The 72,089-nt window shown below is 34.6% G+C and overlaps 5 protein-coding genes across 6 annotated transcripts; 2 read left to right on the forward strand and 3 right to left on the reverse strand.

Annotated features, from left to right (window-relative positions):
• Positions 1-949: 949 nt before the first annotated feature.
• On the reverse strand, positions 950-11,535 carry LOC110708052 (protein S-acyltransferase 24-like). The gene is made up of 13 exons (XM_021886151.1): positions 10,843-11,535; positions 7,774-7,914; positions 6,231-6,343; positions 5,442-5,521; positions 5,159-5,322; positions 4,129-4,267; positions 3,938-4,037; positions 3,711-3,768; positions 3,519-3,596; positions 3,329-3,427; positions 2,891-2,969; positions 2,642-2,790; positions 950-1,495 (listed from the first exon to the last, which is right to left on the reverse strand). Exons 1-13 carry the CDS (start codon positions 11,125-11,127, stop codon positions 1,073-1,075), a joined length of 1,908 nt encoding a protein of 635 aa, XP_021741843.1. The 5' UTR covers positions 11,128-11,535; the 3' UTR covers positions 950-1,072.
• A 1,395-nt stretch (positions 11,536-12,930) lies between these two features.
• Positions 12,931-18,305, reverse strand: LOC110708053 (NEDD8 ultimate buster 1-like). Its single transcript, XM_021886153.1, has 11 exons — positions 17,983-18,305; positions 17,057-17,179; positions 16,834-16,930; positions 16,669-16,704; positions 16,320-16,507; positions 16,131-16,233; positions 15,295-15,476; positions 15,146-15,223; positions 14,545-14,647; positions 14,343-14,436; positions 12,931-13,739 (listed from the first exon to the last, which is right to left on the reverse strand). Exons 1-11 carry the CDS (start codon positions 18,303-18,305, stop codon positions 13,387-13,389), a joined length of 1,680 nt encoding a protein of 559 aa, XP_021741845.1. The 3' UTR covers positions 12,931-13,386.
• Positions 18,306-29,199: 10,894 nt separating this feature from the next.
• LOC110708054 (protein ALP1-like) lies at positions 29,200-33,226 on the forward strand. Of its 2 annotated transcripts, none has more exons than XM_021886154.1 (2): positions 29,200-30,643; positions 32,680-33,226. In XM_021886154.1, the coding sequence occupies exons 1-2, from the start codon at positions 29,381-29,383 to the stop codon at positions 32,797-32,799; spliced, it is 1,383 nt and encodes a 460-aa protein (XP_021741846.1). In that variant the 5' UTR covers positions 29,200-29,380; the 3' UTR covers positions 32,800-33,226. The 2 variants fall into 2 exon arrangements, with proteins under 2 accessions (XP_021741846.1, XP_021741847.1); XM_021886155.1 differs by lacking the exon at positions 32,680-33,226 and adding an exon at positions 31,621-32,314.
• Positions 33,227-34,768: 1,542 nt separating this feature from the next.
• LOC110708055 (receptor-like protein 2) lies at positions 34,769-35,700 on the reverse strand. The gene has a single exon (XM_021886156.1). The coding sequence runs from the start codon at positions 35,683-35,685 to the stop codon at positions 34,777-34,779; it is 909 nt and encodes a 302-aa protein (XP_021741848.1). The 5' UTR covers positions 35,686-35,700; the 3' UTR covers positions 34,769-34,776.
• A 10,140-nt stretch (positions 35,701-45,840) lies between these two features.
• On the forward strand, positions 45,841-54,423 carry LOC110708056. The gene is made up of 9 exons (XM_021886157.1): positions 45,841-49,178; positions 49,333-49,487; positions 50,267-50,448; positions 51,142-51,426; positions 51,512-51,570; positions 51,662-51,698; positions 51,816-51,887; positions 52,952-53,279; positions 53,675-54,423. Exons 1-9 carry the CDS (start codon positions 49,070-49,072, stop codon positions 54,029-54,031), a joined length of 1,584 nt encoding a protein of 527 aa, XP_021741849.1. The 5' UTR covers positions 45,841-49,069; the 3' UTR covers positions 54,032-54,423.
• The last annotated feature ends 17,666 nt before the right edge of the window (positions 54,424-72,089 follow it).

A 72,089-nucleotide genomic window follows, 5' to 3' on the forward strand; every position in this document is an offset into this window, starting at 1 on the left:
ACGAGACCATGTTTGATTACACGATTTATCAGTTAAGTTAGTTGACATTCACGACATACGGAATATTAAACAACTTGAATGTGACAAGTGCACAAGCAGTCTCTTTCTGTGGGTTGAGGAGGACAACGACTACAACCAGAGTTTACAACTTACAAGACACACCAATGACTTTCATGTCAGTTATTCACTATACGAAAGCACTAACATTAGAAAAAGTAATAACCACCAAACCAACTAACGCAATTGCACTTGAATGCAAAATTGTTACTGGTGTGAAATGTGTGAAAATTTCATTATTATGTCAAGATCTACCAATTAAAGCACGTATTTTGAAAACAACTACCTATTAAAATTTTTTTAAAAAAAAACTACCACAAAGTTGTAAAAAGTTTAATTAGCACTACCACTCTAACAATTCCGGTTAGAATATTCGGCATGTAGGTTCCACTTTATACCTTTACCTCATAAAATCACCATTTAAATTGATTAAATTACCCTTCATAAAGGTAAAAAGTGGTAAAATGTGAGACTCAAATGCCAGAGATTCTAGACGAAATTGTTAGAGTGGTAGTGCTTGTTAAAGTTTTTACAACTTTGTGGTAGTTCTTTTAAAAAAAAAAATAATAGGTAGTTGTTAATTGGTAGTTGTTGACAAAATTTTCTTTATCCCGGAAATAAAATTGATCCTTGGAGGATTTTACAAGCCAAAAAAAGTCTCATTTTTCTTCAACAACCTCTCTTTTCCATGTCCACTAAGTTCACACCGAAAAAACATGATGCTTTCCCTGATTGTTCTTTCAATGACGAAGCAATAGTCTCTATACAAAATAATGTCCTGGTCTGTGAAAACCCCCTCAGCAACAACACGACGTTAAATGGCTGCAACAATTTTACATATTCTTAGAGGGTGAAATATGGAAAATAGAAACGAATGAGAACTACCAGCGCCTGAATCAAAAGGATAAATAAGGATGTGATAATACTCAATAGTGAATAATAAATCTCGCTGTAATGTTTACAGACATATACACAGTACACACAACTAAACAATAGGCTATGAACTAGCCAAGTGTTACAATGCAGTTACGGATTGAGAACTACTTTTACCGAGACCCAAACCCAAGCCTAGGGGAGCACCATTTGTTCTTCCATGACTATGATGATGATTACATTGAGAATGAGAATGACCATGCCCAGTATCTGAATTCTTTGGATCGACATTAATAGCAATATGGCCATTGCCATTGGTTTGGTGAGGATGCACTACCCCATTTGGCATGTTTGGGTTGCATCCCATTTGCACCATCCCGATTTCTTCTTCATGACCTGATTCTTCAATACGCTCCACATCTTCATTGTAACCATTAATCAAAAAATCTGAACAATTTTTCCTAGCCCCGTGATCAAAGGGATTTCTAAATCGACCACCTGGACCTTTCAGATAGCTGTAACGCATTACATTAGCCATTTCATTTGTTGTTATATTACGAGATATCTGCAGGAGAAAAGAAGAGGTATTCATACATAGATAGGAGGATAATACCATCTTGAGGCCAACTAAATGTAGGCTTGTGGATATTGTTAGTATTCTAGAAAATCAACGAAGCGAAGGTGTGGAGTAGCACAATTACGAAAGAAGCCATATGAGATGGAATGAATTTAGCTACAGATGCTGAAGAGATGCAACAATCAAACTATGGCAAGGATGGATTAAATTAAGACTGAAAGGAGAACCAAGAAACAACAGAAAACAGCCACATATAATGGCTTTTTATAGTCATTCGAAATAAAACATTCGATAATCTGATAAATCTCATGTAAGAACTAAGAAACACGAAAAGTGAAAATCACGCAGGCAAGTACCATATTCTAAGAACTGAGAAACAAGCTATGTGACGCCCGAATTGTTGTCTGATATTCACTAGTGTGATTGTTTAGTGCTCAATATCTAGTACTAGTTTGATTGAGAATGTGGTGAACACAGCCTATAAAAGATTCCACCTTGTTTGAGCCTTTTAGGGATGTCATGCAACAATCCTGGAGAAAATTTCCACTACAAGATCCTTAAAATTTTCAATATATCTTTCTATGCATGAAGAATTCTCAACCAATGATTTTGCTGACCTCAAAATGAAATGCCTCTCCACAAGCTGAATTCTATCCAATATGATAGATAGTAAAATTTATAGTATGTTATGAATATGAATCTCTCAACCACTCAAAGAATTAATGTGCCTCACCAGATAACTATGCTGGAATCAAATGTGGTGAAGCAAAATCAAACTTACAATATGCATTCAAAGGTCACCATATAAAAATGAGTAATGAACCTCACAGCCAGCAGCAATTTTGTCAAATAATACTACTAATATTTAGGCAGAAAGCATAAATCCAGAAACAGTTAATTATTTATTATACACCCCCCCCCCCCCCCCCCCAAAAAAAAAAAAAAAAAAAAAAAAAAAAAAAAAAAAAAAACTGTCTTTTTGATCAAACACCCCAACACAAGGTATAAATAACTTTCACTTAGACATGTACTTGCAGAGCACAAGCAGCAAAAATTAAAATTAAAAGAACATTTGGCAAAATCAATAAAGACAGACCAACAGAAATTCATTATGAACAAAATTTGAAAACACACCTGAGAAGCTTGGACAACAGTTAAGACAGCCACCCCAAAAAAGAGGAAAAAATCAGCAAGTAGAAATGATATGGCACCAATATGATGAGTACCAGCATGATTTAGCCATGCTCCAAAAGAAGACGGAGCCAATGGGTCGCTGACAACCCCTGTATTTGAATTATCAAATAAGATTATAAGCCAACAAAGAGAAATTTTCAAGTGTCAATACAACTCCGTAAAAGTAACAGAACAAAGCAAGTCACATACTTATAAGAGTGACTAGGCCAGTAACTATCATAGCAGAAACTTCCAGTGCAAGAAACATGAAGAACTCCCATTTGTTTTTCTGCATCAACAAAACAGAGACTGAGTTCTCACATATATCAGCTGATTCAAGCCATGCAGCACCAGATCAATGCATAAAACAAAGCAGATTTATATAAACACAAGTAAACCCAATATCCATGTTAGTAAGCCAACTAGACAGAGCAAATGAACCACAACCATCTAAATCAATAGTCCATCCTAAATGGTCAGCATTAACATAATAGCATGTGATACTAGTAACTTCCTCGGACAGCTATCATTTTTACACAGTTTTACACATTAAAGTTAAACAAAGATTCATAATTAGCTTCACAAAAATCCTCAACAGAACACAAGACTTATATAATGATAGAAGAAACAGATACAGAGCTCGTGTACCTTGCCAATACAATTTGACACCCAAGGGCAGTGGTGATCAAATTGTTCAACACAACGATCACATGTTGAACAGTGTTTTGCACGAAGAGGTCTGACTATCTATCAACACAACAAATAGAAAATATTAGAAATTACTACACACAGTAATTACATGGACCAGAAGCAACCAAAATACAAAAATTCACTATACCTTGCATGTTGTGCACAGTTGGGACCAGTTTCCAGCGACCAGGGCAGGATTGTCTATCTCAATTTTCAACAAGGGTTCCTGCAGAGGTGAGAAGGAAAGCACTATCAAGTTACAACACAAAGTAACACATAAAACAAAAACAATTTTTTAATATAACATCAGCAGAAACTCCAGTACGACATTTCAACTTACATCATCCTTCATATTTTGAGCATCATGCACATTCATTCTGATATAACCTGGATCCTTTCTGAAACAAGCACAAGATGAGCTAAGTGAGAAAGTGATTTCATTGATAATAGAAACCTCAGGGGAAAAAAAAACCTCAATCATAAATTGTAAACCTTGGTATACAAGTGACGGGATCAACTTCATGAAGCACTCAAGTAATAGGAAGCCATGGAGATAACTAAGCTTACCTGCTACATCTATAGAACATGACTAATCCAGCGGTAGCTAGGAAAAAACCTAGCCATGCAAGAAGGCCAAAGCCCATTGTTAACCTTGGAAGCTTCGCATCTATAGGTTTCATAAAATTTGTCAAATTCATATAATCAAACACAAAGTTACATTTTAGTTGAATTTTAGTTGAATGATCAAAGGTAGTTACCCAAGATCACTGAATGTGCATACAATACAAGTAGCAACAAAATAATAAACCACAACAAAGGAGCAAGTCCTAATTTTGAGAGTTTCCCAAGCCAGCTGTTTGGATCCCAACGTCTGTCGAGTAACCTTCGAGCATTTCCCTGCAGGAGCAAATGTATCAGGGAACATGAAATCAATGATCAGCATACAGCAATAAGTACAGCAATGAATCCGGGGCAAAATTATTGCACATAGTAAGAGAGGCAATAAAAGGATCTTAAGTACAAGCATTGCCCTTTTTGATCCTATATATACTTCAGTGCACATGAATTGAGGGTAAGTAAACCATGGAGAGATATGAAAGTAGCAGGACCTTAAGATTTAAATGACCTCTCCTAGAGCAATTTCTCCCATTTGTCAAATACTTCTTAACAACTATATCATTTTATACCTAGATTGCCAGCCACTTCTAACAAAAAACAGGAAGTGGATGATGTCAAAAATATTATCTAAGAAATCACATTCTAACATTACATTCCTGCACAAAATTTATATATTCAGAAGCAAAACATGCCAGATAAAATTCTTTTGAAAGAGATACAGTACAAAAGGTGACACAAACAGATTGCAAAAGTTACAATATCTTATTGGAAGTGTTTCGAGTGAGTTAAAAGATATCATAAACACCTTAACTATGTTCAAGCTTTGATAGCCAAGGTTGCAATATCTAAGAGCTACACAAACTTAATTTAAGCAGATTCAGGATTCTTTAATAGTGCAAGAAACAAACAGAGAACTGAGTTGAGTTCACCAAATACAACACATCATTGAGTAGCCTGCGCTAAAGATGATATACAGAAGATAATATGATCATTAAAAAAGTGTCAATGATCTATAGGTACTTAATAAGACAAGAAAGGTTAAAGAAGGCTCATCTGCAATCAATAGCTACTGTAAGTCTATAAACATAATATCAAATGTACAAAGAAGATCCGCACCCATACAAAACACACATTATAAATAAGCAAACCAGTTTAGAATGCAAGACCTACAAGGAAAAAGGCAACTTGTCTGTGATTCTTTTCAGCAGCCAATTGTGCTGGAGTGAGTCCAGTGTTATCAGCCACAATCAGGTCTTCTTTCTTTCCAGCTTGTACCAAAACCGTGCAGGCCTCCAAGTTCCCTCGAATGGCAGCCCAATGGAGAGGGGTACAACCTAAATGCAAGAAAGAGAGAACACAAATAACACATAAACTAAAATTTTAAACATAGATTCAGCTTCAATAATGGACTCATATCAGACTGCACAGAAATAATCAGAAATTAGCATTATACCTTCCTTATCTTGCCGTCCTCGATAAGCATCTAAAAAGAGAAGAAGACGTATAGAATCAGCAAATCCTTTGTATGCTGCCCTATGGTTGTCAGATTTCAAGTGAACAAACACCAAAAATATTATTGTACATTTCTAGAAGAGAAAAGAACAACTACATTGCCAACATACCAAGTCAACCACATGAACAACGCACATCTACATTCAAAATTTTACACCGCAGAATCTCTTTTTATTCAATACAAGTATACAAAATGTTACTTGTTTCACTCATTTATTGTTAATGAAAATACAGCAACATTCACAAAATTCAAATGTAGACATCATGAATTGTGAGCTATCATGTGAGTAATTTTTTCCCCCTTACAATGAATACATTATCATTTTTTATAGCTTAGCCTCTTCTAGCAAGATTTAACAAATGTTTAATCAGGGATGAATGGGTACCAGAGCCATACATGAAATATTAAGAGTAATAACTTGAATTTATCCACTATGTTAAATGGGAAAAGGAAATCAGAAACAGAAAATGTGGAAATGCAATAACTAGAGTAAAATTCAAAAAAGTTAATTAGAGAGAGCGCCAATGAATTTATTTACTTTATTCTCAATGATTTCAAAAAGAAAAGGTCAATTTGTGACTCTAAACTCTAAAGGTCCTTGAGGAAATGAAGTTTGCTGGCCTTTCGAATAGACGTAATAAGCAATGAAAAATTGACAACAAAAGAATTAATGCAACCAAGCCTTGGACAAGTAGCAGTTCTAATTCAAGCACGAGGTTCTGTTCATACCAGTGCAAAGGACTTCTTCCATCATTATCTGGAACATCTGGATCAGCATTCCATTTCATAACAATATGATAAAGGAAAGCTGTCTGGCCATACTGGGCTGCAACATGAGTTGTCTGCAAATAGCTCACCAGTCATTACTATTGCAACATTGAAGCATGAAGCAGAAAAACTGTCCATTTACTAATTGTGAAACACATATACTTGTATAAATTTAATTAAAAATAAAAATCATAATACAATATTATAACCAGCTAGAACAAAAATACAAACTTGTAATACCACCAGCTTTCCATAGCTAATCACCGGAGAACTGAGTTATCAGTTATCTAGCCAAAACCATAAAATTATCACTACAAAATTAAAGAAAACAGCAAGAGAACGAACATGCCCCTGTAGCTACACAATAACCTACATGGTGCAGTCAGACTCATAGTAGTACAATCAAGTAAAAACTACTTATGTGAAACAGATCTGGTTTACTAGGGGGTTAATGACATCACAGGGTGAATCACCACTGAATTTGAATAAAAGAATTTGAACACCAAAGTACACAAAGGATTCCAATTTAATCTCCAGTCCACAAACTTAAGTTTCAAGTCTCCAACCTAATTACAGACCAGTGAACATCCTAGCTATACTATGGTCAATGTATTCAGCTTAGTCCTTCAATGTACATGAAATAAACATCATGCACTAAGTTAAAATAACCTTTGCACTAAACATATCATATGTCAGAAACCCACAAAAGTTTTGTGCAAAAATCATTCAAAAAATTCGCAAACAAATAACCTTTGCACTAAACAGAACATCTCAGCCTCTTCACACGTATAAGTTTTGTGCAAAAATCATTCAAAAATTCCCAGCATGTACCTTGTGCTTCATTGCTTCAACAAAAATGCTACAAAAGCTTTCTATCAATAAATCAGATAAACTAGAATGGTTATCAATGTAATGCTACTCAACCTGAACATGAGAAATACTACTTGTTTGGTATACTTACAGATCTATTTCCTGGGAAGTAGAAATATATCCATGTGTTTGGTCGATAATTACACGGCTTTTTCCTAGAAAATTCATGGAGGAAGTTACTTGCCAAATCCCCAAAGAAAGCAGAACTTCTCATGGGCAAAAGAATTTCTTGTATTCAACCAAACATATTTTGGCACTCCCAACATCTAATCAAACAGTAACTATCCACTTATCCAGTACACGTGTTTATTTAACATATCCTTCAAGCCTAAAAAAATCATGGTACAATGATGATAATGCTTAGATACTAATTTGCCTGTCTTCCAGAAACAATAACTACAAAAGTAAATTTTCAGGTCAAAGTAATCTCACTTAGCATAAGGTAAAGAATGTGAGTCTTACTTGAAAGGAAATTAAAGAAAACTAAACTTTAAGAACATGGAACAAATGAAGAAGACCCCTCCATAAAAAAGGAATAAGATTTGGATAACTACACCAATTGCTCGACAGCTTCACTAGCAAATTAATAAATGACCTCCCATAATTCTATAAAAATACAGATAAAGGGGGCAACCTGATAACCGTACATATCAGCAGCATTAACTCGAGCACCCTCTTGCAAGAGAAGCTCAGCAACCTGGACTGCTCCCCGTACAGCACTCCAATGCAATGCTGTCTGCCCAGTGTGATCAGCTGCATTTACATCTCCACCATGCTATAGATAAAGAATGAAACAACAAAAACCATGCAATTAGTTAAAAGTTTAATACTGACCAAAGTTTAAAGAGAAAACTACTTATGCACATATACCAACAGCTATAAAACTCAACTCAGCAAACAAACAAATGTTTACACCATGCCTAAAAAGCAGATTAACAGAGTCTCCAATGGCCCTATCTTATAAGTAATATATCACAATTTCACCAACACAAACCTACGAGTGCTGGGATAAATTGTGAAAAACAACATTAAGCCCTGTGACAAATAACACTGAAGGAGCAGAATTAGCCAAAACAACCTGTAAATGTTCCAATACAGGAAAATAATAAAACCCACACTTTCAAGCATTTAATCTAATTTATCTGCAAATGCTAGTCGACACAGCTCCACAAAGGCTCTCACAAATGAGAAGAACACAATAAAATCACAAATACTCATCTCACCAAACAGAAACAACTCCCTGATGTTTCACATAGGATACCCAACCGCTCACCAGCATGAACAATTGAGCGTATAAATTAAATCCAGGAAACGAAATGCAATAGAGCCTCCTAAGCTACATATGCTGATAGTATCTAAAACAAGCCCAAATTTCTAAATGAACACCAATTCACCAAATAAAAAATCATAAAGAATAAGGATGTTCACTGAGATATCATGACTTTTGGAGTATTTTAATACATTGCCTTATGTATACTATAATAGGTGTTGTGGTTTATAGTTCCATACAATTTATCAATAGCCATTTACCTATAATATGATACAATACTAACCTCTTTTACTTGATTACCCATTATGGCCCATGATGAATATATCTCCTACTCTCCTAGTGTTAATGACAATTGACAATTATATCCTAAAAGGAATTTGTATGTTATCTTCCAACAACTGAGAACAATCCCTTTTCTCAAGAAGAGCCAAATTTCAAGATACCACCAAATACCACCCAACCCTGAAGCACCTTAGTTATGATATGAGAAGGGGAAAAAAAACAAGAACAAAAAAAGGGAAAGAGTATTGGGAAAACCCACTTCCCAAAACCCGACCGAAAACCCCAAGCCCAAACCCCAGCCACCACCCCCTCCCTTTCCCCTCCTCTTCCCCCGTCGCGCCACCCACCCTAGCCCAAACCCTTGCAATTCCCACCATCACTACCGCAACAGCTGCTCCGATCCATAGCCACCACATCCAGTCCCCTCGTCAATCCCACCCACCACCGATTGAACCAGCCACCCTCTCACTGCCACCCACATCAGCAGCACCACCCTGATACCACTGCACCAATCCGACCACAAACCACCTTCTCACCTCTAACCCACAGCAGCGCACCCTGAACCCACCACCATAGCAAAGCCCTAAACCTTTGAAAAAAATCCGGCAGCCTCCTTCCACTCCCTTTCCTCGCACCCCCTTCGACCACCAATTGGTCGGGTTTGGGGTTTTCGGTCGGGTTTGGGGTTTTCGGTCGGGTTTTGGGAAGTGGGTGAATCTTTAATGGAGTTTCGTTTTTTGGGGTTTAAGGGTGGGTGTGTCGCGTCGGGAAAGAGTAGGAGAAGGGGAGGACTTGCTTCGGCGGTCGTCGGCGCACCTGCCGGTAAGGGTGCAGGTCGCCGGCGGCAGGGTTTCGGGATTCGGCGGCAGGGAGGGGGTGGTGGCTGGGGTTTGGGCTTTTTTTTATTATTATTATATTTTTTAAAAAATATTTTTGGTTTTTTTTTAATTATTTTTTTTAAAAAAAGGACCAATCAGAAGTTGACACGTGGCAAGTGGTGGGATCAACTAACGGTCATCGGTCATTAATGGCACTTGGTGAATTTTTGGTGGCATTTGGTGAATTTGGAAAAGGCTCATGACGTTTGGTGAATTTCGCAATTGCTCAGTGGCATTTGGTGAAATAGCCGTTAAATATATATAAGTAAACATTATAAAAAGTTGAGAATTTGAAAGTAAATTTATAGACGAATTTGACAAGTCAAATGAAGTGTGTGAATAGGAACAAAATGAAACACGAGCAAACCAGAAGAAATGGAAGGAGTAGTTTGTTAGCTAAATTCCAAATAGAGTAATATAATAGTTTCAGCAGTAGCCTTAATGATAGTCTTATAAGGATCTAGAAAAGAGGCAACATTGTAAGATAGAGATTTACAAAAATGATAAAAGTAAAGGATAGTTGTAATATTTCAGGCTTTCAGCTAAATCCCTTGAATTTGACCCCAATATCAAATGTTCCTAGGACTACCTATTATTTCGGGACAGACAGAGGGTGTCTTTATCCAACAGGTGCAATCAGCCAATCGCTTAAACTAGCTCATTTCATAGCCCTCCAAAATGTGCAATGGCAAAAACAATCAAAGTTCAATCGCATTGACCACTAGACTCTTCCAGGAAATTGAGTAATCAAAGCATTATCCTGCACTCTTCTCCCAAAGATGAACCCCTAGTTGGTAAGCAAGCCCCTAAAATGCCCCTAAATACACCACAAATGGTAGATATAGCACCCGAAATTGGACCTAATCTCAGAGGTGAATTCAACATGCCTAGCATCATACGGAGTATGTTATTCAATGCAAAAACATACTATAAAAGCTTCACCATAATACCACATACATGTGGAAATAAACGAATAAAGGACAAGTTCAAATTTCCTCAATATCTTCCCATTCATCCAAAAAAAGAAACAGTTTTGAAGTTTAACTGATTCACAAAAATGCAGCAACTAACCTTGCACAAAAACTCAAACTTAACAAACATTCGAAATCAAGCTCAAGCTAATAACATCTTCAAATTAACATTTCTGAACACAATCAGCCTTCAACCACATTGCTTCCAACATTATCACAATCACAAAACTAATTCAATTCAATACATAAAATCAATAAAAAAAAAATTGAAAAAAATGGCAGAAAATTTTGAATCGAAGAACCTCAAGAATGTAGCGAGCAGCAGCAGTACGATTATTCAGAGCAGCCCACTGCAACGCAAAGTAACCAAGAGCATCAGGTTCACAAACAGAGCAATTTTCTCTCTCCACTAATCTCTGAAGCTTCTCCATATCACCATACGCCGCAGCAGTGTAAACATCGTCTTTCAAACTCTCCTCATTTTCTCTCTCCTCCAACATTGAAGTCGACGATGAAGCTTCCGCCGCCATTGATCGATCTCTCGATTGCACGACTTCTTCTTCAACTATTTCGATTTCCGACGACATTTTAGCTAATTTTTGTAACAAATTCAGCTGGGAAACAAATGAATCTGGAACAATTAAATTGGATTGAATTGAAATGAGAAGGAATTGAATTGAATGAATGTATAATAGAAGATTGAGGAGGTTTCTAGGGTTTTTCGAGGAGTTGTCCGTGTTGACTGGGGAAACGGTAAATGAAGAGAGAGAGAGAGGACAGAGAGTATGTATGGAGATGGCGATTCGAAGGTGGGCTGTTGAAAATGATTTTTATTATTTTTTCTTTTAATTAATTAAAGAGTATTTAATCAAGCTACTACTAGTCTACTACTCCGTACTCATTTTTTGGTTATCATTCTTACTTGATCTCCCCTTCTATAAATGAAATTCGACCTTATGTTTTGGTTATCATTCTTGATATTGTTTAATGCTTTATTATCGGTTTGAATAAGTTGTAATTCATAAAAAACACACACCTTTAATTCAACAAATATATTCAATTGGTCATTGGGGTAGTGGTGATTGGGGCTACACTTGATAAGGAGTACCGCGTGTTCAATCCCCTGCAACAACAATTGGGAGAGGATTGGAATCTAACCACCCATTCATGAAACAACTTATACCATATTATACTAAAAAACAAAAACAAAACTAGAACAAAGCCCACCATAGAGGCACTTTCTACCCTCAAACCCACTATAGGGGTATAAACTATCATCAAAGAGTGTAAATTTATTGAATTCAATAATAAAAACATAAAGAAACTAAAGGGAAAGGGTCGGAAATAGCAAATCCCGACTATTTTCGGCCTATGAAACACTTTTTTTTGAGGAACCATAGAGAGAGAAATTGAGAGGAGATGGCTAGGTTTTTTTTTTTTTTTTTTTTTTACATATCAGGAGAAATTGAAAATTTTATTAATATATTTACCAACTGTTTACATGAAAACATTATTTGTTTAAATGCCATAGTTATAAGACAAGGTATGTTGATAATATAACAATCTTTATTATTATATAATTTTGAAGCAAATAAGGAGTGTGTGGAGAAAGAGTGTTTGTGAAACCAAGATATAATGCATGATTTAGTTTATTTTGGGTCAAACCAGTTAGGGATCAAGGCAAACTAGACCAAGTTGTTGTTGTTGCACTCTGTGCAATTTAGACCCTTGGCCTAAGACTTATTGAAATTGCCTTGAATATGTTTACTTTAGTTTGGGACAACTAAGAGCACTTTCAATAATGAGGAAAAAATGATTTCCTCATTCTCTCTCTACCCCCTTTCTCACTCTAAAATCTCCATTTTTCTCGTGAGGAAATTTGGTGAGGAAATTTTATCCCACCAATAAAAATAAAAATAAAATAAAAATCCTCACCAATCTCTCTCTTTCTTTCAATACCCCACCAACATTTTCTCTCTCTTACAAATCACCATATTCACATTTTTTATATAATAAAAAATTAGCAAGCAAGCAAAAAAAATTAAATAAGTAGCAAGTGGTGGTGAGCCCCACTTGCTACTGTTCATTTTCAATTTTCCTCATGGGGTGAGGAATATCAGCTTTCCTCACGAGGAAAAACCAATTTCCTCATTTTTGTGATGTCCATAATAATCAAATTATCATTGTTGGATTGCTCTAATTTGGTTATTCCAATTCTTGTTCCGCATAATTTCGTACTCTGCAATATTATTAGGTAGTGGATGGGATAAAAAGAGCGGGGTTCGTGAACATGCTTGAGAACTTAACCACCTATCAAAGTTGAATGTTCCAAGTCAAATAAATATAATTCGAGCTTTTTCGAATATCTGTTCCAAATAAAAACAAGCAGATAAGGTAAATAGACTTCTGTTATACTCGTAAATTAAGCCAAGCCTGGCCCTAAACTGCAAGTCAAGAAGAGAGCCTCAAAAACACCCTTAGTAAATGATTTAAAAGCTGAAATTCTATATAAGTTTATCATTGGTATTTGATCTACTAATGCTAGCCACTTCAAACTAAAAATAAAAAACTGCCTTCCCAAAGAAACTTTAAGAGTAAAACAACTTTACAAAACCGTAGCCTGACCACTGAGCAATGCAATCCCTACCATTTCTGTACACCATCAGCATATTCTAGATACCTCTTGACTTCTTCCCGTCTATGCAACAACTTATTGATTGTAACTATGACTATCGAGAAGTCAATAAATAGTTGACCTGCTGGTTTTTGTTAGATGCATCAGCATCGCCACGATAAGAGCTCATTCTATGCAGTATTTACAGCATCAACAGGTCAGACCTCTCCTCTCAGTTACTTCTAACCATGGCAGAATCAAGCAAGGCCAGATATTCATTAAGAGCTTCGGCTTCTTTGGTCACATCAATGTCATAATCTGAAAATGCGTCACCTCTATGTAATTCCTCTACGAGTTCATCTTCCATCTCAAGGTCTCGTTCTTCCCCTTCACGAGAACTTGATGGACTCTCTCTCTCATCACCACTGGAACTTGGCAAGTTTAGTCTTTCTCCGGCAGTTGAACTGGTAGCAGGATCGAAACTTGGTATAGAGCCATCAACAGAAGCAGAGGACATCTGACCTTGTGCAAGCAGCTCATTTAATGCCGCAGTTTTTGTTCCGTGGGAATTAACCGCAGCAATCACTGCGTACCAAAACTCAATCAGATAAGTCGTTTGCGGAAGGACATGGCAGAAGAGGCATACAACTTACATCCTATGTCAATATTTTTCTAGTGGGGGCAAACATATAATACACTCATTAGAAACATAAGTATTCATGTCAGCCTAAAGGATACGAGATTATCATATAATTCATATACTTCATATACCAGAGAAAGACTGCAAGAGGTTGCACAAATTAACCTCAGAAAAAAATTTCAAACACTCAATAAATAAATGACCAATTAAAGATCCCCAATACTTTTAATTTCCCACAACCCAGGGTCCAAAGGACATAGGGCTTGCAATTTAGTGGTTAAGAACCAGGAATACATTTATATGGTGATATTCACACAATTTGAAAGTATGTTATCCTAGGGCTAAAGACATGAAAATATCATTAACAAATTTCCTTTGTCAATGGTGCATTGGTGCACTAAGGTACTAAGGTATCCCTTCAAAACAAATAAAAGAAAATTCAAAGTGGTTAGGACTTACTAAATACTTTCAGGAACAAAATAATTCAAACCAGAGGTCATCAAAATATAAGGATAAAAAAAACTGCATTTAATACCAGGTAAATATACCTTGTGATCTTTCAAAACCCATGGATACAAGTTCGTCAGTTATTGAATCCACATGTTTCTGTTGTCTTTTCCTCTTCTTAGATTCAATATCAAGCTGCAAACAAAATGAAGGCAAATGAAGAATTTGGAAATATAAATAAGGGTTGAAGCCACTCAGAATACCAATAAAAGGGTTGTATTGTACGAAGGGCATAATAGTTACCTGTATCTTAGAGTTAAGCTCTGGGTTAGTCAAATCATCCAAAGCCTTTTGTGTGTCATTCTCATGCCTTCGGAGGACTTCTGCAGCAAGCTCCCTCTCAAACCTGAAAAAGGAGCAACTTAAAGCTTTGATGACAGAATATGCTTGATTCTGCTTCACATACAAGTGCATTGATCTTAAAAATTTTAAAAGTTTTTTAATATTAGAATCCCTTAAGTCTACTTTTTATTTTGGGTGACGGTCAACCTGACAGGTAAATGATATAGCAAAATATTTGATGAGCAGCAAGTTGCCTTTTCCTGGATTTGACGTCATATAGTACTACAGAATATTTTTAGATGCAGTCATTTACAGGTCAACAATAATTAACTGGAGTGACAAATTTGCTTGAAGTAGATCGCATCCCTCTTGCATTTTTACACCTTTAGTATAATGTTAGTTCATAAGGATGTGTGAATGACGAACACAAAAGATCAATCTAAGTAGAAAACTTCCTACAAATAATCACCTTTGGCCATAACAATTATAGGTAGGAAATAGCCTTGGGAACAGGTGAGTTTTTTTTTTTTTTTTTTTGGACGGGAAGAACAAGTGAGCTTACCCAATGGTCTCTAACACTTGCACCATTTGAAGATCAACAGCTTTGCCAAGGGGAGTCTTTCCAAACTTCTTCTGCTCCCTGCAAGAAGTTAAACATGATAAGAATAAAGAAGCAACTAAATGGAACAATTAGAATTAATGAACAAATACCTAATTTCCTGTTGACGCTTGATATCATCTTCCCGCTTCTTTGCCTTCTTTTCTTTCTCCTCCTCTAGAAAATTGATAGCACTTTCAGCATCCTGCTCATTCATCTTCAGAGCTCTCTTAGCTTCATATTCATGATAGCCCATGCTCATTAGCAGTGATAAGGCTTCATCTGATACTTGAAGCTGAATAAAAAAAATATATATATACATCATCATTTACAGCAGTAATGTGAAGCCTGTCTGATATTAGGCAAAAGGTATAGGGTGAATATGAATAGTAAATAGAGATACAGCAATAGAGACAGCAAAACAAGGATCATGAAATCTTTAATAGTCTCAAAAACCAGCAAACAAATCAATCCATCCACTTCAAAATCAAGTACTACCTTGGACTGCATCTAGTTTTAATAGAGAATAGCTCATTATTCTTAGCCTGAATCCTCAAACTGTTTACGCATGAAACAGTCACCAAACTCATAATCTCTTGGCCAAAATCATTCTATCACAAAGGCAGATAGCCAGATACACGATACAACACCTAGAAACTCTATAAGACAAACCTGTACTGTGCAAAAGCAATGTGGAAATTTCCAAAATAACAACATAATGGCACACAGGAAAAGCAGAAAAGGATCTACATAGAAAGGGTGCCCCTGATTTTTAAGAGCAGGGTGGAAAAAAGTTTAACAGATTCTTCAATTTTCCAAAAGAAACATCTACTTCTTGAATATCAAACAGATTAAAAGACAATCAGTTAGGGAGGTGATCAAAGGAGGTAAGCCGCTGATAATAATCTTAAATAACACAAGATAGAACAAACTGTTGCATAATGCATACCTTAGAGTATCTTGCTTTGGCAGATGTCAAAGCTTCTCTAGATTTATCCAATTTGCCACAGTGAAAAGCTGCAACACCTTCCAAGAGCTCTAACCTCAAATATCTAGGAGGAACCAAACAAAAATAGAATTATGCAGCAGTCTTCCTTCCCAGAAAAACTACATAATAGGAAAGAAGGAGGTAACCTACAATGCAATCTCTGGGCTACGACTACTCTGGAGCTCTCTTGCACGAGATGCATTCTTTCCATGGGAGCGTTCAATACCTACTCTAGCTTTTGCAAGACGCTCACCAGCCAATGCGAGCAAGTTGATGTCACGAAGCATAAAATAGCACCACACCATGTCAATTTGAAGGATTGGAACATTGTCAATACACTGCGAACATGAACCATTGAATAAGCACACACATATTTATATGCAAGAGAAAACATGAAGAAAGCCAATAACCAGATACACTCAGATATGCAGAATAAATACAGTAACTTGCAACTCCTTAAGAAACTCATGGTGAAAACGAATGACTAATACAGTAATACCTCTATGAGTTTTGAGTCACAGAGAGAAAATGCCTCCTGAAAAACATAATGGATCTCACGTTAAGAACTTCATGTTCAGAGAAGAGTTACGCAGAAAGATCGAATTTGTCTGACAATAATTTCTTATTCACAATAAACTCTCCGCATAGACGTGCTGCCACTAACCTCTCCCATTTCAAGCACCTCTAATGCGTCTTTGTATTGCTGTGTTCTCATTAGCTGCTTTCCTTTTGTATGCAGCATAAGACCCATCATTATTGCCCTGTCATATACAAAATATAAGGCGAATCCACACAAGTGGCTGCTTCTCAACATTTGAAACTAAAGAGAGATTCTAAGATTCCAGATGGTGCATACAGTAGCCAGCTTACAATAAGCAAACACATACCTTTGATCAGTCTCAGAACCCATATTAACCTTCTGTCCTCTTTGATCCTCAAGCTCAATGTTGTAGTCATCAATAGGTAGCGATCCATCAGCATGTCTCTTAGCAAGCATAGCAACAGCCATCCTGGTAAATTTAAAGAAAGATAACTTTCAGGCATTAAGCAGTAGGGGCCAGCAATCAAGCTAAGAATGCTGTTAAAGCAAGCAATAACCAACCTCATTCTCCTTTCAATTTGAATCAAGCAAGTTAAGATACGTTCAAACAAACGATTGTAAGCAATAATTCAAAAGCCCAAAGTCCCAAGCGACAATATAAAAGTTCAAATGATTCGAGAATAAGTCGAAGATACCACAGGTGCACAACAATATGATCCACAGACACCATACCTTTCTAAAGCAATTCAGTTCAGAACACAAAAGCCCTTATAATCTAATAGAGCAGCATAAACATTATTAGGCCCAAAGCTTTTAATTCTCACTAACATTACTATAGAAATCACTTCTTCCCAGCTTCCCTAGTTCCAATATTTACATACAAGGATATTAATGAATATACTTCGATGATCAAAGATGTGAAAACTTGTATAAAGATATAAAATCACCATATTTCAATCCAATTCCTTTTAAACAACCGTCAATCAAATGTGGCATATTACTTGGTGAAGAAGAAAATACTACTTTAAGTGAAAACATGAAATTTAATCCCCTCATTCATCAAAACAAAAACCCTTTACAATAATTCATGCTATCAAAACCTAAATCAACATAATTTCCCCAACTTACTTACATGATCAACAACCCCAAAACCCTTATCCCAACCAAAAAAAAAATATCAAAACTTTCACAATCAAATCCAACCAAAACAATTAAAACATACGACAAATCAATAGCACGAGCAAAAAAAAACAAGGAAGATTAAGATTTTACTTAAGACGAGTGAGTCTAGAAGAGCGCTGTTCTTCAGCCATCAATTCCTGCTGAAAAGACTTGCCCTCATCAACATTAACTCGAGTAACCAAAATCTTGGCATTATTTTTGAGACCCAATTCACTTAATTTAAGGTTGGTGTTGTTATTTTGATCATCAGTTTGGTCTTTAAGTAATCGACCGCCAAAAATAAGATTGATTGAAGAAGGGGTACAATTTGATCGGTTAGCAACCTCTTGACGCAACATGGGTACAGTCCAATTCTCTAATTCAACCTCTAAAATACCTGACCATGTACCCGCTATCTTCAATTTCGCCGCCATTGTTAGGGTGATGGCAAAGACGAGAGGGGATTTGAGAATTCGGAGACTAGAGTTCTTGGTATGGTATCTTTCGGTGATGAATGACTATTTATATTGACTTAGAAAGGAGAAAATTCAAGGCTAGCATATGGGAATTATATACCCTTTGAGGGTGTTTGGTATGTGGAAATTTAGGGGGGAAAATACCTTATTTAGAAGGGAACTGATATATACACACAATAGTTGTATGTGTAACCTTTTCCTATTTAGAGGGTGTTTGCCTTAATATGTGGGAATTAGAGTTTGTTTTGGTGAGAATTTTTCCTTTATGGGTTTATTTTTAAGACTATTATTATAATTAACTATTACATTATATTTCTCTAGAAATTTTTATATTTTAATTATCAATATTTTTAAGAAATCGAGCTATCTATAATGTTTCATATTAATCATTAAATTAAATTAAAATTTTCTTTTATACAAATTCATATACTGATTTATATACCATACATCGCAGGACACTATATTAGTATTGAAATGGAGCACAACAAACTTTTATACATCCCTTTTAAACATTTTGTTTAACAGTTTTGCCCCTGTGTGAAATGATGGTTTTGACCTTATATTAAATTTTGGACATTACTTTTAATACCTTCCTAAAACGGTAATAACAAACCAAATAACGGAAAATGATTTTGGCAAACTCATTGCGAGAACACGATTTACAAAGAGGTGTGTCAAAATCTATTTCTCCAACTTACTAGCTTTGAGCTTTAATGTTGTGGTAAAAGAAGACAAGTTGGCTAAATTTGAGAGTAGCATAAGTGAAAGTGGATCATAGGTAGTGCACATAAAAGTAAAGTGGATCATAGTATTTTAATTATCTAGCTCATTCAATTCATTATATATGGAAATAAATTTAAATGGGATTTGAAAAGCTAAGATCAATATCAGTGCATTTTAGTATAAAAAAAAACTAACATAGATTATATATTGTAAAAGTTATATTCTCCACTTTGATGAAATTGTTAATCTATCAAGTGTTACTAGCAATAAGAATGAAGTTGAGGATTTAATTTATGTTCAAGTGTTACTAGGCGCTAGGGTTTCGAGGGTGGTGGGAGGGGCGGCTGACGGTTTTACGGGGAAGGAGAGGAGTTTTAGGGTTCTACGGGGCTGGGGAAGTTTTACGGGGGAGGGGAAAGCTTTGTGGGGGCAGGGTGTTGGAACATTTATTGATAAATGTGCTTATGAGTTCATATATGAGGTTTATATTATTCTAGGAGTTGAGGAGAGTTATTAAAATGATTATACTTAGAGGTATGGCAAAGCAAGATGTATAAAAAGTGACAAAACAAAGCAAAATTGACTAATTTGTGCTTCGCCCTAACTGACAGGGCAATGACGCCCTGTAGGGCGAGCACAAGTAAGATAGTCAATTATCTCAATTTCATTGAGATGTTGCTCGCTCCCGATTGGACGCCCTTGCCCGGTCTGCCAGGGCGAAGGGGGTTTGTCAGTTTTTACATGTTTTTCAAAAGTGGTTTGCCAGCCCGCCCTTGCCCGGTCTGCTAGGGCGGAGTTCAAAATTGACGATTTTTGACAGGTTTTGAACGGATTGCTTAGTGAACGAACATATCCGTTGGATATTAACTACTCTTCATACAAACTCTACAAATAGGAGTTTATATGACATATATGATAGAGGAGAAAAAGAAATTATCATTTTAACTTGCTTCTTTTGAGAGAAATTAATCTAGAGTATTTTCTCTCAATTGGTTTTACAAACACTTGTTCACAAACTTCTTGTACATTGATTTTGATAAACAACCAAAATTAATTGTCTCTTCTTTGTATCCCATTAGTTATATCGTGTTAACCCTGTTGTTTCGTAGAGGGTCGATAATAAACTATTAGGAAAGCGACTATGATACATGCCTAGAAGAAATATTCGGTCCCTCTTGCTTTATCCTCCATTTTGATCTAACACTGGGGAGGTGTGGCAAACGACGATGAGTGGTACAGTGGGGAAGGTGTGGCGAGTGGTGAGTTGGCTGGGTGGTGGCTAAAAAAGGTGGAAATTGAAAGAAATGGGTGGTTGTGTGGTGGTGATGTGGTGGTGGGGTTGGCAGCTTTTTTCCCATTGTTTTTCAAAACAAACAACATAGTTTATGTACGTAAGGGTTGTTCATTCCATTATCTTTTTTCCCTTTGTTCATTTCATTCTGTTTACCTCGTACAAACCAAACGACCCCTTATAGCCTTGGCTCATTACTTTGAATACAGTTAACATTCAATATTTAACCAATACTATTTTCATGTTTAAAGAAAAATCAATAATTAACCAACACTCAAGTGCCAGCAAGGTAGTGGCAATACATAGGCACCGCTTAGACCTAATTGATTCATTTTCTTCTTATAAGTGACAACAAATTATACAATACAAAATATAGTTCTTTCACAAATTGAGATCGAATGATATATTGCAAAAGTTAATTAATTACATTATTAAATCCTTGTTAGTGATAAACAGATTCGTCAAAAAACAAAATTACTAATAGATTCATTTCCTTCCAAATTCCAACTATAAAATGCTCCGTATATGTATAATTGTTGCATAATTGGAGACTGAATCATAGAATTGACACCACTTAATATATTTTTTTAAAAAAAATTGTTAAAATATTTAAAAGATAATTTATTTAACATTGATTATTTAATATGAGAAAGATAATATAAAATTTATGAATAATTTTCTTAAAAAAAAATTTATGAGTAATCTAACATCTGTGTAGTTTTACGTAATTTTTTAATTTATGAATAATTTTAATATAGTTTTTTTTATGTTATTTAAACCCAATTATAAAAAAATGCTAGATACGTCATGGCAACCAAGCATACAACATGCAAAAGCTCATTGTTATCTTCTACTATTATTTTCGGACCATTACCGATATAAACACGGTTTTCTTTAATCACTTCTTTGTAATATTTTGTAACCGCCAAAGCTCTTATCACAGGCCCAAATTTGTTGATAGCAGAATTAACTATTTCAACAGTCCTAAGTTGCAATCGTGCTTGAGGTTGACACTTTGGAATAATGTCACAATTTGGCACAAAAAATGGTTGTCATTAATTAATACCCAAATTATTAATTAAAAAGTAAATTAGTATAACAAATTTAAAGGGAATACATGTTTACATACATAGATTTCTTTAATTTCAGTACATTTAACACGCGAACTAGATTTACTTTTCAACCTCTTCACGATTAGGTGGGATTTTTCGCTTTCGTCTCGACATCCTCCTCCGCTATTATCAATCAACCACTTAACGTCAAAAGAAAAATTTTGACGCTTTTGAAACAATGGTTATCCTTCCATAATACTTTCAATCTCGTTTTAACTGAAGGGCGGAAGGAATAATATGCACAATTACTTCCAATTTGGGGTTGTATTCTTGGTTTAATTGATATCAATTCCTTTGTAATCACGTGTCATCCAAGATATTTAACTACTCCTAACAGGGAATTTCCGCCATTAATGGTACAATATGGTGGTGTTTTTGCACAAACCTTCCACTTTCTCTTCTCTCCCCTCTCTAAGCTATACGACTATGCCCTAATGGCTAATACCTTATTTGTGGGGTCATGTACCTTCATTTTCTACACCATTTAGTTTTATTCCAATACAATTTTTAAATTTATTTGTCACTTTAAACAAATACGGAGTATACGAGTACTTGTCAACTTTGCCTACTTTGGTCAATTTTTTTTATACACAATGTGTAATATCAATATCTATTTTTTATACTTATAGTACGACTATGATGATTTAAATATGTTTTTCTTTTACCGGTGATTATTGTAGTATTTAATGTATTATAGTGACTCCACTCCGCATCAACAATTAAGTTGTGGGGAAGAGAATTAGTACTCCATAATTAGTGTATGTGTCTTTTGCAACGTGTAAGAAATTTCACATTTTAACCTATTAAGCCATTTTGGATAATTTTTAAGAGAATTAGTAATCCATAATTATGTATTAATGTGTTGCACAATTTGGACAATTTTTTGTACATATTTTAAATAGTGCGACAAGATTCTAATTTACGGAGTAAGGAGAAACCAAGCCAACACACCTCACGATAAAATTTTTATAAGATATGCAAATTTTGTGGTAAAAGTAGTTTAATAAAATTTTAACTTCTCTAGTTGATAAACGACCATATGTATACAAACATTTACGTAATACATGACACATGTGCAACTCTTCTACTAGTAAATTAAAGTTCAAAAGAGTATGGTTACAAAGGCGAAAAGGATCTAATTATTGTATAAAACGAACAACAATTTTAAAGTTAATTCACATTACATAATATGATGTTGTCCATAACTTTTAAATTAATTCACGGTACATAACAGTATGTTATTCATGAATTATCTTATATATTAGGAATTATTTACACATTTGTTTAGAGTGAACAATTAATAGAGTATGATTAAAGACAAAAAAAAAATATGATGATCACTACAACAACATGAAACATAGATCGATTGCTTTAGGTAAGTTCTCAAAAAAGGTTACTACTTTTCCTTTTATCAACTTTAGTATAGTCACCAATATGACTAAACTTTTTCTTAGATCCAAAATTGCTCTAAGGAACTAAGGAACGTTTTTTTTTTTTTATTTTTTTATTATCCATTTGTGAACATATATATATATATATATATATATATATATATATATATATATATATATATTTTGAAACATTGTGAACATTTATATTAGTATGCACATGGATCAAACTTCATTTTAAATCTTGAAAATGTTAGGGAGCATATCAAAGGAGGAAGATGATTTTTTATTTCTTGGATTTCCTTGAAATTGTGAAAATATTTTTATAGAGTTTGTATGCAAATCACATGTGTGACATTTTTTTTACTTTTATACCCTCATTTATGTATGCAAATCACATGTATGACAGTTTTTTGGCTTGTTTTTTTTTGCCTTTTCTTTATTACCTTTTAAAAAGATTGAAATAACTCCTATAAAAAATGTTTGGACAATTATACTCTTTTAAAATGTTTATCTACTTATTTGCCTAATGTTAGTTGACTTTTTTAATGAACTCTTAAGAACAATGTGCGGAAATTTATGGGACTTGTTATTCATCGCCCGCAAATCTCTACATAAAGCCCACATTTTATAATTTTTTTGACAAATTTGCCCTTTTTATAATTTTAACCGAAAACAAATTTTTCGCACTAACAAAAAATGTGGAGTAGCACCGGATCGCCGAGGATCACTGAAGAGACGTCGGCGGCGGCGACATGCACCGGAGAGTCGTCATCGTTGCCGGAAAACGAGGTTCGTAACGTATCGTAAGGACGAAATGGTGGCTGGCGCCTAGCCGAGGAGGCCATGCCGTGGTTGTGGCGCCTAGCCAGGACGCCGCCACTGTGGCATAGGCGACTGGTGGGGCAGCCTCACCAGTGGGAGTGGCGCGTGGCCAGGACGCCGGAGCCACGGCCGGGGCGCCTGGCCAGGACGCCGCCACCATGGCGGCGGCGTCCTGGCCAGGCGCCTCCACCGTGGCCCCGGCGTCCTGGCCAGGCGCCACTAGGGGCTGAATTTAAATTTATTTATTTTTTTTTTTAATTTAATTTCCCTTTTTTTTTTTTTGATTTTTTTTTTTTTGAATTTTTTTTTTGTTTGTTTGTTTGTTTTGTTTTTGTTTTTTATAATTATGTTTTTTTTTATGGATTTTTGTTTGTGTTTGTTTAATTTTGTTTTAATTTATTTTTTGAATTAAATTTTTTTTTTAATAAAGTTTTTTTAATGCATCTTTTATTTTTGTGTTTGTTTTTGTTTTATTTTGTTTTATTTTCTTTTGTATTTGTTTTTTTTTTTATTATGGTTTTTTTATGCATGATTTTGTTTTGTTTGTTTTTTTATGTTTGATAAATTTGAAATGAAATGTGTGTTATTATTTTGTTTTTTAAATGTATTATGCGTTAAATATAAAAATGATATTTAGAAATTAAAATTTAGAAATTGCGTTTGTGATAATTTTGTGTTAAGTGCATTAATTTAATCTTAATGTAATTATATTTATATGTTATATGTTATTGTTACAGGATTATGGTGGAGACGGAAATGATTACAGCGGGATTTTTGTACATGATGGCCTGTTCGAAGATGCTCAACAAGCGATTGATTGGGCAAAACAGGTTGCAATTAGATCAGGCTTTTGTTTAGTAGTAGCAACTCATAAATCTCAACGGGATGGTAGAATGGATCGCATTTTGAGATGCGACCGTTATCGCAAAAGAGAAGAACGAGATTTCAGTAAAGCGATTCGGTTTGACTCAAAGCGGAAAGGTTGTGGGTGTCAGTTCCGAGTTAAGGTTCGACAACATCATAGGCGTGACGGTTGGGAAGTGAAGGGTTACGGCAAATGGGGATATCACAACCATGAGCTGATAGCATACAAAGTGGGGCATCGGCAGTTAAGCGGCCTAAGTCCAGCTGCGAAACTAGTTGTAAAAGAAATGAGTGATGCTCAAGTGAAGCCCGCTAAAATATTAGCGTCTGTGTTAGAGAAATTCCCCGAAGACCAGCCAAACCGAAGACACATCTACAACGTCAGACAGAAATTGAGGTTTGAACGGTCAGAGGGAAGGAACCCTATACAGCAGCTTCTACACCAGGCACAAGCACGTGGTTACCTGTACTGGTTTGAATCTGATGAAGACACATCGGAGGTGACTCATTTGTTCCTTGTGCATCCTGATTGTGCTGATATGATTTCGTCTTGGCCATCTGTGATTCTGATCGATTCAACGTACAAGACAAACAAGTATAAGTTTCCACTGGTTGAGATGGTTGGGATGACTCCAACGAACCAGAACTTTTTGATTGGTTATGCAGTTATGAAGGATGAGACGGTTGCGAGTTACCGTTGGGTGTTGGAGAAGTTGAGAAATTACATCGGCCCAAGTGTTCAGCCATCGGCCATCGTCAGCGATTGTGAGGGAGGTCTCTTTGCCCCTATAGCGGAGCTATTTCCGGAGTCGAGCCATTTACTGTGCACATGGCACATCAACAACTGCGTGAAAGTCAAAGCCTATAACCTTTTCAACAAGAACTTAGATTCAGCAGAGAGATTGGTAAATGGTAAGTGGCGGAAGATCCTGCAAGCTACCACGGAGGCAGAGTACGACCGAGCCTTGGATAACTTCAAGGATGCATACCAATGGTGCCCGACAATCGTAGACTATGTGATGCAGCAGTGGGTGCCTCAGAGGGAAAAGTTTGTCAAATATTGGACAAACCAAGTTCTTCATTTTGGAAACACTACTACATGTAGAGTTGAGAGCGCTCATAGAGCTCTGAAGGACTGGATTGATTCTTCCACCTCTGCTCTGGATACACTGTTCGAGAGAATAAACAAGGCTATTGATACTCAGAGGAACGGCATCAAGAACTCTCTCGAGGACTCCAGACGGCGACATGGCACGATGTATAGCCATTTCATATTTAAGATTCTCCATGGTCGTGTGTCACACTACTGCTTGGGGTTGATTCTGAGCGAGCACACCAGGATGAGGGAGTTGGGTGATGAAGTGGCTATTCGGTGCGGATGTGCTATATCGGTGACTCATGGACTACCTTGTGCATGCACCATTCACCGCGTAATTACGCAAGATAGGGCGTCGTTACATGTTGATCAGGTTCATCCATTCTGGCGGACGCTCGTTATCGGAGAGCATGTTGTTCCACAGACAGTCAACCGTGAACAGGAGGAGTTGGAGCAGTTTCGTTCGATGTTTGACCAAGTGTCCTCCAGCCACGCTTCAATCATTCGTAGTGTTACCCACGTACTTCATGACATGTTCAACTCGTCGTGCTCGGATCATGAGGAACCTGAGGGGGTCGAGCGACCACGGGGCCGACAACCACGGCGGGAAAGGAGTGCGTTTGAGTACATTCGTGGTCGTGGTCGTGGTCGTGGCCGTGGTCGTACATCGTCATCAAGTTGTAGTCAAACTTCTTCGTCGGTGAATATGCCCGGCACCGGTACGGTACTTTAGTTTAATTTACTTTTTAGAGTGTTTGTTTAGTTTTCTGCTGACTTGTTAATTGTGTTTTTTGATGTGTGCAACAGGTAGAATGGACATTGAACATTTTCCATATAAAGACAGGATCCCTAACATCATGATGCCGTTCCTGGACGGGTGGAATGATGTGGTTGCAGATGGTAACTGCGGATTTCGGGTTGTGGCTGATGTGTTTCAGATGGGTGAAGACAACTACGGTTTAGTGCGTCAGTTGATGTACAGTGAAATCGCCTCAAACCGAGCTGTTTATCGCCACGTGTACGGACAGGACTTGGATAGGTCTCTGCAGCGTATCCGGTGGGGAGGAGGACGTTGCGGTCAAAATCATTGGTTCGACGCGCCACTTGATCTCTTCGCCGTTGCAAACATCTACAAGTGTGCAGTGATGCATTTCGGCCTTGGTTTGCATGGTGGAGCTTACTATCCATGTACCACGGTTCTGCCTTGGTGTTCGCGTGAGACCGTCACCAGACCGGTAAGAGAGGTTGCTATTGGATTTCTGGGGCCGTCATACAGACATTTCATCCGACTGGACCTGTCACCCGATTTTCCGGTCCCACCGATCATACCAACGTGGTACACCATTCGTACAGCAAGCGTAGAGGGCTGGGATGCGCTATATCATGACCGGGTGCAGCAGTGGAACAATCTAGTTGCCTTTTCTATGTGACCTTCTATTGTTATTGCTATGTTTTTCCCATTTATTTAATTTTCGGATTCTAATTTTCGTATTTAGTTTTCCCATTTAAATGTGAACTTGTATTTAATTTTCGTATGCCCACTAATTACAACTTAAAATAAAAATTATAAAAACTAAAAATATAATGTCAAATTCTAAGAACTTAAAATAATAATTATAAGAATAGATAATGTTAACTTTTACAAACAACTAGGAAAATGTTATATAAATGCACTGCCGACATATCAATAATCTCTCTGTGACGCCCACTGCCACTGCTCAAGGGCCCGTTCCAGTTCATCAATAACAGCTCTGCCTGTTGCAGTCGTCATGTTGTCCCTCTCCTCAAAAAGTCTGTGTCCCAACTGCGTCATCTTTCCCATCCACTACACATAACAAAACACATAAAATTCAATAACGACGTATTATATGAAAAAAAACACAACTACAAATGTTTTATGAGACGTACCGCATCCACGACGTATCATCATCATCTTGATCATCCGCAGAACAGTGCACCCGTTCTCTGCGGGCCGAGGCCGAAATACCACGGGATCTAACGTGTCTGGGCCCCGAGCTCTCCATTGAGTAGATCGTACTCCTCACGACGTCAATACTCTTCCCCACACCAGGTCCATGCGATGCCTAACTCCAAGTAAATAACGAAACATAATAACGAAAACAAATTAAAAAAAGTCGAATATAAACACAAAAGCAAATAAACAAGTTACGGAAATAAAATTATAAACATAAAAAATATAAATATAAACAAGACAATATACATATAAACATAAGAAATATAAACATAAACATAAACATATACCAAAAACAAAAAATATAACCAAAAACAAAAAATATAAACTACAAACAAAAAAAAAACAAACATAAACAAAAACAAAAAATATTACCAAAAACAAAAAATATAAATACAAAAAAGGACGAAAATAAACACAAAAGCAAATAAACAAGTAACGGAAATAAAATTATAAACATAAAAAATAAAAACATAAACAACACAATATAAATAAAAACATAAAAAATATAAATATAAACATAAAAAAATATAAATATGAACATAAAAAAATATAAATATGAACAAAACAATATACCAAAAACAAAATATATAACCAAAAACAAAAAATATAAACAACAAACTAAAAAATGAAAAACATAAACAAAAACAAAAAATCAAAAATGCAAAGAAAAACCAAAAACAAAAAACTAACAAAACTTAAAAAATTTAAAATTGCAAAAACTTAAAAAAAGAAGAACATCAAAATTTTAAAGAAAATTTATAAAAAAAAAAGGGAACTTATAATTTTTTTACATACAAAAATATAATTCAAAAAAAAAAAACAATACATAGGAACATAAAATTAAAAATTAAAACCAGAAACAATTTTTTTTTTTTAAAAAAAATAGAACATAAAATTAAAACAAATAAAAAAACAAAATTTAAAAAAAAAAAGGGAACATACAATTTAAAAAAAAGAAAAACAAATTTTAAAAAAAAAAAAAAAATTTCGAAAATAAAATTTAAAATTAAAAAAAAACAAAAAAAAATTAAAAAAAAAAAGAAAGAGAAGGAGGCGCCTAGGCAAGACGCCCGTACGGTGGTGGCGGCGCCTATCCCAGACGCCACCACCACGGCCGTGGCGCCTAGCCTATCCGCCTCCGCCGTGGTAGTGGCGTCTGGGCTAGGCGCCGCCTCCACCGTACGAGCGTCCTGCCTAGGCGCCTCCTCCGTGGTGGTGGCGTCTCGCCTTGGCGCCCCACCGTCGCCGGAGGTTTTTTTTTTTTAAAAAAAATTACAAAAATTACCTTCTCGCCGGCAAACCGCCTTCCGCCCACCGCCGGAGCCGCCACTTCCTTGCCGGGCCGCCTCGACATAGCTCGGGAAATAATTTAGAGAGAGAAAGTGGAAGTAGAGAGTAGAGAGAGAAATTGTGTTTTTTAGTTTGAGGGCAAAAGTGTCATTTCACTCTTATTTTGTGGGCTTTATGTAGGAATTTGCGGGTGATGTTTAACAGTTCACAAATTTATACCCTAAATATTTTTTTTTTTTTACATATTTCTCTCATTAATGTTACCAACCAGTTATTGTGACACAAAACCAAACTGAAAAAAATTCTAGGACATGACTAATTTTTCCGGAAAATAATTAAAAATACTTCTAATAGAGTTTGAACTGTGACCAATTAGAACAAATTTAGAACTCAATTAAGATTCAACATTATTTTTGGAAACCTTTCTAAAAATGAAACAATCTCATACCAAATTTGACCACAAAAAACCATGGCTGCTTCTCCCAAACCTCCTTCCACTAAACGCCGCACCACCAAACGCAAAACTCCAACCACCACCACCATCACCACCCTTTCTCCTCTAATCTCCGCCATTACAACCGCTCTTTCTTCCTCTCACTCTTTCCTCCATGACAACGATCTTCATCTTCTTCCTTCTCAATCTCTCTCTCTTCAATCTTCTCTCTCTTCTGCCTTCCTTTCTCTCTCTAAACTCCAACCCCATTTACAGCTCCCTCTTTCTCTCTCTTCCTGCTGTTGGTTTCAGCGTTTACTCCTTTCTTCCACCTGTGATGACGATCCAAGGTGGGTTGATTTCTTCCGTATGTCAAAACCCACTTTTTATCGCCTCAATTCCATGCTTTCTGACTCGATTTCATCTGTTCTTACTTTGTCAATTTCTTCTGATTTTGCACTTGGGGCTGCTATTTATAGGCTCGCGCATAATGGGTCATTTTCGATTGTGGGTAAACGATTCGGGTTAAGCTCGAATGATGCTTGTAGGGTTTTTTATGCTGTTTGTAAGGTGATTTGTGATCAATTGGGGGGTTATTTGGGTGGATTTAGGTCGGAATTAGGGAGAATTTTGGTGGGTTTTGAGCGGATTTCGTTGATTAATTGTTGTGGGGTTTTAGGGGTTGAGAAATTCCCAATAGAAGGTGATATTTTGGGGAAAGATGGGTTTTTGATGGTTCAAGCTTTGGTTGATTGTGATGGCAGATTCTTGGATGTTTCTGCTGGTTGGCCTAGTACATTCGATCCCGATTCGATTTTACGACAAACAAGATTGTTTTTGAGTGTGGAGGAATCTAAAGAGCTATTGAATGGTCCTGAAGTTGAGCTAATTGATGGGAATTTGATGCCTCAGTATATATTGGGCGATTCTTGTTATACTTGTTTGCCATGGCTTTTGACTCCTTTTGTACAGAAGGGTGAGGCAGAGGATTCGAGCTCGAGCGAAAAAGAGTTCAATGAGGTGCATAAGAGAGCAATTGAGTTAGTAAGGATGGCATTTGGGAGGGTTAGAGCTAATTGGAAATTGCTAAATAGGAGGTGGAAGGAGGAGTTTGTTGAATTCTTGCCTTTTATTGTCATCACTGCCTGTGTGCTGAATAATTTTTTGATGAAGCATGGAGAACTATCAAGTGATGATGATTCGGGTTGTGTTCGAGAGCAGGATATGCCGGTTTATGATAGGGAGGTCGATGAAGGTGCTGCGAGGATTAGGGATTTGCTGGCATTGCATCTTAGCCTGGTAAGACAAGATAATTGAATGTTTCTTATGTGAAAAACACTTAATTTAACTAGATGATGATATGTTTAGCCCTTGTAGAATTGGAATATTATTTGTTTAAATTGATTAGTATCTTTGTACCTTAACGTGAGTTGATGATTTCATTGATCTTTGGTCAATCTTGTTGAAGTTTGAATAAGAAAAATGTTACATGTTATACCTGTAAAAGTTCATTTTATGAGTATCATAATTCTGGTACCGAAATTAAGTGTTGATCCTGTTTTATTCCCGTTCACTTAAAAACACTTTGCACTTCTAGCTCTTTTGTCCTGCTAACTCTAAGCAACCTTATTAGTTATTACAGCATTCATCCTGTTCACGAGGCTGAATGATGTTAAATGTGTAATGAATATCCCCAAAAGTTATTTTATGTAAACAAATTGAAGCACACAAGGGCAGCAATTTATAGATAGAAATTTATCTCCTGGCAATCCAACTACAATGACATGTTCTCACTACACTTACGGCTTACCCTTCTCTACGTATCTGCTTGCTGGTGATTGGCCTAGCTTTCCTATCCCATACTGGTTTAGTGATTTTAATTCTAACAGGGCTGTTCTTAGGGTTGTTTCAGAGTCAGTTTGGGGTAAGTGTGAGTTTACAAGAGTTGAGATTCAGCTATGATCATTAGATGACCGTGTTATATCTTAGCCTCTTAGGCCCTGTTCACTTTACCTTATTTTTATTGAAGTGAAATTATTTTTACTGAATTAAAATTATTTTTGCTGAATTGAAATTATTTTTACTAAATTGAAATTAACTTTACTAAACTGAATTTATATTTACTGAATATTATTTTTGTAAGATGGAGTGAAGAAGGCCTTAGTAAGATTTTAGAGATTGTCGAAGAACTCGATTTTCTTATATGGACATTATGAAATAACTTTTTGTGGTGCAGAATTAGAATTTGATGAAGCATTATTATGTATTTTTATCAGGTAAAATTTGGTATGCCACAAAGTAATACTGACCCTCAAAATGCAAGGGACTAAGATAAATTAGGCCCCTTAGCCATCTCATGTATGTGGAGGATTGAGCTTGAACCTAGAGGAAGCCAAGGGAGTAGCAGGTGGTTAGAATCATTAAATCCTCTATGAATACTCGCCTAAATAAGACTTGATGAAACTAAAACCCAAACTTGTGGTATAGTTTGTGAAACTATCACTTGAGGACCCATTTTCTTGCCCCTTTTAGGTATATATTATCACAGTATTATTTATTGAGGTGATTACTTACCTGGTGTTTAGAATGTAAATGGTGATTAATCTGATTATATTGTGACTCTGCTTGAATTTTTGTATGGGAAGGGTAAAATCATGCTATCATGTGAAAGTTCACGAGTCTGAATAATCATTTCCTGTCACATAGCTGAAAGTTTCTGACTTAGAGGCGAGAGAAATTGGGGACTAAGATTGTTACTCTGTCTCTTCTAAGTATCTATTAGGTGGTGGTGAGGTTAACCCTGCCAACAGCTAACTGTTTTGTTGCCATGTGAAGTCTAATTTCAGTTAAGGGATTTTGAATAGAGTTTACTTAATTTGTCTTCATCTATTTAATAGAAAAGGATGTGTATTCAAGCACCAATGGCAAGCAGTGTTACACATTGCAGCCAGGCAACTAAAAGTTATGATACAAAGTATGCTATTAGCTATTCCTAGTTTCCTACTAGCTTTCCATCAACTGTGTTTTTAAGTACTAGTTCATCAGACATTTGAATAAAATAAAGTTAAATGTTACTATGGTTGATTGGTTATAAGTTGTTTAAAGAGCATGTTAAACTGTGCCTTAAGCACGTATCTTAATTACATTTGCTCACTCCCTGAAGGATATATAAAATGGAAGCAATAACATGAAATAATTGAGTTGATGCAACATAAGAAATGCCAATAGTTCATACTATACTAATATTATGTTGCATGCAAGTTCTTAAAGAATAATTTTTTTTATTGATTTTCCAGCTGAAATTTTAGTTATTCTTCTCTTCCAATAACCAATAGGTTTGCGAATCTAGCCCGAAAAACATTAAGTATAGAAAGGGAAGGAGACGCGGAGTCATCAACTTTGAGAAAGTTATGAATATCGAGGAACAAATTTATACACTAAGCCATAAGTTTTGAATCACACCAGCTTTAGCAAGAAAAAACTACTCATTTCAGTGCACCAATGTTGATTGAGGACTATGTTAGCAGTCACCTGAAGTGTTTGACTCAAATCTGATGCTTGACATGGATACATTAAGTTTTTCCATAGAGGTTGATTGATCTTTTGTGCAATTCCTGGATAATGGAGGTCTTCAAAGGAATATATTTCCTTCATAAGCTAGAATTGAAATATGAGAAATGAACTCCATATAATAATTTTATGTTCTTCAGGTTAGAAAAGGTTTATGGATAGGTTTAAAACATTTAGCTCATGGTCTAGGGATGCTGCCTTTCTAGTTGTAACTAAAGGTCTAAAGGTCATACACTTTGTTGAAAGTCTACCGGTTATTAACTTCAGATATGATATATGCTTCTACTTTATCTAGAATGAGATTTACCTTTTCTTCCGCTTTATGCTAATTGTGTGTGTGTGATGAGTAGTATCAATTGTGAAAGATTATTTAGGCAAGTAGGTAAATTCGTATAGGTTGTTGTTAGGATGATCTTTTATTCTTATATGGTCAATGCATGCCTCTTGGACAGCTAAGTAAGCATTTAATTGAGAACCTGATTAGGTTGAACTCAAGGTTATAATTTAAGGCTATTGAGGTTATGAGAACCAGCAACCAAGTTGGAATATATGAATAGGCAAGTGAGTGTTGCATCAAATGTCGTCAATAGATCATTGTCATTATAGATTACATCAATCATGGACTCACTCAATCTGTTGATTTGGGGTTATTGTATAAGAACAGTGCATCAGTCTTCTGAAAATGACAAGCCTCTAAGCAAGATGGACTTTTTAGTTCTTGTGACTTGATTAAGGAATGAATACCAACTTTTCGTAACTAATCTCTAAGAGAGAAAGAGAAGATAGATCAACAAGGGGAAGAGACATCCATAGTATTATAATTATTATTTACATAGTCATCGAATACAACAAGCCATCACATTCATAAGTGACAAAACCTTCACATCAAGAACCCCATGATCATTAAACACGCCTTGCTCTCGTGAGCTTTCTTGCTATTCTCTCGAAGTATTAGTAGGAAAGGATGCATGCTTTAGCAAGATAAAACCATGCATTCCACCAATGAGGATTAATTAACATAATTATCACAACCGCAAGAAACATAGTCACACCAGATACCGTGAAGGTGATATAAAAGGTTTCCATGCCAATCCAATCACCTTGGGATTCACTTGTACTCGTGGAGGGCGTATCATCTGGATGAAGGAAGTCCACAAAGGAAGGGATTGCCTTGGTAACTGCTGGCATCGAAGGTGGATGACTGACCTTGAAATGGGATCTTCCCTCACAGGTGGTTGTAGCTGATGTTAAAGACCCCGAGAGTATTCAAATTTGTAACTTCAGCTGGAATTCTTTCATTTAAGTGATTGTAGGATAAATCCAAATTCTTGATGTTCTTCAAGCTTGAGAAAGTTGATGGAATGACACCCCATAATAATTGGTTATGAGATAAATTCAATGCATGGATGTTGCTCAAATTGCGAAGCTCATGTGGTATGTGGCCTGTTAATTTGTTGCAAGACAAATCTATTTCAAACATGTAACCAAGGATGTTGCTAAAGCTCATGTGGTATGTGGCCTGTTAATCTGTTGCAAGACAAATCTATTTCAAACATGTAACCAAGGATGTTGCTAAATTTGTTGCAAGACAAATCTATTGAACTTATCATAGATAATTGCTAAAAGGGAGAAGAGATGAACAAGCAGGACATGCATCCATAGTACATATATTATACATAGACATCATCGAATACAACAAGCAAGGTACCATACATTATCACATTCACAAGTGGCAAGAAACCTTCACATCAAGAACCTCATGATCATCAAACACACCTTGCTCTCCTTAGCTTCCTTATGCTGTCCTCGAAGAAGTAGTAGCAGAAAAAGATGCACGTTTTAACTAGATAAAACCATGCATTCTACCAATGAGAATTAATCAACATAATTATCACAACCGCAAGAAACATAGTCATACCAGATACCGCGAAGGTGATATAAAAAGTTTTCATGTCAATCCAGTCACTGTCTTCACCTTGGGATTCACCTTTACTTGTGGAGGGCGATTCACCTGAAGTGCAGTTGATGGGTAAAGGAAGTCCACAAAGAAATGGATTGCCTTGGTAACTGCTGGCATCAAAGGTTGATGACTGAGCATCAAATGGGATCCTTCCTGATAGGTTGTTGTAGCTGACATTAAAGACCTCAAGAGTATTCAGATTTGAAAATTCAGCTGGAATTCTACCATTCAAGCGATTGTAGGATAAATCTACACTCTCGATGCTCTTCAAGTTTGAAAAATCTGATGGAATGACACCCCATAATTTGTTATGTGATAAATTCAATGCCTGGATGTTACTCAAATTACCAAGCTCATGTGGTATGTGGCCTATTAATTTGTTGCAAGAGAGATCTATACCAGACATGTAATGAAGGACTCTACCTTCATAATTATAAGCCATGTTCTTTGTCACAAACTCTGCCTTGTTGTAAAAAGCATTGTGAGCTGATCGTAATTTCGCGTCAATCAAGTCACCCACTATGCCTTCATTTATTAACCCAAAGTCCATACCAATAGCACCAATAATATTGCTTTCATGGATGCCACCCGTAGCAGGTATTTGAGATAGGCAACTGGGAATAGGGCCATATAAGTTATTGGAAGAAAGATCCAATAAACTCAAATGCAATAAGTTGCACAATTGGAAGGGAACTTGACCGTGAAAATGATTCCCTCTCAGGAGTAGAACTTCTAGGTTAGTGAGATTACCAATTGCATCAGGAATTTGACCTTTCAAGTCATTGTTACTGATATCCAAGAAAGATAACATAGAGTTATTGTTACAAAATGCATTTACTCAATCTATTATTGTTCAACTTGAGAGTACTAATGAAGCTGAAATTTTTTGGCACAAGTCCCGTCAGCATGTTAAATGATAGGTTCAAGACCCATAAATTTGGGAGAAAATTGTATATGTCTTTAGGAATAGGACCTTCTAGTGAATTATTACTTAGATTAAGAAGCCCTATGCTTGGACCAAACTTGTTCATTTGGAGGCCACTTGAATAACTGTTAGCTTGTAAATTTAAGATTAGCAAGGACAATAAGCCACTGAAAATCGGAAGTTCACCTTCAAAAGCATTATTTGATAGATCAAGAGATTCTAAGCTATTTGTTAGGTGATGTATCTCTCCTGATAAATGGTTGTTTGACAAATATAAACCTTTTAGAGAATGCAAATCACCAAAGCTTAAGGGAATGTTTCCCTTGAATCTGTTGTAGGACAAGTCCAATTCAACAAGATTGGGAACTACCACGCTTATGTTAGCCGGAATATGTCCTTGTATCTTATTTTTGGCAACCCATACTCGCCTTATATAGGCATGCACAACAGAAGGTAATTGGAGTGATTCAATGGAATTATTGCTAAGGAGAAGTGAATCCAACTTAAGGTTGTTCTCCAGAAGCCATGTTGGGAATTCCACCTGAAGTGAATTGTCAGAAAGATCGACGAAGATCAAGTCTCGTTGATGGGGAAGGAAGGGGGGGTATTTAAAGAGTGCACAGTCTGACAAACTAAGTGCTTGAAGATGTAATCCTAGAGGGAAAGGAGGTTGGGCATCATGTTTGGATAACTCATGGACAACTTGGTTGGAGTCTCCAATAAAGTGCTCTCAGGATGTATGGTTTGCAAACGATTGGAATGAATCAGGAATTAGCAAATGATTGTATGATAGTATGAGATATCTGAGAGACAGGAGATGAACCAGAGGAGATGACCCAATATTTCCTATCAACTGATTATAACTGAGATCCAACGTTTCCAAACTTGTCAAGTTTCGCAACCATACGGGAACTTCCCCAGCAAGTTGATTATCACTGAGATCCAACTCTTGAAGTTAGGTTAGGCCACCATAAAATGAAGCTGACAAGATATATAAATTTTCATCATGAAAGTCAATACAAATATACAATCTCTTTATACCAATAAGGAGTAATAAGTAATTAAGTGTAATACTTTGATTATTTGTAAAAAAAAAAAAAAAGGGTATATTACTCATATTCAATAATGTCTATGAACAAAACACTTGTTTTATGTATGTTAATAAAATACGTGCTACAACTCTACAAGATAGTATATTAGTATGACACCTCTCATTCAAGGATAATGAAAATGTTTTGTATAGAGTTTGAACGTAAGACTAATCTTAGTTATAAAGAAATAAATTAAAATTCTAATCAACTTATCTATCTTTAATGTTAGATTTGCAAAGCTGTCACCATGCAAATCTTTAATCAATTGTTAATTCTTTCTTAAGAATACAAGTAATAAACTAGTTGCATGCTTACTGTTTATTGGAACATTTCCTCTCAATTGATTGCCTTCGAAATTCAGAGTGTGGAGAGATTGGAACTCAGATAGATGGCTAAATATGTTATTATTAAACATAATATCTGACAGATCTAGTACCTTAAGGCTTGGTAACAAGTTTGTTGAACCTGCACATTATTACATCATTATGAGTGTATGTAAAATAATTACATCAATATGCATAAATGTTTTGTTCTTTGGTCAACTATGCCAAGCAGGAAATTACTACTTTTGCGGCATTTTGGTGTCAAAAAAGGTTTCGATGCTATACGGTTTACATGACAATAGCTAATGTAAATTGCCTTACTATCATTAGCAATTTAGGAATAACTTACCGTTATAATTTCGGAAGCCGGTAATTTCACTATTTCTCAAACTCAACTCTTCCAAATTTTGACTAATGGCCTCAACATCTGCTTCATCTCAGTATGTAAATAAATGAAAATGTATGTAATGGCTCCAATTTTACAGAGTTTTAGAAATTGATAGACATACAAAGCAGTTTCAAGCTTACCATGAAGTTGTAAACCCTCCAAATTGTTGAAGTCTCTTTATCCTCATCCCAACTTTTAATGTTGATGCCGGTGAGATTAAGCTCTCGAAGTTCCTCAAAAGAATGCAATACAGAGGCATTAAAATGCACTTCAACCAGGAATTGAGTCCACACGCAACACCTTTTCCAATCATCACAACAATTGCTTGTTTTACCTTTTGTTTATTGCTAACTTTATAGTAAACACAAAGTTATAGGTTTTTTTTTTTTTTTTTTTTTGCTAACTTTATAATAATAATAAAAAAAAGGTTATAGGTTTTGTAAGCAGTATGCTTTTATTTTTTTTAGTAAGAGAGCATTAGTTACCCTAAACTATATTCATATAAAATTCCGAATTTCATAAATGTCATTTTTATACCGTACATGGTTCCATTAAACTAGCCGAAGACTTTGATTTTTCAGTCAACCGTGATAGTGTACTGTCAATCTGTCATACATACCAAGAGATCAATACATCAATCGAATTGTGTTTCCCCACCATAGAAAACTAAAAAAAAAAAAAAAAAAATATGATCGTTGGCAGATGAGGACAATTAGATACTTGGCATACTTGACCACATAACAAAAAATATGTGTATTAGATGTATAGGAGATCGAGTTGTTGTAGAATTTGTATGTTATTCTAAAATATGTGTATTAGATGTGTCTTGTCGTGTTGATTTGTTGTTTGATTAAACGTGTTTAAAGTCTCTAACACTCATCTGATTATTTTGTGTTCGATTTATGTATTATTATTAGCGTATTTATTTATTTTTCCTTTCGATTTTAATTAAAACACAAGTATTTGAGGAATTATGTCTCCTTATAAAGTATATAGCTGGAATTAGAGGTGGGCATGGCCGTGCCGGCCCGCGTGCGGCACGAGCCCAGCACGAGATTGGCCTGGCCCGGCACGAGTCCGCCAGCGGCACGACACGACTCAGTGACCGAAGAGTGGGTCGTGGGCCGTGCCGTGAACACAATTTCAAGAATCCGGCACAAGCACGGCATGAACTCGCGGGCAACACGGTAGTTTGGCCTGCCAACACGACAAGCCAGGCACAGGCATAAAATAACATAAATAATGATAAAGAACTATAATAAGAATAAGAATAATGAAAAGAAAAATAATAATATAATAATATAAAAAACATAAACATAGATTAATAAAATTATTTAAATAGTATATCCATTTTAAAAGTTGTTCAAAAAAAAAAAAAAAAAAATTATGGGCGGCCAAGTGCCCAGCATGGCACGGCACGCCAAGCACGTGGATTGTGCCGTGGGCTGAGGTGTGCTAAATGGTGGCCCGACACGACACGACAAGCCAAGATGCAGGCACGGCACGACACGACACGAGCCACCACCAGGCACGGCCCGCGGTGGCCCAGCACGACACGTTGCCCACCTCTAGCTGGAATTGATTCATTAAATTAAGGAGATTAATAAGTGTAATACATAGTATATAATTATTCTTTTTTTTTTTGACAGGATAGTATATAATGATTCTTTTTTTTTTTTTTTTGACAGGATAGTATATAATGATTTTTTTTTTTGACAGGATAGTATATAATGATTCTTAGTATATACTCCGTAGTATATAGCTAGAATCGGTTCATTAGATTTTGAACGACTTCCAAAGTGGTACAAATTGAAGACTTGGGAAAATGACTTCTAAGGGCCTGTTTTGATTTACTGAATAGAATTGAACCGAACTGTTTATAAAAGAAGGAAATTAAGAACTGAACTGAAATTAAGCTAAAGAGAACAGGTCCTTAAGACACGATCCACATGTATGGTTATTATTTACGATTGTGAAATCTTGGAGATAAGACTTGACTTGCAAGTCTTCCCTCCGCCCCGCTAACCACGCTAAAATATTCTGGACCTGAACTTTGATTTAACGTCTTATAATAATTTAACAACGTAAGTGATACTTTGTTTTTAAGCATTTCAAAATATTTTGTTTAAAGGACATGCCAAACAGAGCCTTAAGCACATATCTTAATTTACATTTGCTCACTCCCTAATTAAAGGACATATAAAATGGAAGAGATAAACAAGAAGAACAGGCATCCATAGTCATATAAATTATACATAGTCATCGAATATAACAAGCGAGGTACCATACATTATCACATTCACAAGTAATGATGAAACCTTCACATCAAGAGTCTCATTAAACACACCCTTGCTCTACATAGCTTTCTTATGCTGTCCTCGAAGAAGTAGTAGCAGGAAAGGATACATGCTTTAACTAGATAAAACCATGCATTCGTTCCTCTGGTAAGGATTAATCAATTAACATAGTATAATAACAACCGCGAGAAACATAGTTACATACACCAGATGCTACAAAGATGACATGATTAAAAGGTTTCCATGTTGATCCAATCACTATCTGTTGGAAGTTCTTAATATTAAAAAGCAAGAGTGTGGGGAGAAATCAAGAGAGAGAGATGTAAGGGAAAAAATCCCACATTGATGGAGGGAGAGGTTTTTCCCTTCTTTATATATTTTAGTATGCTAACACTACTTAGTTGAGTGACTTGGAGGTGGGTGTTGTACCACACACACGCGCATGCCGAGCCGGGTTGTGGGAATGCGATGCGCGGGCGTGGGTCCTTAGTTTTTTGGAGAAATTTTATTTCTTTTTATTTGTCAAAATATCCCTTATTAGTGCTCTTAATTGCAAGTTAATCTGGACAGTTTATGGGCTAAGTTCTTCTCTGATCATTGGCCTTAATTATATGGCCGTTTCTCCTTCTTTCTTGCTGACCGTTGCTGGCCATCTTCCTCCTCACTGCCTATATAAACCCAGTCCCATTTCAGCTAAATACATAGACAAATTATTCCCCTTCTTCTCTCTTAAAAATAACTAAACATTGTTTTTTAATTTCTGGGCAAGTATTCTGAATTCCAGTCGGGTTTGTGAGTGCACATAAACTCCGGCGCCGTGCTTATCCTGGAGGGCGACCGCTTCTAGTCTACTGCACCGGGAGGTAGCGCGGAATGGTCTTTTAGGTCAGTGGTTCGCCACGACACGACTACTGTTTTCTGCTTCACGCTTCAACAGATAAGTTTACTGTTTTATTGCCTTCAGTATCATATCAGTGATAACACTATCTTCTTCATCTTGGGATTCATCACTTATATACTCGTGGAAGGCGATTCACCAGTAATTAAGCCTAACACACTAAAGTAAAATATATAATTTTCTGACTGTTATAGATGGTTTCAATTGACAAGTTCTATTTCATCCCATTTGAACGTTTTTGTTTTTTAAATAGAAAGTTCTTCTCTGATCATTGGCCTTAATTATATGGTCGTTTCTCCTTCTTTCTTACTGACCGTTGCTGGCCATCTTCCTCCTCACTGCCTATATAAACCCAGTCCCATTTCAGCTAAATACATAGACAAATTATTCCCCTTCTTCTCTCTTAAAAATAACTAAACACTGTTCTTTAATTTTTGGGCAAGTATTCTGAATTCCAGTCGGGTTTGTGAGTGCACATAAACTCCGGCGCCGTGCTTATCCTGGAGGGCGACCGCTTCTAGTCTACTGCACCGGGAGGTAGCGCGGAATGGTCTTTTAGGTCAGTGGTTCGCCACGACACGACTACTGTTTTCTGCTTCACGCTTCAACAGATAAGTTTACTGTTTTATTGCCTTCAGTATCATATCAGTGATAACACTATCTTCTTCATCTTGGGATTCATCACTTATATACTCGTGGAAGGCGATTCACCAGTAATTAAGCCTAACACACTAAAGTAAAATATATAATTTTCTGACTGTTATAGATGGTTTCAATTGACAAGTTCTATTTCATCCCATTTGAACGTTTTTGTTTTTTAAATAGAAAGTTCTTCTCTGATCATTGGCCTTAATTATATGGTCGTTTCTCCTTCTTACTTGCTGACCGTTGCTGGCCATCTTCCTCCTCACTGCCTATATAAACCCAGTCCCATTTCAGCTAAATACATAGACAAATTATTCCCCTTCTTCTCTCTTAAAAATAACTAAACACTGTTCTTTAATTTTTGGGCAAGTATTCTGAATTCCAGTCGGGTTTGTGAGTGCACATAAACTCCGGCGCCGTGCTTATCCTGGAGGGCGACCGCTTCTAGTCTACTGCACCGGGAGGTAGCGCGGAATGGTCTTTTAGGTCAGTGGTTCGCCACGACACGACTACTGTTTTCTGCTTCACGCTTCAACAGATAAGTTTACTGTTTTATTGCCTTCAGTATCATATCAGTGATAACACTATCTTCTTCATCTTGGGATTCATCACTTATATACTCGTGGAAGGCGATTCACCAGTAATTAAGCCTAACACACTAAAGTAAAATATATAATTTTCTGACTGTTATAGATGGTTTCAATTGACAAGTTCTATTTCATCCCATTTGAACGTTTTTGTTTTTAAATAGAAATTTAGGTTTTGTATCAAAATTTTGGACTATGAAATCCTAAATCACTTTTTATAAAATGGCTAATTTCAGTTGGGTGCTTTAAATTCTTGTGAGTATACAAATTGGGCTGACTTGTGAGTATGAGATTCTTCTTCTTGTATTGAATGGTTAATTTGGTTTCTTATGGCCCAAAGATGAAGGTTATTTTTCTTTTCATTGTATTAAGTTATTGTTCCCTTGATGCATTACCGTCAATCTAAGCATGTTCCTAAGTTACTAATCCTGCTGAACAGATAAGCTGCTGCTCAGACCCTGCTATTAAATCTTTAGTATATCCTTTATGGTCCTGAAATTGATGAATTATATACACATGGTTCTCATAGCTTTGCAATAATATACAAAGTATATCGTTGTGTAACATTTCTTCAACCGATGACCAATTTGAAGCTAGTGGAATGTTTAGATTAAGAGCTACATACTAAGCCTTGCATGTGAAAATTTTATAGTGCTCATTAGAAATATGATTATCCTAATGTTTTAAAGCTTGTTGTTTTCATTGTCAACCCTTGGCCTTATTGTTTTCTCAAGTTTAACCATTGAGTTTAGGATAAATTTATCTTTTCTTTAGCCAGTGGCAAGCCAACACGAGACTTGCGAAGCTGAGAATCTCTGAAAAAGGAACAAGGCAACATAAGATCGAACATGGCCACAATCTAGGTTCAAGGCTCCCAAACATGGCTTTCACCTTTTGTTAATATCTTGGAAAAATGAATAGTATGTCCAAAAATTAAAATATTAAACTATATTCTATATTATACCATGTGTCACGTATTTATAGCTTGAGAGAAACTCAGCCAAAAACGTTAACTTCAAACAATTGATAAATTATATCTTATATTATACGTGGCATGTGAATTGCGACATTAATGATAAACTTAGACAATTATTGAAATAGATTGATGATTTATTAAGACAACATAGCTTCCAAATAATATCTTTTTAATTAACTTTGGACCTACTTCAACATTTGCGAATGCTTGGATATAATATTTCGGCAACAATTTTTTAACGGTTAAACTTGCTTACAAACTGCGTATTAAGTTATAAAATATGCCTAGACTTCGAAATAATTTTTAATAACATGGTACGATATTGTATGAATAAGAAATATAGCAACACCAATTACTTTAGCACGGCTAACAATGAAGTATGATCTATATTATGCACAAATAGTTGTAAAAATTATCGCTCAATTTGTAAAGATAAACAGTTCCAATAGTCGTAGTATTTGTTAGAAAATAATTATGGGAATGAAGAATTAGGGACGTGATTAACACTGTCCTTAAAGCAATTTTAACCCCCCCTATGATTGCTATGGGTTACCGGTTAATATGCTTCCAAGATTTTCCCTAAGTTGGAGATCAATTAAAGCAATGTAATTGAATTCCCTAAGAACACTTTAAGAACAATTAGAATAGAAAAGGAAGAAGAAGATCAAGTGAAGTCAGTTATAAATTTTGGAGCAATTAAAATAGGAAAATTGTAAACTAATAATCCCACCTTTAGTCGGTCTTCCAGAAACAATCCTACCTGTTGAAATTCCAGAAACAATCCCACCTTTAACATGGATCTTCCATTAACAATCCCTGACCAGTTGGATAGCTTTGGTAACCGGTTTTCTTAGGTTATAAGACACGTGTCGAATTTTAATAGGTTTATTCAAATTTTTAATAATAATATATATATAAAAAAAAACCCATCTCCAACCCCAACACAGCCCCGCCACTAGCCCCACCCCGCCACTGCTTTCCCCTCCCCATTGCCGCCCTTGCTTTCCCCGGCAACCCAACCTAGCCCTCAACTCACCATCGCCGCCACCAATATCAATGAAAACCTTCCAAATCTACCGCTAGAACCCCGACTCCTTCGAAACCCGAGCTCAAAAACTATGAGATCAACCTCAAGGAGTATGGTCTCATGGTTCTCGACGCTCTCATCAACATCAAGAACAAAATCGATCCTTCTCTCTCACCTAGTCACCTTCTGCCGAACTTGCCGCGAAGAAATTTGTGGTTTATGTGCTATGAACATCGATGGTCGTAATGTCCTCGCTGGTCTTACGAATTGAAGATCGATTCATCGGCTTCGATGACTACGTCGTTGCTGCATATGTTTGTGATTAAAGATGGTGGTTGCGGATATGAGAAATTTCTATAATCAGTATAAGAGTATTGAGCCTTGGTTAAAGAGGAGCTTCTGGGTTTAATTTCAAGCTAAAAATTGAATTTAGAGGTAATTGGGGTTGTCGGGGTTTACTTTTTAGGGCTGAGGGTTGAGTTTTCAGGCTGGGTGGAGGTTTTTCGGGGCTGTGGGTCAAGTTGTTGGGGGCGGAGGTTGAGTTTTAGGGGTGGTTACAGCATGGTTGGAATAATCTGTGGTGGCCTTGTGGGTGGCAGTGGCGGTTAGGGGTTAGGGTGACCATGGTGGTGGACTGGTGGCCCCAAAAGAGATTTAGGTTAAAAAAAAAAGAAAAAATAATTAACCTGTTTAACAGGTTGTAGGTCAAAGGGGTCGTTAGTGGAAGATACATATTAAAGGTGGGATTATTTCTGTAATTTCAAAAAGTGGGATTGTTTCTAGAAGACCGACTAAAGGTGGGATTATTAGTTTACAATTTTCCATTAAAATATATAATAAACAGCCTTTTAGTCCAAGAGTCACCATTTCCAAACAAAAAATAAGATAATCTGACTTTTTAACGAAAAGTCACTATTATCAAAATAATTAATTAAGATAATCTGACTTTTAATGAAAAGTCACTATTATCTTAATCAATCTAACAGGAAAGTTACCATTTATAGGGGCCCAATCGGGCCAAACCCGCCCGATCGGGCAAATAATAAACGGACAAAACTTTAACTAGACTCGCGCCCGATCAGGCAAAGCCCGCCCGATCGGGTTCGTGGTCATAAACCATGACACATGGTAAAATTTTGTTATGCTCCAAATATTAAACTTATAGACTAGCTTCAAGCTAAACTTTTCTATTTAACCAATGTGAGAGTTTCTTCCCAACATCAAGTTAAATAGAATTGAACAAGCTAACTTCTTTTATTCTACCAATGTGGGACTTCTATCCAACATTTAGTTATGTAGACTAACCTATATAACCAACTTCTATTCTACTAATGAGGGACTAATTTCCCATCATTCACAAAACCTATTATGAAGACTACTCTAACAGTATTATCTTCATTTTTTAAACTTCGTCATTTTTACAAAATAAATTTTTAGCTATGCATGAAGAGAAATATATATATACCTATATATCGAATACGTTTGCATTAACATAAATACATAATGATTTTAAAACCCCTCTAACCTTAAATTGGTGATGCCGTCATGCCGGCATTGATGTATTGCATGATTGTGGGGAGTAACAAGCATTATAAGGTTCGAAATTGGGAGACAAGTGGGATATAATCAAAGATTTATTTTGGTAATGTAATCTTATACTACGAGATATTGATAGAATAAAGAGCTTGTCCATTGCTTTATGCAATTATGCTGATAATCAATTTAATAATGATCGCAACTTGATTCGATCTAATGGAATTTTAAGATTTTTTTTTTTTTTTTTTTTTTTTTTTTTTTTTTTTTTTTTTTTTTTTGCAACTAATCATTCTTAAGTTAGAACAATAATCACTTCTCCAAGGGGTGAACAACGCTACAGGTGGTCTTTTTTATGTTTCTTGTTTAAATTGACAGGCTAGCTTAATTGTATTTTGATTTATATATTACTTTTTAGTTGATTTAAATATCTTAACCCTTATTTTCTCAAGTATATAATACATGATAAAACATACTTCGCATATATATTTCACTTATTATATCTCATATTTGAAACATCTCTCTAACTCATCATTGCATCTCATTGAAAAATATTTGTATATTCATACATGATTTACATCAAATTTACTTACATTTCTTATTACAAACATTTCAATATTAATGAACTTCATATAACAGTCCAAGCATCAATTGGCCCCACTCAATATGAAGAGCTTTTATACAACTAATACAAGTACTAGTAGCCACCTAGCCGTTAGGCCCGTTACTTGCTTGAATGTATGAGAAAGTGGTCTACCACATTTTGCATTACAAATTTATAATTGTTTTATGTTGTCACGTTCTGGCCTTTTGAGTCTTTAATCTTTACATTGTGGGAATATCTCAGTTTTATTTTTTATTTTTTTTATATAAATAAAATAAATTAAAAAGAAAGTGACAGAAAGATATTCTACCAAAAAAAAAGAAAAAAAAGCAGTAGGAAAAGGTGGAGAGCTCATGAAATGATCATTTAAGAACAATAATTTTGATGGCTTTATTTAAATACTTGTATAAAGAACCAGAATTCGAATTTGAGAAAGAAAAAGAAAAAAAAAACGTGGCAGAATCTTTGCTCAACAAATGACCATCAAACAGCATAACACGTTTCTAAGTAGCTTATTCGGTCATAATTCAGTAATTAATTAAGAGAAAGACCCGGGTTTGAAGTTAATTATATAATATATTACGCCTAATTGGCAATCTTATTCTATACAAAAAATATCTCTCTCCATAACCATGTGATAGCTCTGATGAGCTTCTTGTTTGGTTCTATTCCAATTTTGTTAAAACATTTATTCCCTTACATCGTTACATGAATACCACCTACTTATTTAATCCCTACTTTGTAAAAATTATGAGATGACTCTTATAAATAGTGTTTAGACAACTATACCCTATAAAATGTTTATTTATTTAATTGCCCTCACTAATGTTAATTAGCTCTTCTTTTGAACTCTTAACAAAAGTGTGCGGACATTAATACCCTTAAAAATATTTGTTTACATATTTTCCCCATTAACGCTACTAACAACTAAAGTTGTGATGTAAGGACAAACCCAAAAAAAAATTCCTGAAGATTGCTAGCTATGGCGCACATCGCGTGCATTGGCCACCCTAGTTCGTAGAAAATTTTATGAAGTTGAGATGGATAATAATATTGTTATATACGTCATCAATGTGAAAGAGTTTCATCTATCTGATTAAGTACCAATAGTAAAAACATTTAATACACAAGGTTATCCCGACTTTCAAATAAATTTATGCAATTGTTAGACTGGTATGAGGATTGAGATTTCGAAAACATCTTCACTACTTGTAAGTACCTTAATTGATATGAATTATAGTGTACATTATTTTTATTTTAAATGTAGGGTGTTTCATATAGCTTGAAAGATAGAATACCGCGTACTTAGAACATAAACTCACTCTTTGGTTAAACAAAAAATACTAGTTTACGTACAAATGTTTACACAAGTATAAATATTGAAGTTAATACTCCGTATAAAGCAACTCTAAAGTAACCTTGGCTTCCGGATATAATAATATTGCAATATAGGAGCTTTCTTAACCATTATTAGTACCTACTTTGCATAAAATTAAAAGTGACATCTCTAAATATGAGAATATTTCTACAAATACTTCTGGTTTTACCTATATTTCTTTGACTTTGGAGGTTCGACAGCAAGGAGGTTTCTCTAATTATTGGCATCAACTACTTATTATTGAATAATTTGTATACGAGTACCAACTTCACCTAATGAATCCAAAAATGTTCAATTTTATGATAATTTTGTTACTTTGAAGAAGCAATTTTTTTGTAATTCATCGTGTATGCAAATATTGTTCTGATAAACGAAGTATTAGTATGATGGGGATGTTATACCACCAAAGTGGTATTTCATTGAATAATTTTTGTTATTAACTTATAATAAACATATCTAGTCAAAAAAAAAAAAAAAAAAAAAAGAGAGCTTATAATCTACACACAATATTTTATACTATGAATGTAGTAGTTTGTTATTAAAAGTCTACAAAAGTTACAACAAGGCCGTGTTATGATGTTATATACTTATATTCTCCTTAGCTATACTCATCATTTTAGGAAAAATAATTCTTTTATAAGACAAATAATTCTTTTACAAGATAGTTCAGAAAAAAAAGTAAGTTATGCCCAAAAAAAAGAATGCCTACATTCAATTTATAACAAAAATTAAGCTCTAATAATTTCATATAAGTACATATAAATTTGAGTATAGTAGATTCAAGTAGATTCAAATAAGTTAATTTAAATTTAGATAACAGTGAGAATAAAATAAGTAAATAAAACACACAATTATGTTAGCTTACTATGAAGAATCAATTCAAATACATCGGATGTTAAAATGAGAAATTAATTGAAAGAACTATAACAAACTATATAGATATGAGAAATATTAGCAACAACAAGATGCCCTATAACAAATGTATATATTTAAGCAGATGCTCAATTAGCTTTCCTACAGATTTAACAAATCTACCAATTATTAAAGCTTTGAAGATATATATATTAACATTGTATATTAGTATACTTTATTAAAGAATCAACTTAGCTCTTTTCTCAAAATTATTTAACTTAATATCATCATGTTTTTTTTCCATCATCATGATTTTATTTTATACTCTTTCTTCAAGTGATTGCATCCAAAATAATTTTTTTTTTAAAAAAAACCTCCCATAAAACTAGTGGGAAACGCGTGTTAATAAGAAAATTAAATCAAGACAGATATACTATGCAAATACCCATTTCTCGTCTTTTCAAAAAGCACCAAAAAAACAAAACAAAAAAAATTGAAATCATAAAACACCAATTAACTACCCACAACATAGCACATACATTGCCATTTTCTCATTTCTTGTTCTTGTTTGTCTCTTTCTCTCTCCTCCCCTGTTTCTCTCTTTCTCTCTCTAAGAAAACAAACCAAAAAAAAAAAAAAAAAAATAAAATAAAATCAAAGCTTCCTAAATAATGTCATATGTAAGCAGATCAATTCTCATATTCTTCACACTTTTATTCTTTTTCTTCACATTTTCCAATGCATTTCAAGATTTGGGTTCTTCTTCTTCTTCCTTTCAAGGTTTGCACACTTTCACTCTTTCTTTCACTATTCTCTCTTTAAAACTTGAAATTTGGAAAATTTTCACTTCTATTTTTAGTTTATATCATGCAATTTTCAATCTCTTTTATGCTTTGGGTATTTAATTGAAGTTAATTTAATTTAATATATACAGGGGTAATTAATAATAGGAGGTCCGTTGCTGAAAATACAACAGAAGGCAATTCTTCATTGAAATTGGCTGCTCACAACACTTACAGAAGGGACCCACTTAATCATTTTCATCGTTACACTGGTGGTTGGAATATCACCGATAAACATTACTGGGCTGTTAGTATTTCTTTCTTTTTATTTTTTATATACGAGTATTATTTTTTTGTTTTTTTCCTGCCCATTTCATTTTTCTTGAATGATTATTTTCTGGGTCACTGGGTTTAAATATTATTTTGGTGTATTTTTGGATTATAAAGTTGGAATTTTTGTTAATTTTATGAAATATTGGTATTGCATGATTGTAATTTAGGTTATGTTAGCTGTGAATTTCACGATGGGGTATAATTATCTGTAGTCTTGAATTTGTCTAGGTTGTTTGTTGAGTCTTTAAGAAATTTACCAATTTTTTTGGACTAATTTTGATTATTTGCAGTTTAAAATTATGGGTATAGATTCAATTTTTTTAATAGAAATTGTGAAGTTGATATATCTGTTTCCTGCACGTTTTCTTGTGTGGTACTTGAATTTGAATATTGGCTTGTTGGTGGAGTGAATTGTGCTAAATAGTAGTTTACTAATTCGTCAAAAGATTTGGATTATGGATTTCAGCTTCATTGTGAAGTTTGGTTTATGGTTTCCTTATTGAAATTTCAGGATTAAGTGTAATGTGGTTTGCTGCTTGATTTCATATTACAATTTTGCTTCAATATGTCTTGATTTCTAGTTTCTTGCACAATGTATTGTATCCTTATGTTTTGTGTGGCCTTAATTTTGTTATGATTCTTGTATTCATTGATGTCCAGTTTTTTCTACTTGTTGAGTGCTATTTTTAATTGCAAATTTGATGGGTTCTCTATGTCGTTTCACTGCTGACATTTTCATGTTACTTAATGCAGTCTGTGGCTTTCACAGCAGTCCCATTCTTCGTTGTTGCTCTAGTGTGGTTTTTGATTTTTGGGTTAAGTTTGATATGCACGTGCCTATACTTCTGCTGTTGTCGAAAAGCTCCTTATGGGTATTCTCGAGTCTGTTATGCACTTTCGCTCATTTGCCTGGTACTTTTCACCATTGCTGCTATGTAAGTATTCCAAGTTACCCTTTTCTTTATTTTCTTGTCTCTAAGTATCGACTCTAATTGAGAAAAATATAACATAGTTGTAATGTACTCTGTACAAAGGTTAGAAATCCTTGTTCTGACAAAACATGTTGATACAATTGAAAGTGTTTATTGTCTCAAAAGTTGTTTGTTTTAGCTAGTTAGGCTGCGATGATTGTTAACCATGGAATTTTTTTATCAAACAAATAAAAGCAGAGATAGTTTTGGTTGCTCTTTTAATTCTAGAGCTTTGCTATGAATGCGACTGAACTTAAAATTATAAAGTTTGTGATTGTTGGTAGAATCTCAATTTTTGTATGTTTTTTGAGATAGAAGTTTTGAGTATCTGCGGATTTTACTCTTGCCACTATTTTTCAAAACGGCCACTATTTCTGATGGCCAAACACCTACAACGGTCACATGTGCTATGAAATGTGAAGTGCCTTTTTCCCCTCGTTGCCAAGTAGAATAAAAAAAAAATGTTATGTTTGCCCTTGTCTTTCTTCCTTCATAAAACTAATCAACAAATCTAAAGTTGAAGCTCTTCTTGATTTATTCAGCTCCTGCATTCAGTGTTGCTACGGGCCAGTGTTGATTAGATATGTAGATCTAGTATAATTCCCATTTCCAGTCTATTATACATGACATGAATTGTATGTTTTGTTACTGCCGCAGTATTGGTTGTATATTTCTCTATACTGGCCAGCAAAAGTTCCATAAAAGTACTGCAACGACACTGCGTTATGTTGTAGATCAAGCGAATTATACTTATGAAAACCTTAACAATGTCTCACATTATCTCGACGAGGCAAAAAACATTGGTGTGGGGCAGATGAGGCTACCAGAAACTCTCCAGAACAAGATTATTGATATTCAGACGAAGATGATTTCTGCTGCCAAAACTCTTAAATTGCGAACCAATGAAAACTCTAGAAAAATTCGCCGGGTCTTAGATTTTGTGTAAGGCTCTTGCATTGTCTCTGATACTGATTTTGATTTTTGGTGTTTTGTACGTTATTGACTCTGGCTGTTACACTCACTGTAGGAGATTAGCCCTGATTATTCTTGCAGCAGTAATGCTTTTACTGGCATTTGTTGGATTCTGTGAGTTACACTGTTGTCTATTTTGGACTTTGATTTGCCTGACACTCTTGGCTTTTATAATTTAATTATGAACTATGTTTTCTGGTTGCAGTGCTGTCAATCTTTGGAGTGCAATGTCTCGTGTACACGTATGCTTCTTCTTCTTCTTTTTCTGCTGTATTTTTTTTTTCTTCATTTTGGCATTGGTGTCTGTTGTTCTAATTAGTTTCTTTCTCACTTGCTTTGTGTCTTGTATATGATTGCAGACTAGTCATTGTAGGTTGGCTTCTGGTGACGATAACATTTATCTTATGCGGAGTTTTTCTTGTCCTCCACAAGTAAGTTTGACTGTAAAGTTTCTCATGTTTTATTGGGATGAATTGCGACTTTGTGTTATCCACTCGTTGGCACAAAACTAATAATTTAGGACTCTTATTTAGTGACTGATGTGTTGAATGAAATTGAGTGTCAGCTTCAGTGTGTTTGTAATGCGTTCTGGACTGTGCTGTTTGTCAAATGCTTGCATTATTGTTTTGTTCAATATCCAGTTTTAAATTTCTATGTTTCTTATGAATGCATTGTGCTATCTTGAATGATTTCATCAGAACTTGTGCTTTGCACTTACTGCATTGTATTTGCGAAGCTGAGATCACCTAGATAGATGTTAGATGTGTTCTATTCTCCTGCTGCTGTTGTTGTCTTGACTTAAAGTGGGTATGTTTGTGGCTTAAATTTGGCTTCGATAGCTGTTTTCATGAAAAATTCCTTGAAGATTTAGTCTTCATGGACATTTTCAACAGACTCCTTCAACAGACTCCAAGATGTATATATTCCTGACCAATCATTTTCATTTGTTTAAGGAGATAGTGGCTTGGTAATTTGCTATGCATTTTTATCAGATGATTCTTTTGAAGTCTGCTTCAATGTTTATTAGAGGTATTAAGTAGTCAGATTCTATGTCATGCCGGAATACATGAGATTTTATAAATGCTCTCGTGAATAAAATTATAGAAAAGAAGGTGCTTATATTCTAATACCCCCTTCCTCTAGAAATAAATCAGAGAATAGAAAATATTTTAACTTTGCTATGGTATGATGGCTGGTTTATAACTTTTGAATGGGAAAAGAGTGGCAAAAAGGGCCCAGAAGCAAGTTCTTTTTCCAAACATAAATCAGTATCGCTTAACTCTTGCATTTTTATATGCTGGGAGGGGAGTTGCATGAAGATATTATTTTTTGGGTCGAGAACAAAAATTTAGGTACACAGTTTGGACGAGATAAATCTCTGAAGTGGTTACTCTTTATGTGTACATTTTTGGTTATTTACATTAGTGTATAAAAGGTATAAAATGCAAGTTTTAATGTGTAGATATGAAGTCTGACTATATTGTGGTTTTACCAGTGTGGTTGCAGATACTTGTATTTCCATGGATCAGTGGGTCCAAAACCCAACATCGCACACAGCCTTGGATGACATCTTGCCTTGTGTGGATAACGCAACTGCACAAGAAACTTTGTTACGATCCAAAGAAGTTACTAGTCAACTAGTTGGCTTGGTCAACTTGGTGATTGGCAATATTGCTAACACTAATGTACCGCCCAATACTCCTCCACCATTGTACTTCAACCAATCAGGTCCTTCGGTGCCTAATCTTTGCAACCCATATAACTCAAATCTGTCTAATCGCACATGTGCATCAGGTGAAGTTAACTTCAACAATGCATCCCAGGTAAGATACTTAAATGCACCTTTTTTCTATCCTTCCAAAATCTCCCACAAAAGACCCCAGTAATTAGATGCATCTAATTATGGATGTAGTCTTCACTCTAATCATCTAATATGAAACTTCAGTTTAGTTCTAGATAAAATAATAAATTTCGAATGCCACCTTTGTTGGAGCAAAGGGAGCATCTTTTTTTGTAAATATAGGAATAATATGCAGAGAACTATTTTTTCAAAAAAAAAAAAAAAAAAAAAAAAAAAAACCAAAAGCCTGCAGGTGAAATAGGCCGTGTGAGTGCACAGGACTTTGCATCATGAGCTGTCTTTAATATATTTATTTGATCTTCAAAACATAAAATTATCTTGTGTTATGATCTGAGGAGGTTTTTTTCTATCATGTAGGTGTGGAAGAACTATGTCTGCGAGATTAAAAAAGTTAGTGGCAACGAGATTTGCACCACAACAGGACGGTTAACACCTACAATATACAGCCAGATGAATTCAGCAAAAAATGTGGGCTATGCTTTGAATCATTACACACCATTCTTGGTTAACCTTCAGGACTGTACTTTTGTGCGCAGCACTTTTAGCTACTTCAGTGCCAACCACTGCCCCGGATTGAGGAAATATACCCAATGGATTTATATTGGTCTGGTGTTGGTATCTGCTGCTGTAATGTTTTCTTTGATCTTCTGGGTTATCTATGCCAGGGAGCGAAGGCATCGTGTCTATACCAAGCAATTCATGGCTGGTCACTAAAAAACCCTTCTAATATGCTCTAGGGGAGGCAGAACTGCAGGATATATTCGAGTTGGATGTTCATTCTTTTGTGTATACAGATGTAGTGTGCGAGAGTTCTTTGTACATTATTGTCATTCGTATTTTCAGACCTAGATGGGCATTTATGTGAGTATATGTTAGAAGTAGATACAAATGTCGCATCATTTCCTGGTATTGCAGTTTGTTGCTGTAATGACAGTACGAGGCTTTGTATTGAGACAGATTGATACTACGGAATTGTACTAGGGAGAATTAGCTGCTAATCGTCCATCTGTTGTGTTTTTAGTGTTCATTATAATTCTTTAAATGTCGTTTTTCTTCGTGTAAACACTTTTTGAATCCATACATGGTTTTACCTGCCTTCAGTTAAAGGTTGTGCTTGTGCCTGTATAATCTCATTGTACCTGGTTGGCCTATTTCTATTTCTTCAATTATGCAGTCACGGAATTGGTCATGGTCATACATCGGCTCCATTTTGTTACATTATTAATTCAAAATGTAATGCAAAATGTCAATTACTTGGAATACTACTATACTGAGTTTGTTATGATGCATTTGGTGGAAAAGCTTAAAATGAACTCTTGCTTAAGAAAAGTACTCAACCATTCACATGCCTGAAAAGACCAGTTACTGATGTGCTAAATAGTACAGAACGTAAGAAAGATAGGGACATAGTGAACCACATTTTGGGCCCATAATAGGAAAATGAATACAATACCTATACTTATAGTAAAACAAAAGATGAAAGATAACACGAGAAAATGAAATGTTATTAAAATATTTCAATTAATAAAATCATGAGGACCCTGACTAGACCTTAAGTATATTAAAATTGGTACGCAGCTTACTTAAATACGCGACAAATCGAATAGAGTTCAAAATTGTATTCAGATATCAGGGTAGCAAAACAGCCACTTTAATTTGTGGTTGAATTATTTGGTAATATGTCATCATCAAAGTGGCATAGTGTAGTTCCTAGAATTGGTTTGCTTTGCCGACTTATATATACCTATTCACTACACTGAAACGTCCATTTAATAATAGTATATAAGAACGAAACTTCTTAACTTTAGAATTTGTATAAGAACTAATAACTGATGTAAGTCACAGCCACAGACAAAAGGCGCCCAAAGCCGACATCTCTAGATGTTTTAAAACTCCGTCAAGTTTGATTACTTGCCCAAATTGGCTACATTTAAAGCATTAATAAATGTATGGAAAACACTTCATGATATCGTTCCCACGACACTGATTCGGTGTAACTTATTGGTTCTAGGGTGACTTGTTATATTATTGAGAGTCTTTAATAATGTATTGTAGCGTTGATGATAAAGTTAGAGCTACTCAATCAGTCATTCAAATCATACAATGGTGTATTTAAATACGAAGTAGTTAATATATATACAATTTAGCTTTGTTGACGGATGGCCGGATCAACAAGTGATTGGAGAATAAGTTAAAAAGGTGGACTAGAATAGGACTAATATATACTTCCTCCGTTTTTTTTTATTGCATCATAGGGGTTTTGGAGGCAAAATTTGGTAGTGGGAAAAAGTAAGAGAGAGAAACGTAAAAATACAAAATTGTCCATATAATGTAAGATAAAATAAAAAGTAAGTGTGAAAAAGTAAGGGTATGTTGGGTATTTGCAGTGTGAACATAGATATTTTTTATCCTAAAAAGAAAATGATGCAATAATAAGTAAACTTCCTAAAATAGTAAGTGATGCGATAAAAAAAGAACGGAGGAAGTATATATATACTTCGTATTGTATGACAAAATAAATATCCTTGTTTTTGTCTGCCTCTTTACAAGCCTAACTAGTTGAGAGTTGAGACATTCAAGTTGTCATATCGACCTCTTTTAATTAATAAGGAGTACTACAAAGTTATGATTATATCTCAATAGTGGTAATAGCTAGCATACATAGCCGTGGATTATAGCCTTCTGTATTGGATAATTTCGACTATTTCTGAACTATATACAAAGGAATGAGAGTGAGGTGATTCCATAGACCTCACGAAATCCCGAGAGGCCATTTACATAGTTGGAATCATCTACTTAGCCTTTAAATTGTCAATCTGCCACTATTTGAACTAAACACATATTTGAATTAAGCACGTTCTCGAGACTTTATAAACCTATTAAAGGCTATTCATGGCAGCAAAATAACTTCTAACCTCTAATGAATGGGAACAAGTATAGATAATATAGATACAAGCTTGTACAATGAAATGCCTTAATATGATCTAAAGTCGTATAACTACGTACTCAATTACTCATATTTGTTAGACTTTTAGTTTATAGAATGCATTTTAGGCCTTCCTTGAAGATATTTCTAGTACTTTTTTTTTTTGAACTAAGATTTTTCTAAGACTTTGTAGTAAACTAGCCAGATAATTACAACTTACGTGAGATACCATACGATAATCATAATATTCATAAAATTGCGGTACAACCCGCAAACATAGGTTATTTATCACACATTATAATACCATCCCAAAAATAATCTAAATAATCTATCACCAAGTAAATTTATTTATCGTTCCAAAATTTCTAGCATGGCATCCAAAACCGGATGCTCATGCTCTCCAACCAAGCACCCTGGTTCATTTCGATGCCATTTGCACCGAAATTTTAATTGTAATTCTAATTCCAAGTCCAAAACCATTGCCATTGCCAATAATAATGTCAATGTCGCTTCCATTTCCAACTTTACAAATTCTACGAGGATTATAACTCGAAGTGTAAGTCATATAATCGGAATTTTAACAAAAGGAAATAATTATTCGTCGAAAAATGTGATTCTCCTTCAAGTTATTCTTAACCCCTCGAGGCATGATCGTCGAAGGAGGAGGAACTTTGAACCCAAGCCAACTAGGTTTTTTCTCATGAATTGCCATGCAAGTTAAGGAATTGAAGTTCAGCTAATATTAATTAAACATCTGATCTTTTTTCTTATATTTTATCATACACTTAAGACATAGGCGTCCTAATTTGTCTATAATATGTACGTATTGCTAAAAAAATGCCCAAGTGTGTGAAAAGAGGCGGAAATTAAATATATATACGAATATATAAGCTAATACTTCGAAATTCTAAGCTAGAGTAGTATATATAGCATATATTATTTTCCTCACCTCTTGGTGTTCATGGAAATGTAATTATTGTAATTAGTAATAATGTAGTCTTGCTCTTGCTAGAAGATGATGGCACTTTAATATATAGCCATTTCAAGATAAGAAGATGTACAATTAGAATATGGCAATTATGAATTGTATCATGTGAGAGTGAGGGATAGCTCAAGTGGTTAAAGTTTCCCTCCCGTTTCCAGGTGATGTTGGAATCGATTCTCATCACTCGCCCGTTGTGACTCTCTAAACACTAAAAAATGAATTGTATCATGTAGTAGTTTATTGTAAATATCATCGATCCAACAACAATAAATAAAGTTGGAAGTATTTCATATATTCGTGGATTTTTTGGAATATGTTAAAGCATTTCAAGTTGTATAAGTATATTATTTTCATAACTTTTTTCTACATTTACATATTATTTGTGTCTTAATGAGATTATGTATACTCCTTAGCATGTTTATGTTCTTTTCACTTTCAAAAAAATACAGTTAATGAACAAAGAAGAATGTTTTAGGCCTTGTTTGGTTGGATGTAGGAAGTAGAAATTCCCATGAAATCTCAATTCCTATGAAATTGTAATTCCTAGGAATTCCCAAAAATTGTTTGGTTGAATGTAGGAATTTCTACTTCCCATGGAAAGTTCCACTTACCTAGAGGGAAATAGGTAAGTTAATTCCTCCATTTTGTGGGAAGTAGAACTTCCTATGAAGTACCAATTCCTACATTATTGTCAACCAAACAAATATGCATATATTCATTTCCTAGAAAATCAAACTTTTCATGAATTTGTTTGTCAACTAAACAAGACCTTAAAATTTTAATATGTGGTTATTATATGGTGTACCAACTACCAACTTCATTCTTTTTAATCTAATTTAATTTTAAAAAATAGTTCAATTTAGCTTTGCTCAAAGCCTCGAATATTGATTATCTTGTACATAAGGACGATTTAAGTAAAAGAATAATTTGTGCTTTGCTTTTGTCCCCTAGAAAATCATATAGTAATGGTGTGAATGAAGTGATGAAGATCAATTTTGCAATTATACCCACAACAAACATCTCGATCCTTTGATGAGGGGCATGAAATACATCTCCAATATTCAATACAGTTGTCTTTGTTCTCCTACCACTCACCCTGGTTCATTCCGCTGCCACTTACATCGCAATTCCCATTCCCTTTGCCATTCCAAGAATAAAAGGATTTCGAATAACAATTATTGGGAATTAGCAGTAATGGCAAAGGCTAATTCTTTGAAAGCCTTCTTTCTTCAGATTATTAAACCATCAAGTCATCATCTTCAAAGAAAAAGGAGTTTTCAACCTAAACCCTCCAGGTTTTTTTTCCTTAATCATCATAATTATCATCATCATCGCCATCACGGCCGTCTTTCTGTCTCTTAATCTGTTACTGATATGAGATATAATCAATATCGGAATTTGTATGACATGGTTATGATGAAAAATATATAAATGTAGTATTTTTTCGATGTTGATTGTATCTCATATCTCTAACAATTGCACCCAAAAAATTAATGTATCTAACACAATTTTATTTTATTTTTGATTTTATATCAAATATTAAATAAAATAAAGAAATGGCCTTTTTTTTGAGGTTTTCATTTGTTTAGTAAATCTTGGGGAATATGTATACTTGCATGGAGATTGTAAATATGTAACTCTTTTGGGGTTGTGCCTAGGTTTTTTTCAGTAAGGCACACATAATAATGTAATTTATTATGATATATGATTCCCTCCTTTTATTTTAAAGGCATAAATAAGAATTTAGTCATGCTTACCAAGTGTGTTTTAGATAGTGGAATTGATAATATATTAATGAGATTTACTTAATATAAGAGGGAGGTTCAATTTGATTCCCAATTGTTTATTTAATTGTGTTTCAATATTATTTTTATAAAGTATGTTAGTTTACATTTTATTTCAACTACTATACTTTTAGTTCGTTATGAAAAATGAATGTGTGAATTATATATTCATATGTTCCTTCCTTTTAGACCGAAGAAGATTCTCTTCAATTACTATTTGCTTGTTGGATCTTCAAGGCATTCAAAGAGCATGTTATAACTCATGCACACCCAATGAAAGGAGTCAAAAACCCATGATATATTTAAGTATATGCTTAAAATAAGTATATGCTAAAAAGTAGTGTGTATGTTGTTGTTAATTATTAAGATTTGGGTTGATTGATCAAATCATCATAACTTTGGTTTAGAATCTACTTTGCATCCAATTCCATGAGAACATGCCAAGAATGATGCACCAATATGGGCTTTGTTGAGTTAATTAATTGTAATTAAATCCGTGTGAAATGGAACTTTGGAATTAGTTTATTAAATCAAAATAAACAAAAGGAAAAGAAAAAAACAATGGAAGGTTAGGAAGCTTAATTAGTTAGTCTTGCAAAGAAAGTAGTAGGAACGAAGCTAAATTTATTTGTTTATAAGTACCACATCTAATGTATCTCTCTTTTATGCATGAAAGTTAGATCTCAACTTTTCCATGAAATCGCTTTAAAATTATGAAGGTGGTTTCTTGTGTAATCAAATCATATACTCCCACTAATGTTACATATCACCAATATATTATTGGTTGTTGGTGATACTAATAACTTATATTATAGGGATCAATGTTTGAAAGTGGCTTTGTGACATGCTTTTTTGCACTTACATTTTTTTTTTTAGAAATGTAAAGGAATTCTCTTAAATGTAAATTCGACCTATGGAATATTTAGGATGGTTGCTTACTTTAGTATAATAACTCTTATTAATTATTTGCTTGATATCATCATATGATGTTATGGGAGTATATTTTGAGGAGTTGTAGAAGGGGCATTATATGGAAAGCTAGTGGACTAAAAGTGTATAATATTATAAGAATATTAGTGGACTAGTGGTGAATCAAGTTATATAACCACATCTCTTGGTGTAGTCGGATTGCACAATAACGTGTATGCATGACTACATTAATAATATGAGAAACTGATAAATGTGTTGGTTAATATTTCGTATCATTTTAATGATGTTTTGACTTTTCTCTCAACTGTACCGATATCCCTTAAAATGATATTCTACATGTATATATATGTAAAAAAAAAAATTTAAAAAAAAAGATGCAAATGTTGATTAGATATACAGATCAAGTTTCATTTTCAAGTGAAACAAAGGCTGTAACATAATGAAATGATCGATCACATGCAAGTTGGTTAACCCATGGTTTTTTTCCCTCCTTGCAACGTTTAAGCATTTGCACTGGCAAATGAAGCATAGAATGAAGATGCATGCATGTTGTATTCCACTCCACATGACTTAACATATCAACAAACAAACACAAAGATATATGTATGGTAAAAAAAAAATTACATTTTGAAAATATATATACATATGAGATTAACTCAACAACTTGATTAAACTTATTGTAGAATTAGAGTAAAACGTTAAAATGACATTCACCAATTATATACAAAGTGACTTTAATAAAGCAATATTATACAATAGATCAACGATTTCCAAAAAGGATAAATACAAGCTAAAGAAAAATAAAGGTTAATTTCATCGATCTCTTAGAGATATTTGTAAATAGGAAGCTAAGAATATGATTTGATGCCGTGGTCCAATGAATGGTAACCTTTCCTGATTCCTATAAAATAAATAAAGCAAATAAGGAAAAGTAAAATAGTTGAAAAAAATATCGCAAAAAAGTCCAACAAATACACACATAAAACACGGAATTCCCTAATAATACAAGTTGGGGTTTGGCTGAATTAATAACGAGTGGTGTGTGTGACTCAAAAGAGTTGGCTTTTGAGTCGACCAGCTTAATTTGCTAGCTTATTCAATTCAATTGTTCGCCAATAACTTAGGAGCTCTTATTGGCCATAAACAAAACTATATATTTTCTTCATTTTTACGTCTCTTTCATGGGTGCGTATGTAGGTCGATATTTATTACAATGACTATAATTCGACAAATATATACTTATTTAAATTTTAGGGGATAGGACTGTGATCTTGTGAACATAATTTTAGTAAATAATCAAATGAAGCAATAAAACTTATTTCAATGTTGTGTAGACTAAATTGACAATTACCGCGTCATGGTAAACCACTGATTTAAAAGACGATTCTGCACTAATCCTGGTGTAGTAGACATTAAGCGGTCGCCCTTCATAATAAGCACGACGTCGGAGTTTGTGTGCACTCACAAATCCGACTGGAACTCAGAATTCATAATTATTTTGATGATCCCATCAATTCATAATTATTTTAGAACTCACAAATCACGTATTTGATGATCCCATCAATTCATAATTATTTTAGACATTTTGAGAGCCCTTGAGTATTACTGAGTGTAATACCATGAGACATGGGAAAAATCCTCTCTTAGAGTCTTGCATCTTAAAAACCCTTCTTAGCAAAGAAAGACCCCAAACTAAGAAACTCTGGCCATTATCACTACGAACCACCTTCACTTTCTGGCCAAATTGAGTCTTAGCCATAGCACAAAACTCACGAATCAACTGTGAAGCCTCATATTTACCAATCATCAAAAACACCCAAGTAACACGAGAAAAATCATCAACAATGGTTGGGAAATAGCAAGCATCATAACTAGAAGCAATCTTATTTGGACCCCACAAATCACAATTAATTAAATCAAAATTTTCAGATGCTTTATTCAAACTTAACGGAAATGAGTTTCGGGGTTGCTTCCCCATAAAACAAATGTCACAATCAAAAGAACAACTAGAGTTACTACTATGAGTACTGGGACTACCAGAAACTCCCGAAAGAGAGCTCACAACTTGCATTGACGGATGCCCGAGACGCCTATGCCATAACACACTTGCATCTTAAATAACCACTTTGTTCGCCTGAAGATTCCAAGCACGAACCGGACGAAAAATATAGACCCCATCACACTGCTCCCCCGCTCCAATCAGGTTCTTCAAACTACGGACCTGATAATGCATAGCTTGTCAGTGAACAAAATAAAATAGCATTGTTTTTCTAACAATTTAGACATAGATAACAAGTTGCATTTAAGAGCAGGAACATATAAAACATTATCAAGAGTTAAACCATCAGACAAACAACTCTGCGTTCTTTCATAGCTGTCGTGCTCTTCCCATTGGGCAAACCAACAAGCGAAGAAACATCATACAAATCAGTGAAAAGATCAATGTTACCAGACATATGATTGGAAGCTCCAGTGTCAATAAGCCACTCAATAGAATTATACGTACCAAGTTTGTTACCATCCGACGAGGAGCCAGACTTAGCACCCTTTACTGCAGCCATGATTTCCTTCCATTGAGCATCAGAGATCGTCAGAACACTCCCACGATCAGAATCAGAAACCTGCTCATTTGAACCTCTAAAGCTACCAGCAGCACCAGCAAACTCACCCTTGCCCTTACCAGACGACCGACCACCACGACCTCCACGACTACCACGACCTCCACCCGAAAAATCCGTGCAACTCATAACAATGGTCCTTATCATGAACAAACTTCTTACAATAAGTACACTCCTTTCGTTTGGATGTTCGACCGGAAGCTGTACCTGTTGCATTAAAACTGACAATCGTAGAAGAAGAAGAGGTTTCATGTGCCTCAGACACAGATTGCATACGCTCATCAGCAACAACTTTAGCATAAGCAACATTCATAGTAGGTAAAGGATCATTCATTAACAAAGTAGAAACAACATAACAGTGGCGGAGCCAGGATTTTCAAATTGGGGGGACGGATTATGGATATAATATAATTTGACAAAAATCTAACAAAAAAAAAAACTCAAACACACAAATTGGTTAATACTTAATTTTAAAATTTCAAAATACAATAAAATACTTAGTCATACAATTCAAAATGATGAAAAAAATTACATAAATATTAAATTAAAATTACACTTGCATCCTTCGAGTCTTCGTATTTTGAAAGCGATCAATAATTTTTTCATCGGAAACTTGTAAGAAGACATCCTTCTTAATAAAAGTAACCAAATCATCATTTATAAGTTGATCACCCATGTTACTACGTTTATGTCAATACGAGTATGTCATATTTAAAGCCAACAGAAAGCAAGCTAAACTAATAAACTAGACTTGTTGAAAGCTGACCAAAGAATATGGCAAAAAAAAGATTTTCTTTTCTAATTACTCAATAAGATAAAGGAAAAATTACCAATCTAGCTTAATTATCAAACAATGTTCCATATTAGACGCGTGGCAAAACTATTTACCAAACTAAGCCTGAGGGTAAAACGCCATCTAGGGTAGCGTTTTACCCCTGACAAATTTTTTTTAAAACATTTCAGTTATGGGTAAAACGCTACCCTGGATGGCGTTTTACCCCTAACTGAAATGTAAAAAAAAAAAATCCAAAGGGTAAAACGCCGACGTGGAGGGCGTTTTTGTCTTCTTCATAACACGCCAACCACGCTGCAGTTTTTGCATCGGGTAAAAACTACTACTTCACTTCAGTTTATTTCATTGTTCTTCAGTCAGAGGTAAAACGCCATCCAGGGTAGTGCTTTACCCCTTACTGAAATGTTTAAAAAAAAAATTGCCAAAGGGTAAAACGCTACCCTAGATGGCGTTTTACCCTCAAACTCAGTTTGATAAATAGTTTTGCCACGCGTCTAATATGGAGTATAGTTTCTTAATGAAGCTTCCTTTGGTAATTTTTCCTAAGATAAAAGCATTAAAAAAGTAAACCACCATCCATAAAAAAGCCGAGAAAATCAACTCCCCAAATAAAAAACTAATCCATCACATTTTCCAATCCCACAAAAACTGATAAACTCTCACTTTCTCTCTCCTCCTCACTCTCTTTCTGTTTCTTTATCTTTGTTCCCCCAACTTCTTCAATGGCGGCATCAACAACATCAACAATCATAGAAGAAACTCAATTAAAAAACCAGACATTTTACTCAACTTACTTGGGGGTTAGTTTTGCAGTGTTCTTGTCATTCTTACCAAATAATGCAATTTTATTTTTTTATTTTTTTTTAAAATTGGGGGACAGTTGTCCCCCCATGTCACTTAATTGGCTCCGCCAGTGCAACATAACCAAACTTCTTAGAATCCAAACCAAGACAAAACTGATATAACAACTCATTTTCATGCAAGTTAGCATATTCTTTCGCAGCGGAACAAGTACAAGCAGGCAGTTTCACATAACTAGACAACAAATTCTGCAATTTATTCAATTCACCATAATAAACTGCAACAGAACGACCCCTTTGCTTACAATCAGCAATATCATGCTTAAGCTCAAAAATACGAGGACCGTTACCAAGAGAATAACGATCACGTAAATCATCCCACAATGTTTTAGCATCATGAGGAATAATAACAGTAGAATGAATACTAGCATCAAGAGTATTATAAATCCAAGCAACAACAGTAGAATTAACAATACCCCATTGACGAAAATCCGCAAGCTTAGAATCGGGCTTGACAATAGAACCATCAACCAACCCGAGCTTGCTCTTGGAACAAAGATTGTTGCGAATCGATCTCGACTACTCTTCATAGTTGTCGAAGGTAAGCAACACGGGATAAATCACCAACTGAGAACCTTCACCCGGGTGAAGATAATAGTCTGTGAACAACTCGTACTTAGGAGGTGGAGGAGGAGGATCGCCTTCACCCATTGCAACAAATAATCATGAGCACACAACACACCAAACGAATACCACCACACGCACCCCACACACACTCGGCAACACCCAACAGAGTACCACACACACTTGCGCACCACACAGCACGCACAACAACAACAACTACGCAACACACCACACGTTGTCGCACACTCGCACAGCAGCCCGCAGCACACCAAAGACTCGCACAACACGCACCATACACCACACGCAACACACAGCAACACGCACACCTGCACGCACCACACAACACCATACAACAACGCACCACTAGAAGTAGCGCACCGAACCAGTCTAGCACAAGCAGCGCACTTGGAAAACAACAAACCAGAAATTAGGGCTAATAAACCCTAAATTCGACCAACCAAAAAAAAATTGTGGTAAAAAAAAATGAAAACATAATCCCAATCTCACAAATGTGTGGAAAAACAAAGAAATTAATCAGAAGAACCAACCAAGATCGAAAAAAATCTCTAGAAATTAGAGAGGCTATGTTACCATGTTAAACTCAAGAGAGATTGGAGAAAATGGCTTAGCCTTGTATTGATATTTACGACAATATATATAGTAAAATACAAGAAGACCTAACTTGCCTAAAACTCCTAAAAGATAAAATTAACAAATATATAATATTAACATAAACCCAATCGACTTCTAATATAGATCCCCTACATAATGTACATCTTACTATGCAATGATATACTAAGATGTATATAACCACATTCAATTACTAGAATGAGTATCCACTTGTACTCCGTATGTTATTAAAATTAATCTAGCATTGCAAGATATACTATATGGTCTACCTGCCTAGCTAACTTAACTGCTACCAAAACTCAAGATACATCGTACCATCACATTGTTGGTATACACACATATGTACCCAACTAAATACACGTATGTTGCATTAGGAGTTCCTCTCGTGAGGAGGGTCTCCTAATGTCCTATTTTTTCTAACCTTTAAAAAAAATAAAAAAAATTAAAAAAAAAATGTATGTATGAGGAAGCTAAGAAAAGTATGTATACGAAAAAGATTAGATTCGTCATTTTCCAAGACTGTAACCATATTTAATCAAAATAATGTAAGAAAATACACTGTCAATATGAATTGAAAGAGTTGATTTCATGATGACTATCCATATTCTTTAATACAACCCTATATAATTGTGTTTGTAAAAAAATAAAGGTAGAGAAATAAGCATGTTCATTCGGTCATTCCTCTATAAAAGCATACTAGCCATTGTATAGCATGTAGTGACAAATTAGAGCTTTCTATGGAAAACTTATTTTCCATCTATCATTGTTAGGTGCAAGTGTGAGAAGTTTTTGTCACACATTGAAAAAGAAAGTGGGCTTTCAGTTTATAACCCAAGCGAGTTATTCCTCCTATTGCCAATTAGTTTTAGGATGAAATCTCGCTGTGGGCTCTGATTTGTGGGCTTCTAGACTTCTCTTTCTTGTGTTCTCCCCCATACGTTATAACAACCATAATTATATATATCACAAGGCGTATAGTATGAAATATCAAACTGTATATATCACAAGGCGTATATTATAAAATATCAACCTCTATGTTATATAGATAATAGGCATGTTCGTATTATAGCATATGCGCGATACTATATACGTTTATGGCACAACTAATTACCTTCCAATTTAATTATCCCTCAGCACTCATTCAAAGATTGTGAGAGAGTTACATTACTCGTTGCGACGCTACCAAAAGTTTTCCCCTCCCTAGCTAGATTATACTGTAGTCATTTCTTAAACTAGCTAAAGAGCAATAGTTACTAAACATATGGATGGGATCTAAATTAAGTACAATTATCAACTGATAATTAGAAATCACTTTTTCCAACATCAAATTATACATGCCTATGTCCGTCATTTTCTCTCCAACATTCCACGCTGTATAGATGGATAGTCTTCGTTTGGGTTAAAGGAGCCTTAAAAGACATGTTCCCTACTATGGTTACAATTACTCATGACCTAACATTTGGCAATTACATACTCCTTTTTTTGTGAAACCAATAGCGGAAAATTCTAGGTCCTCTATCAATAATCTATGTACAATGTACTAATAGTTGTATTAATTAAGAAAATAAATCTTAGATTAAACAATCTTAATCATGTAATCAATTGAAGCTTATCTAATTAGCATCACTTGATTATTGTATTGCTCCTAGTTGCCAAAACTTAGCTAGCTTGCTTATAAAATATACAAACATTAACTTCTTTTACACAACTATTAAGAGAAAGCAATTGATTAAATAATTATGAATGGAAGTTCAATTCTTGAGCCCTAAGGCTTCTAAATTGATTAGTTCAATTTTTTCCTACCTGAATTTTGCACACATGAAAGATGTTTAAAAAAAAAAAAAACATATATTTGTCCATTTTCTACCTCCAACAACACACGATAATCATCGACCTATTAACACATGACAATCATCTTATTAGGAATAGAATTTCTACCTAAAATAATTGTTGTTGGGTGTAAAAAAAAATCTAGTTACATGTAGCTTTTGATCATAAAAAACGTCGTACGTGACTAAATTGAAGTTGCGAAACTTTGAACTCCTATGTAATCTCAGTTGTAAACAGAAGTTTATACTAATGTTTGGTGATGCTTACACAAACATATTGAATTACTAATCATTTCAAAGCCAACTTCATTGACTTCTGATTGGTCATATATGGTAGTTAATTGACTCAATTTCTACTAATTTTATATTATTCACAAGTCACAACCCAACAAGACCATTAATCTAATAATATATATTGAGTTTGAAAGGTAGTTTTAAACAAATATTATGTGTATCAATAACAAAAAACATTGTGCTTCATGGCCAACTGTATGGCAAAATCTATGGGTGAAACTGAAATTTATTGACAAACAATAATAACAATTTCAATTTTACCCAAACAAGAACATACATGCTACATGGTTTAAGGAGTAATTCATTTATCATTTTCAACATTAAACCACCAATATTAATATGAACTTGGCTAAACATAATGATCTACATAACTAATGTCTGATAGCCCGAATCAAACTTGACTTGAAATAAACTTAACTCAATTCAAAAACCTAGCTATATTGACCATTGATTTAGTTTTATAAGAAAAATGATTCAAACAGATTTTATCAAAGCCTAATGCAATCCAAATAATCAATTATATATCTAAATACTTTAAATACAAGTTATTAAATAATCAAATAACAAAAAAACGTAGTACCCATACACTTCGAAGTAGATATCATTGATTCATTGGAGAATTTTAATAAGAGTACCAAGTAAGTATTGATTTTGGTACATCCTTAAGTGACCTAAACTAACGACTTAAGTCACTTAGCTAGGGAGCATATATATGCAAGACAACTCACACGTATATTACTTGAATTGACAAGAATCTGATTAATTGTTAAATGATCGAGTACGAAATTATGAATATATATAATATTAAATGAATGAACTAGGCTAGAAGGTTCATGCATATAAACTTATCCCTTCATTGTGATTGAAGATTGAAAGGAATGAAACAGAACATATGCTTAATTAGCATTCATACCTTAATTAATTTTATTCAGACCCCCTAATAATATGTACATGCACTTAGCTAGTCAATCCTCAGAAATTTCCTCCAATTTTTCCTCACAATATTGCCACGTTTCATATTAAGATCTTATATTTATTTAGCTAAAACCTTTAAAGACAAACCTCCTACATACCAAGTAAAGTATCCTCTCTTTGACAATTCAATTCCTAGTTAAGGTATTTTGAAGGTTGTGTGAGAAGTCTAGACTTTAATTATTTACATAAAATATAAAGCGACATTATTGAAATAGAATGAGGATAGGATTGATGATTAATATAGCTTATTATTTTGAGACAGAAGGAGTTACTCCATAAGATTAATAAAATAGCGACTACCCTAGCTAGCGCTTGACACAGCTAAGTGACGAGGAGCCACATTAGCTCTACATGGCGATTGCTTATAGTCCCTTTCATAGAGCCAGAAATGGACAATAAATAGAAAGCAGCCAGAAATATGAATCAGAATATTAATGTTGTTTCGCTAAATAATGTACTAATAGTAGTGGTTGATAACAAGTAGTCCAATTTCCCATGGTTTGTTAAATAATAACTGTGGCCGACTTTGAAACTAACGGCCCCCTTCAAGTGCTTTTCTATGTAAGATTTGCATCTGAATGTTCGAATCATAGGGAACAACCTAACAAGCTTTTTCTATTATGAAACTTTTCTTAAACCATTCAAATCTATACAAGATCAAGAATATGAACATTAATATTAATATTGATTCATTATGTTAGTTGGTGCTAAACTGTTAATGATCGGTCAATTGTTATATAATACTTTATATTATTTTCTTAATAATGTTAGCATTTGTTTGGTAACAGAAATTTACACAGACATACAATAATCTAAAAATAAATTATTTTAAAAATGTTTGATTAGCAATAATACAATAAACAAGTAGATAAAGCTCTATCTACTTTATTTCAATTTATTAATCCTAATTTTATTTTTAAAAAAGGAAAAGAAAAAATTGTTTTTGCTGAACTTAGCCATTTGAAATATACACTTAATAGCATAAGTAATTCAGTTCAATCTTTGTCAAAAAAAAAAAAATAAATAAATAAAATAAAATCAATTCAATCTTAATTAAAGCCTTTACTACTACAAGAAGATTAACTAAATCATTTGCTCTTAGTATGCCTACTAAGAAACGAGATAGTATTAACATGAAATTGCAAATGATAAATATATTCTCAAAGGTTGTTAATCATATCAATCAATGGTGTTTAATTTATGAATTACTAGTGATTAACTATAAGGATGACATTAAGTATAATTACTCTATTTATATTAATTGCATATATGAATGAACTAATGAAGTATTGATGAATGAGAATAATAGATACTCTATCCTTCCTCGCTCAGTTTTCTTTTGATGTACTCATTCAATTCACACACTGCAATTATCTAACCATCAGTATCTCCAATTATATAGTATTATCAAATCGTAAAATTTACATGAAAAATAAATATTGATACGATTTTAACAAGAAATTGTATCATAACTATGCTTTTCCCTTGCATGTTGGTAAGAATTCGTGGTTAAAGTTTGACCACTATAATCTTAATCTAGGACCTCTATAATCAAAACTAATAAATTGAAGCATCGTTTTGAAGCAAAGGGAGCATGTGTTGTGGCATTTGTATGTAAGATTTGGGGAAATGTGGCACAATAATGTTGGAGCACATTGAAGGTGGCCTTATGTGATTTGTGGAGTGGGATGTATGTTTAATTGTTCTTGGAAGTATGAGCCATCACATGATTTGTGGAATCTCTTAGTCTTTTGGTTGGCTCTTGGAAAATGATTTTCTACCTATGAAATTGAAAACTCGAATACTATATTAAGGTGCTGTCACGTAGACTTGAAATTTCTCGTATTGTTCATGAATTTTCCAAAATTATAGGGATTGGGCAATCATGCATACAATTATAAGGTGTTTTAGGTGTTAATTAAGTATACTTTATGCTCATATGTGGTCCAATTATTCTACATGATTTGTGCACTTAATAAATTCATTTTTTTGGTTATTATATGGGATGATCGATTTATTAGGGGTCATGGGAGTTAGCTTGAACACTTAACTTCCAAGATTGTTTGTCTAATAAGGATCTATCTACAATCCTAAAAATAATTTATTGTATATAACACATTAGTATATACATGGAATTCCTATTGATTAAGTATAAGGAACTTTCACTAGTAGATTAATCCATTTCAATCATTATCAGAAATAATTGTTAACAAGATCGACCACTAAAGATTATTTAAGTTCATTAGAATAAGTAGATTTGTCAACAAAAAAAACGGGTGTAATTAACGAGATCTTATACACAATATATACTTGGAAGTAAAAGCTTATTATCTTTTCTTTTAGATCGAATACCGTATTAAGTCGAAATGAAATTTCCACATCATCTCAAAGTAGCCCTATTAAGTTTGATCCCACAAATTCATGATTGTGAAATGTAATCAAGTCGGCACAACATTGCTTGATTGATACGAATAAGTATTGGCGCATAGGCCCTATATATTTCACTTGCAAATAGGATGACATTTTTGTAAATAATGGGAATCTGAGAAAAATCGGTGGTAGAAAATATGATGACAAAGAGTACCACTACATGCATAATAGTACATAAAAAGTACTATTCAGACAACTTATATTTTACTGATACATTATACATGCATAATAGTACACAAAAATGTATCGTTGTACCATTAAAAGAGAGAAAATGTACCACCGAATCCCCGATTGCTCTTTTATATGCATGTAAAATACATATGCTCTATGCACCTGTATGCACTCATACTTAGTAAAAACTTGTTGATAAATGGATACTACGAATGTATACAAATATGAGTAAAGACTAAAGATATTATGTTTTCTTCTTTTCTCTTGGTTGAATGTGAAGCAAGAATAGTAATGATGAACTCCAATGTACTCTTATGACTTTTGACTACCACAATTTTTTAAAATCAATGGCTGAGGTTATTTATTTTTTGATTTATTTTTAATTAGTAATTTTAATTAAAAATAATTTTTTTTAATTATTTTAAATATATTTTTGTCTTCATTCTAGAAATTATTTTTTAATATTTTTGAAATTCTGGAAATAAAAGTATATATATAAATAATTAAAAAATGATTTTTAATTAAAATTACTAATTAAAAATAAATCAAAAAAGAAATAATTTCAACCGTTCATTTTAAAAAATTATGGTAGTCAAAAGTTATAAGATTACATTAGAATTTTCAAATAAGAATATGTTGATAGTAGAGGATAAGGAATTTAAATTACTTTGTTTTATTAAAAAAAAAATATACAGTATATTTACTCTACTGTATTTTTATTTTTTTTTTGGTTTGAGGGAATAATTTAGCCCGTATATCGTATATGTCAGTGAAATAATAGGCCACAGAAGTTGCAGCAGTCACACATCATGTCCAAGTGTACAAGCTAGCTACACTGCTGGAACGCTGTCATTCTCTTTCCTCCTTAGATTCCCACACGTGGCCTTCCGCACTCGAATCTGGCAATTCCCTATATTTATACTGTATAAATTGTTTTACTTTTAAATTGGAAAATTGTGTAAATACTCCCTAAAGGCCTGTTT

This window comes from Chenopodium quinoa, unplaced genomic scaffold (assembly GCF_001683475.1).
Source record: "Chenopodium quinoa cultivar QQ74 unplaced genomic scaffold, ASM168347v1, whole genome shotgun sequence".
Taxonomy (NCBI): Eukaryota; Viridiplantae; Streptophyta; class Magnoliopsida; order Caryophyllales; family Amaranthaceae; genus Chenopodium; species Chenopodium quinoa.

Bases quoted from the DNA above. Each gene is read 5' to 3' on its own strand.
- LOC110708052 (XM_021886151.1), bottom strand. From the start codon at position 11,127: ATGTCGTCGGAAATCGAAATAGTTGAAGAAGAAGTCGTGCAATCGAGA. The intron at 6,344-7,773 runs GTTGCCCCCTTT...AGCTATTTGCAG, and splicing joins CTGATATGTACGGTTATCAG to ACAACTCATGTTGCAGCCCA. The intron at 3,597-3,710 runs GTAAGTTGAAAT...TCACCTCTGCAG, and splicing joins CTCAAAATATGAAGGATGAT to GAACCCTTGTTGAAAATTGA.
- LOC110708053 (XM_021886153.1), bottom strand. From the start codon at position 18,305: ATGGCGGCGAAATTGAAGATAGCGGGTACATGGTCAGGTATTTTAGAG. The intron at 17,180-17,982 runs GTAAAATCTTAA...TAAATTTACCAG, and splicing joins TCTAGACTCACTCGTCTTAA to GATGGCTGTTGCTATGCTTG. The intron at 16,705-16,833 runs GTTAGTGGCAGC...TATGTTTTTCAG, and splicing joins AGGTGCTTGAAATGGGAGAG to GAGGCATTTTCTCTCTGTGA.
- LOC110708054 (XM_021886154.1), top strand. From the start codon at position 29,381: ATGGCTGCTTCTCCCAAACCTCCTTCCACTAAACGCCGCACCACCAAA. The intron at 30,644-32,679 runs GTAAGACAAGAT...AATAACCAATAG, and splicing joins TGGCATTGCATCTTAGCCTG to GTTTGCGAATCTAGCCCGAA.
- LOC110708055 (XM_021886156.1), bottom strand. From the start codon at position 35,685: ATGTTATCTTTCTTGGATATCAGTAACAATGACTTGAAAGGTCAAATT.
- LOC110708056 (XM_021886157.1), top strand. From the start codon at position 49,070: ATGTCATATGTAAGCAGATCAATTCTCATATTCTTCACACTTTTATTC. The intron at 49,488-50,266 runs GTTAGTATTTCT...TACTTAATGCAG, and splicing joins CCGATAAACATTACTGGGCT to TCTGTGGCTTTCACAGCAGT. The intron at 53,280-53,674 runs GTAAGATACTTA...TCTATCATGTAG, and splicing joins ACTTCAACAATGCATCCCAG to GTGTGGAAGAACTATGTCTG.